The sequence below is a fragment of the Panthera tigris genome, chromosome A3, assembly GCF_018350195.1.
Source record: "Panthera tigris isolate Pti1 chromosome A3, P.tigris_Pti1_mat1.1, whole genome shotgun sequence".
NCBI lineage: Eukaryota > Metazoa > Chordata > Mammalia > Carnivora > Felidae > Panthera > Panthera tigris.
This window is the reverse complement of record NC_056662.1, coordinates 91071043-91143131: the sequence shown is the minus strand read 5'-3', so window position 1 is coordinate 91143131 and position 72089 is coordinate 91071043. Positions and strand designations below refer to the sequence as shown.

At 37.1% G+C, this 72089-nt stretch overlaps 1 protein-coding gene and 1 pseudogene across 7 annotated transcripts; both read left to right on the top strand.

The window, feature by feature from the left end:
- Positions 1 to 11954: 11954 nt before the first annotated feature.
- Positions 11955 to 67792, top strand: GCFC2 (GC-rich sequence DNA-binding factor 2). Of its 7 annotated transcripts, none has more exons than XM_042981817.1 (17): positions 11955 to 12297; positions 15414 to 15539; positions 19794 to 20018; positions 21137 to 21234; positions 24262 to 24377; positions 36686 to 36872; positions 38830 to 38953; positions 39919 to 40000; positions 40487 to 40599; positions 41829 to 42028; positions 44991 to 45141; positions 50336 to 50457; positions 57117 to 57193; positions 58968 to 59034; positions 61745 to 61891; positions 64681 to 64805; positions 66164 to 67792. In XM_042981817.1, the coding sequence occupies exons 1-17, from the start codon at positions 12027 to 12029 to the stop codon at positions 66279 to 66281; spliced, it is 2349 nt and encodes a 782-aa protein (XP_042837751.1). In that variant the 5' UTR covers positions 11955 to 12026; the 3' UTR covers positions 66282 to 67792. The 7 variants fall into 7 exon arrangements, 5 of the variants coding, with proteins under 5 accessions (XP_042837751.1, XP_042837755.1, XP_042837756.1 ...); XM_042981818.1 differs by lacking the exon at positions 11955 to 12297 and adding an exon at positions 12644 to 13867; XM_042981819.1 differs by lacking the exon at positions 11955 to 12297 and having other exon boundaries at positions 15484 to 15543.
- Positions 28291 to 28874, top strand: LOC102971793 (annotated as a pseudogene).
- Positions 67793 to 72089: the final 4297 nt, after the last annotated feature.

Here is a 72089-nt window from a genome sequence, read left to right as displayed (position 1 = left end):
TTTTACTTAGTTCAGAGAGGGTATCAAAAATACAATAATAAATAAGTTTGACAGTACAGTAAAGGAAAAGCAAACGAGTGATAAAAAAATTAGAAAATAAATCTTTTCTTGGGTGGAAGCTACTTTTTCTGGAATTAGCAATGTGTTCTGTCATCTTGGGTAAAAGATTTCTGTAGTCAGAGCCTTCTGGACAATTCCTAAAAATTATAAATTTAAGGTCTCTGAATGGAATGGACATCAAATAGTCAGAGGAAAGTAATATATGTCTTTTAAGTTGAGATCAAAACCTTGGAGTGTTACCAAGATGTCAGTTGTTGGCATCATCAGGTAATGTCTATTCCATTGAGGCTTCAGGAAATTTTTTTCTCTAATGTTTCCTTTACAAGACTAAATATCCAGGTTTCAGATCATGCAGAGTCTACCTAGGTGGGTAGGTTTTAGAAATGCAGCTTGTTGATAATTAAGTTGGAAGCTCCGTATTCGTCTCCAGTAGCATTCAGTCTTAATCGGCTTATAATAGGCTAGAATTTAGGATTGAGAACAATGCCTAAATTCTCGAAGCAACCTCTTTTTAACTCACAAGGAGATAACTTTGGGTTCCGAGAAGGAGAATCATTATCGCTATCTTGGCTAATGGCAAGAATTCAGCCTTGAAAATGTGAAGTTTCTTGAAACTTTAATAGTTATAGTTTTAAAATTTTTTTTTAACGTTTTATTTATTTTTGAGACAGAGGGAGACACAGCATGAACGGGGGAGGGGCAGAGAGAGAGGGAGACACAGAATGGGAAGCAGGCTCCAGGCTCTGAGCCATCAGCCCAGAGCCCGACGCGGGGCTCGAACTCACAGACCGTGAGATCGTGACCTGAGCCGAAGTCGGACGCCCAACCGACTGAGCCACCCAGGCACCCCTTTAATAGTTACAGTTTTAGAGTTCCCTATGTTCTCTTCATTTTTTCCTGAGGCTTCTCAATGATAAGAATAGTGGAGGTTCTGAGTAAAAGATAAAGCTAGAATGGAGTAAAACTCAGAAGGATTTCTACCCACTATGAAAATTAAGAAGTTGAGAGAATGAGTTGATTCATTCCTCATGAGAGAGAAGGAAGCAGACATGCCAACAAAAGATATGGAAAGAGTCCAATTTCTACTTTCCAGGTCTGTACAAGAACTACCTATATTGCCATTCATAAAACACCCTGTATTTTGATAATATTTCCCCTTCCTCCTCCTCCTCCTCCTCTTCCTCTTCCTTCTTCCTCTTTGCCTAAGTAACATTGGTATACGTTATTTGTTTCCCTTGGCTAAAGTGGCGATAATTTGACTATCAATTAGAAGAACAACTGTAGTGCTCTGAAACACATCCTCTGTGTTTAAACTGTGAGCACATATAAAACCTGAAAAATACTAATTGGTCATTATAGGGGGATGTTATGAAGCAACTTTTTTTTGAAAATGTTTAAATAAAGAGAAAGGAATAAGCATTTAGACTCTTTTTCTCCTGCATGAATGATACTATTCAATACCCAATATTAGATGAGAAGTTTCTCCTTTTTATTTTTATTTTTTTATTTTTTAGTGTTTATTTATTTTTGAGACAGAGAGAGACAGAGCATGAGCGGGGAAGGGGCAGAGAGAGAGACACACACACACAGAATCCGAAGCAGGCTCCAGGCTCTGAGCTGTCAGCACAGAGCCCGACGTGGGGCTTAAATTCACAAACCTGTGAGATCAAGACCTGAGCTGAAGTCAGACCCTTAACCGACTAAGCCAACGAGGCACCCTTATTTTTTTAAAAAAATTTTGAAGTGTATTTATTTATTTTTGAGAGAGAGAGAGAGAGCGCGCACACACAAGCAGGGGAGGGACAAAGAGAAGGAAAGAGAGAATCCCAAGCAGACTCCACACTGTCAGTGCAGAACCTGAAGCAGGGCTCAAACTCATGAACCATGAGGTCATGACCTGAGCTGAAATCAAGAGTCAGACATTCAACTGATTGAGCTACCCAGGTGTCCCAAAGTTTCTTTTTTAAAAAACCTTCCAGCTAATAAGTTTTTTTAAATGAATGATAGAATAGCACCATTTTCAAACCCTATTGAATTATCAGATCTAGATATTAAGCTTTGATGGCAGTTGTTACCACAGACACACACATACACACACACACACACACACACACACACAGACAACTAAACACTATATGCCTTTTGATGGCAGAAAATAACCCTATCTATGAGATATCCTTGCTATAAAAGTTGAACCTGAATCTGAGTAAACCTCTACTTATAGGAAATACAACAGACAAAGAAGCATGTTAAACATGACAACATGTACATAGCAATCAGCAAAAAACAACCAGACTCTGGAAAACAAATCTGCAGTGTTTTAAACAGATGAATTATAAGAATGCAAGGGAGGGAAGCAAGACCAAGAGTGAGAGAAAGAGAGATTATCACAGATTAAAATAAACTTAAAAGATATAAACTAATCACTATCTTGACCCTCATTTAGATCCTGATTCAAATTTAAAGTAAATATATACACATATATATGTGCGTATATATGTATATATATTTATAAATATTTGTCATTTGAACAGTAATTGACATTTTATGATTTTAAAAAGTATTAATTGTTTTTAAGTGAGATAATTGTATTATAATTATGGTTTTTAATAGTGTAGTCCTTACATTTTAGAGATACCTGAAATATTATGGATGAAAAATCACGTATGAGGAGAAAAGTGAACTGGAGTAGAGATGAAACCAGTTACCAATAAGTTGAAAATTATCAAAGCTGAGAGATAAGAGTACATTAAATTGTTCTGTGTACTTACTATATATGTTTGGAAGTTTTCCATAATTTTTAATTAATTGGATCAATTGGATATTCATAGAAAACCATTTTTAAAAAATGTTGTACCAATTGGTTGTACCAATTTACATTCCTACCTAAAATTTATATGGAACCATAAAGCAGGCCAAATAGCTAAACAACCTTAAGAAAGAATAACAAAGTTGGATACTTCATATTTCCTGATTTCAAAACATATTACAAAGCCACCATAATTAAAAGCAGTATGGTGCTGCCATAAGGACAGACATATAGAACAACAATACAGAATAGAGGGCCCAGGGGTTGCCTGGGTGGCTCAGTCAGTTGACTGTCTGAGTTGGTTTCTGCTCAGGTCATGATCCTAGGATCATTGGATCAAGCCCTGCATCAAGCTCCATGCTGAGTGTGGAGCCTGCTTGGGATTTTCTCTCTCTCCCTCTGTCCCTCTCCCCCACTCACACTTGCACTGTCTCTCTAAAAAAAAAAAAAAAAAAGATGGAACTTAATTCTACACCACACACACAAACTAATCAATTCAAAATATATTAATGCAATGAGTTCTAACCTTAAACTACAAAGCCTTAAACTATAAAACTCATAAAAGAAAATGTTAGGGATCTTCATGACATTGGTCTTGGCAATGATTTTTTTTTCAATAAAACACCAAAAGCACAGGCAACAAAATAAAAAATAGATAAGTGGAATGATATCAAACTAAAAACTTTCTGTACAGCAAAGGAAATATGCAACATAGAGAAAAGATCACCTATGAAAAGGAAGAAAAATATTTGCAAATTGTACATATGATAAGAGACTAATACCCAAAATATACGAGGTACTCCTATGACTCATTTGCAAACAAATAAACAAATAATCCCATTTTAAAATGGGCAAAGTTTTGAATAGAGTTTCTCCAAAGTAGTCAATAGGTATGTAAAAGATACTCACCATCACTAATCATCAGGGAAATCCAAATCAAAACTACAATGAGATATCACTACTCACCTGTTAGGACAACTAGTACTTAAAAAACAGTAAGTGTTGGCAAAGTTGTGGAGGAATTGGAACTCTTGCACACTATTGGTGGGAATGTAGAATGGCAGAGTCAATGTGGACAACAGTATGGAGGTTCCTCAAAAATTTAAAATAGGGGCACCTGGGTGGCTCAGTCAGTTAAGCATCCGACTCTTGACTTCGACTCAGGTCATGATCTCTTGGTTCATGAGTTTGAGCCCCGCATTGGGTTCTGTCCTGACAGTGAGGAGCCTGCTTGGGATTCTCTCTCCCTCCCTCTCTCTGCCCCTCCCCCCCCTCTCTCTCTCTCTCTCTCTCAAAATAAATCAATAAACATTTTTTTAAATTAAAAATAAAACTACCACGTGATCCAGCAATCCCACTTCTGGGTATTTATCCACAAGAATTGAAATCAAGATCTCAAATAAATATATGCACTCCTATGTTCATTGCAGTACTATTCACAATAGTTAAGATTTGGAAACCACCTAAATGTCCTTCATCCAATAACTGGATAAAAATGTGGTATACATGTATAATGAAATGTTCAGCATTAAAGAAGAAAATCCTGCCATGTGCAACAATATGGATGAGCTTTGAGGATGTTATGCTAAGTCCCAGAAAGACAAATACTATATAATTCCACTTACATAAGGTATCTAAAATAGCCAAACTCTTAGAAGCAGAAAGGAGAAGGGTGGTTGCCAGAATCTTGGAGGAGAAAGAATGGGTAGTTGATGTTCAACAGGTATAAAGTTTCAGTTACACAAAATGAAAAGGTTCTAGAGATCTGCTGTACAATATTGTACAGTACCCTTATAGTCTCGTTAAAAGGTGTGTGCTTGGCTGGCTCAGTTGGTAGAGCATGTGACTCTTGGTCTCAGGGATTATGAGTTCAGGCCCCACGTTGGAATTACTTAAAAATATAAAATCTTTAAAAAAATTTTAGTGAGGCACCTGGCTGGCTCAGTTGGTCAAACATCTGACTTTTGAAAACGGCTCAGGTCATGATCTTACAGTTCAGTTCATGAGATCAAGCCCCACATTGAGCTCTGAGCTAACGGCCACAGAGTCTGCTTGGGATTTTCACTCTCCCTCTCTCTCTTTCCCCACACTCTCTCTCTCAAAATAAATAAATAAACTTTACATAAATAAATTTTTGTTAAAAGGGTAGAACTCATTTTAAGTGTTCTTACCACGTTTTTTTATTATTGAAATATAATTGACATACAGTATTATATTAGTTTCAGGTATATAACATATTGATTCAACAATTCTATACATTACTAATACTCGCCACAATAAGTGTAGTCACCATTTCTCACCATACAATGTTCTTAAAATATTGACTATGTTCTCTATGCTGTAGTTTTCATATCCATGACTTATGTGTTTTATAACTGGAAGTTTATACCCAAAATTGTTTTACATCTATTTTAAATCATCTATTTTATATTAAATATATTATATTTAATATATATATAAATATATATTTATATATATTTAATATAATATATATTTATATTAAATATATATATATTTATATTAAACATTAAATAAAATCATCTATTTTACCCATCCCCTTACCCACCTCCTCTCTGGCAGCCACCAATTTGTCTTCTGTATTTGAGTCTGTTCATTTTTTGTTTGTTCATTTGCTTGTTTTTTAGATTATAAGTATAAGTGAAATCACATGGCATTTGTCTTTCTCTGTCTGACTTATTTCACTTAGCATAAGGCCCTTTAGCTCCAGCCATCTTGTCACAAATGGCAAGATTTCATTCATTTCTATGGTTGTGTAATACTCCATTGTATATATACACCACATCTTCTTTATCCATTTATCTATCTATAGACACTTGGGTTGTTTCCATATCTTGACTATTGTAAATAACACTGCAGTGAATATGGAGGTGCACATATCTTTTCAAATTACTATTTTCATTTGTTTTGAGAGTAAATATCCAACAATGAACTTACTGGATAATATGGCATAGCTATTTTTAATTTTTTGAACAACCTTCATACTATTTTCTAGACTGGTTGTACCAATTTACATTCCTACCAACAGTGCATGAAGATTTCTTTTTCTCCACATCCTTGCCAACACGTGTTATTTCTTATCTTTTGATACTAGTCATTTTTACTGATGTGAGGTAATATCTCACTGTGACTTTGATTTTCATTTCCCTGATGGTTAGTGATATTGAGCACCTTTTCATATGTCTCTTGACCATCTGTATGTCTTCTTTGGAAAAATGTCTATTCAGGTCCTCTGCCCATTTTTTTATTGGATTCTTTAGAGTTTTTTAGTGTTGAGTTGTATAAGTCCTCTACATATTTTGGATATTAACACCTTATCAAACATATCACTGGCAAAAATCTCCCATTCACTAGGTTGCCTTTTTGTTTTGTTGATGGTTTCCTTTACTGCGTAAAAGCTTTTTATTTCAATGTAATCCCAATAGTTTATTTTTGCTTTTGTTTCCCTTGCCTGAGGGGAGACATCCATAAATATGTTGTTAAGGCCAATGTCCAAGAGATTACTGCCTATGTTTTCTTTTAGGAGTTTTGAGTCTCACATTTAGGTCTTTAATCCATTTTGAGTTTATTTTTATGTATGGTATAAGAAAGTGGTCCAGTTTCATTGTTTTGCAAGTAGCTATCCAGTTTTCCCTACATGATTTATTGAAAAGACTGTCTTTTCCCCATTCTTGCTTCCTTTGCCCTTTCAAAAAAAAAAAAAAAAAAAAAAAGCATTTCCAGTAAAGTCAACCTCTAGGGCTAATTTGGCTAATAGCACTTGACCATCAGAAGCAGGATCCCATGTATGTTGTGACTCTCTCGTCCCACCACAAATTTTCTATCATAGTAAGTCCTCAAAAATTAGATACAGAAAAGTGACAGTACAATTAGGTCCATATTTTATGGATGCATTTCCACAATAACTTCTTTTTTTTTCAATTTTCAGGGGAGAGAGTGATACTTATAAACATGACTGTGCAAAATTTTGTCATGTGAGAAATTTTGACATAGTTTGGCTTAAAAAGTGAATATATACCCATTACTTGTAACAAGAGTGAAAAAAATAGCTCTACAATAAGAAGGAAGCAATTTCCAAATGATTATTTGACACAATTCTTCTGTAAGTAGCCTGTGTCTCACTAGAGGGAGCTCGGAACCCACAGATCAAGGGCAAGAGAAGCTAAATAAAATGTCATTTCATTTCAGGGGAAAAAGTATGAGTAAATATGACACTGATTTCCAGAAGCTGATATTTTTCATATGCCAATTACTAACTTGGAGTTTTTAATTATATAACAGGTAAATAATACAAAGCCTCCTAATAATCAGTGGATTAATTTAACAACCTATTATTGTAAATAGGGTGTAGGGCAAAAAAGAGATCGGCATTATCCTTGCCCTCTTTGGAGAAAAACTCCTAGCATTCATGAAAAAGAGCAATTCTTGCTCTCTGGATACTCCTTTCCTATCTCCATGTGTAAACACGTGGGGCATCTTCCCCTTTAAAGTTGCAACTTCTTGGGTACACTTGGGGAAGGGGTCTTTCTCACAGCTGCACCAAAGTTAGTATGCTCAGCAGCCTGTTTCTCCCCTGTCACCCACTACATCTCCTCGGACACTCTCACCTGAGAAACTAAAGAGCCACCAACCTTCCTCATGTCAAACGTGTTGCCACTACCCTGGCCTCATCTGTCAAGTTCTTCATTCCCAGCAGCAGTGTTAACTCAAGACTGTGTGGAGACAATAAATTGTGGTTCATTCTCAAAGCTAATATCCTAGTGAAAGATTCTATTTCATCTGCCATGGTTAGGTATCTATTCTGATCCTGCTAGCCTTCTCCCAGGAGATGGACATAGCTACAGAAATCTGATTTGGGAAAGGGGGTGGATTTCTAGAGGAGAATTGGCTTACTGATAGGATATACCCTTAAAATGCACTGCAATGTCTATTTTAACTATAACTCTACCCTCCAATCAATTTTAAAAATACAATCCTTATTATGACACTTTCCAGGCAAGAAGTGTTCTTTCTATCTTTTGAGCAGCTGGGGTTTCCATGGTCAGTAGAAAGAAGCTAGAGGTGCTATAGTCATCTGTGATGGTGAACTTCACATTTTTTTTCCCCTTTAATACTCATTCAGAAGTTTTAAAATTCCATTATCTCAGGGGCGCCTGGGTGGCTCAGTCAGTTAAGCGTCTGACTCTTGATTTCAGCTCAGACCATGATATCACTATTGTGGGACCAAGCCCTGCATCGGGACTCTGCAATGACAGCACGGAGCCTGCTTGGGATTCAATCTCTCTCTCTCTCTCTCTCTCTCTCCCTTTCTCTCTGTCCCTCCCCACCCTCTGTCAATAAATAAATAATAAATCCATTATCTCATCACATTTTCAGGTATACATTTATAAGTTCTCATCATAAATTTTGACAGTTGCCAAGGATGTAATTTCTGTTGTACATTTTGGCACTTTTATTTTAAATGGATGTGTTCTATCATTCATTTAAATGTACCTAATGTAATCTAGGGGTGCCTGGGTGGCTCAGTCAGTTAAGTGTCTGACTTCGGCCCAGGTCATGATCCCACAGCTAGTGAGTTCGAGCCCCGAGTGGGGCTCTGTGCTGACAGCTCAGAGCCTGAAGCCTGCTTAGGATTCTGTCTCCCTCTCTTTATCCCCCTCCCCAACTGGTGCTCAATCTCTCTCTGTCTCTCAAAAATAAATAAATGTTAAATAAAATAAAATAAAATACAAAATGCAAGCCCTTTACACCATTGTTTTTCTCCTCCAATTCATATTCTTATGCCCTACAAAATTTTATCTAATAAAATATCATTTATGCTTAATTTTTTTAATTTTTAATTTTTTAGTGTTTTTTTTTTAATGTTTATCCATCTTAGAGAGAGAGCCCACGCGTAATAGAGAGCAAGTGGGGCAGGGGCAGAGAGAGAGGGAAACAAAATCTGAAGCAGGGTCCAGGCTCAGAGCTGTAGCACAGAGCCGGATGCAGGGCTCAAACTCACCAACTGCAAGATCATGACCTGAGCCGATGTCAGATGTTTAACCAACTGAGTCACCCCAGGTGCCCCATATTTTTTCAATTTTTTAAATTTTATTTATTTTGTGTATGTATGTGTGTGTGTGAAAGAGAGAGAGAGAGAGAGAGAGAGAGAGAGAGAGAGAAGCAGAGAGAGGAGAGAGGGAGTCCCAACCAGGCTTCGTGCTATCAGTGCAGAGCCCAATGCAGTGCTCAGTCTCAGGAACCGTGAGATCATGACCTGGGCCGAAATCAAGAGTTGGATGTTTAACTGACCGAGCCACCCAGGTGCCCTTTGAAAGTCTCTTATTTATCAATGTTTATTTCCCTATAAAAGTGTGTGTGGTGTGTATGTATATATTTTGTATATGTATCTGTGTGGTGTGTATATTTTACATATATATATAATTTTTTGTGATGCAAAGCTCTAATTTTTTATCCTGGATTGAGTCATCATTCTAATTTTAATAATAAGAAAGTGAAAATCAACTCAACTGGAAGGCAAGACCATACTGTAACTGCAAATTTTCTTCTGAGTGACTGCCACTTTCTTGCCAATGACACTCCAACCCCAGATTCTTGTTCTGTTCCTCCCATTTCTTGAAAAAAGTTACTAAGGTACCCAGGTGCTGAACTCCCCCAGCTTTTTGACATTATGCAATCGAAATCTGACCCTGCTTCCCCGAGCTCTCAAAAATCTAGCAGAAAGTCAGGCTCTGTGCTGACAGCTCAGAGCCTGGAGCCTGCTTCAGAATCTGTGTCTCCCTCTCTCTCTGCTCCTCCCTCACTCACACTGTTTCCCTCCCTCTCTCTCTCTCTCTCTCTCTCTCTCTCTCTCTCTCTCTCTCTCTCAAATAAATAAAACATTAAAAAGAAAAAAAAACTCCCAGCAGAAAGGGAAATAATTCAGACAGAGAAAGACAAATATATAATTTCACTCATAAGTGGAATTTAAGAAACAAAACAAAGGAACATGGGGGCAAAAAGGGAGGAAACCCAGGAAACAGCCTCTTCACTATAGAGAACAAATTGATGGTTGCCAGAAGGGAGAGGGTAGGGGAATGGGTTAAATAGGGTGATGGGGATTAAAGATGGTGCTTTTGATGAGCACTGGGTGTAAGTGATGAATCACTAAATTCTACACCTAAAACAAATATTACATTGTATGTTAAATAATTAGAATTTAAAAACTTGAAAAAAAAAGTTCCCACCACAAACTTAAATCTTTTAATAAGCCACACTCTACTCCCTCTTACAAAGAAATGCATGGTTTCTTTGGTCTGTATGTTCTTTTTCTGAGACAAGGTAAATAAACTTTATTTGACTTAGTGTCCTCCTGGTAGCTTTTGGCCAGTGGACTTCAACACACTTGAAAAACACACTATAAATACACCAAAACACATTACATTTTTTTGACAAAAGAACATTTTTGTTGGGAATGCATCCCATGATGACAAAGATGGTCTGCCCACACACATTAGTTCATGCATCCACAGACAGCTGTAACTTATTGCTACAATGGTATCGTGTTAATTGTTACATTATTATATTTTGATTTTATATTATACAGGCACTGAGAAAACCCTCCACATATGAAAGGGTATGTTTTCTCAATGCCTATCTATTCTTAGAACTCTGTGTGAACTCCATGCAAAAATCAGTGATTCATAATTAAACATTATTTTGAGTAGTTGACAGCTCAAGTTGGCCCTCCACTTTTTAAAAAGTTTTTTGTTTGTTTGTTTTGTTTTTGAGAGCCAGAGCACGTGTGCATGCACTCAAGCAGGGAAGGGGCAGAGAGAGGGAGACTGAATCCCAGACGGGCTCCATGCTATCAGGGCAGAGGCTGACACAGGGATTGATTCCACAAACCGTGAGATCATGACCTGAGCCAAAATCAAGAGTCTGCAGGCTACTTAACCAACTCAGCAATGCTGACACTACTGGTCCTCCATTTTTGTTGCAAGTAAGCCATTGGAAACCTCTGACTTCCAGAATTATTATGATGACTTCAGAGGTATTTTTTTTCTTGTCCTACAATAAAATTTTACATGCTGCAAAGGCTTTTACATGTGGGGGTATGTACTGTAGTACATTTGGAATGGACAAAGAATCGTGTCTCTTCTTCATAAGAAGGGGAGGAAAGCCTACATTGGCAGAAGCTGCATGAATGTAGGGGTTCTCAGGCAGCTACGTAGGGAGGGAGGTGAGCACCTGGAAATTTATCTCTTAAAACAATCTTTTCCACGAGCCTCTTGGAAAGACTTCCTGAACTTTAAAGCATGGACTGAAAAGCCCAGCAAAAGAATTTAATTGAAATGAATGGTTATTTGCTTCAGATGGTATGATCAGAGGCATCCAATAAGAATGGGCTTTAACCAAGGAGACCAACAACGCAGAGTCCCTGGTGAAGGCTTCCTCTCTCTCCGAAGAGCTAATGAATACAGTCCAAGTTTCCCACGGTTTTTGCCATCCTTCTTACAGCTGTGCATCTTTGTCAACACCACTCTCTGTTCTCAGATATTCTTTTTTCTTAAGGACCAAGGCATTTAACCAGGTTCTGTTGAAACCTTGCCACCTGAGAGCAATTGTTTGATATTTGCTCATTCGTGCACCTATCATTTGTGTAGATTTTACTGTTTAGCTTTCAGAAGCAATCTCCCCACCCCCCACCCCCACACACTTCAGGTTTTTTGTCTAATTCTTCGTTGGAGAGAGAAGAGCAGATGCAGTTCCAGTCTAGGATGTGGGTATTGTGCCTGATTCCTAGATAGGGTTTGCACAAGGAGAGCCTGTGAGTGCTGCCCATCGTGGCGCTCACCGCGAGGAGGCTACGGGACTCTTCCAACCACGTAACACTACAGCACAGCCAAGCCTTGCAAAGAGAACGCTTTGCAAGGCCAGCCCAGGGAACCAGGGCGGCCCTGGGAACCGAACTCGATAGAAAGAGCAAAAGAGGCAGAACACGCATGCGCAGGGCGAAGGCGGAGCGGACGGCGCGCGAAAGGAGCGCGCGCACGCGGCGGCCAGGCCTTATAAGCGGGAGCGCGCACCAGCGTGGACGCCAGAGATCCCGCAGGCGGGTACCGGAAGAGACCGCGCGCGTGGCGCCCGGGCCTCAGCCATGGCTCACAGGCCGAAGAGGACTTTCCGGCAGCGCCGAGCCCACTCCAGCGATAGCGATGACGCCGAGGAGCGGTCTGCTGAACCCGAGGCTCCGGGGGAGCAGGCGGCCCCGGGCCCTCCAGAGGAAGGGCCGCCCAGTGGCGTGGGCCGCGCGGAGGTGACGGACTGGCGTGCTCGGGCCCGGGGCCCTCGCGGTCGTGGCCGAGTGTGGGCAAGTTCCCGGCGCGCCGCGGGGGCGGCTCCGCGCGCTGAAGGCTCCGACGTCCCAGGTGAGGCTGGGCTGCTGGGGAGCCGACGTGACGCGGGGCGAGGGGCGGGGCTGCGGGAAGAGGCCCTCGGGCTTCTCCGGTGGTTCCCGTGACCGCTCTAACTTCCAGCAGTGCTGAATTCCGGCCACCTGGAGCCAGACTGCACGCTTCCCAGCACTCGCTCGCCCGTTGCCCGCATCTCCAAGTCGGGCTCCTTGGGGCGACCAGAAAGAATCCTTTGGGGTTTGTGGCTCGTGTGTGTTCGCACCGTCGGGTGAACTCTCCCCAGTTATAGGTTTAGTGCGGTACTTGCTGTTTACGAAGAACCTAAAAGTCATAGAATTAAAAAAAAAAAAAAAAACTTTCTGGTACTGTTAGGGGGAAGTTTCATGTACTTTTGGGAACGTCCCCAGTTAGCTTTCTAGAAAACACTTAAGCAGAATAGTACATCAGAAGAATCTAGGTGACAGACTTCGCACGTTTCCTTTGCTTGTTGTATTTTTCATCAGTTATTTGCAGGAACGCAGATTACAACGACGGTGGATGTCACCAGGTAGCACAATGAATTGAAGACGCCATAGACTGTACCAATAATGGCAGGAACTACAGTGCAGTAGTTTTGAAGTACCTTTGCGTTTTTAAATCTAGAATTTAAGCAGCATTAAGATGTTTACATAAAATGTGTTCCAGTTAGAATTGGAGCTTAATAAGAATGCAGTTTTCAGTTAGTTTTGAGGTTAAAAAAAAATTGTCTCTCCCACGTAACTATTTTACAGAAAACTAGTGAGTGACATTGTTTTCCATTTGCAAATCTTGATACTTCTGCATTCAGCCTTGTGATAGGTTTCATTTGAAATATGAAAAGAAAACCGCAGGTACAGGGTGTAATAGGAATACTTAACAGGCTTTTAGATGATTGAGGGTGTCCTGCTTTGGTGTAACAACAAAGGTCAACAAACAGTACTTTCTTAAAGGTCAGTTTGCAACAAGAAGCTGAAACAGTTATCTGTCAGGTTTTTTTCCCCAGTCTGTTACATTAAAATCCACTGGTCTGTTTTGCACTTGAATGGAACTTTTGCCCATGCATGATTGGTTACATCATGCACGGACTATGAAAAGCATTGGTTCACAGAGTTTGCAAATGTTGGTACATTTTATGATACAGTATCTCCCCCCAGATCTGTTACTGTTAGTGTGTTACTGCTAATCATCAGTCTTTTAAGTATTGCAAAGATGCTCACGGTGCAGGATATGTTTTCCAAAATTCCAGTTTTCACTTGAAATCTCTAATTCTGGAAGTGATAGGCACAGCTTTACTCATTTCTGAGACAGTTTGTCAGGTGTACATGTAGAAATAACTAGAGTTTGTCATTCTTTCAAGTAAAATGGTGTTGCTCCTTGAAGACCGAGGCTAGTTCACCTTGCATCTGCTCACACAAGTGCTTTTCAGTGAGGCAACCATTGTGTTTCAGCGTGACCCGGAAGTGCTTTATACACACTGCCATTTTGTTCCACAGAATATTTAAAAGATGTGGACTCAAAGGTCACGATTTAATAAAGTTAGTGACTTTTAACTGCTGCATTGAGGATGGTAAGTGCAACTGGATTTTTTTTTTTTCCTGGCAATGCATGGTGGTGAAGAATACAATGGCTGCTACTACACATTGCTGTCACTGTCTTGATTTATACTAAGAAGCCAAGAGTTTTACCCGCCTCTGCTATTGCTTCATTATATAAATAGCATCAGATTAAAATGGGCAAATAACATGCTAATATTGTGATGAGAGTAGTTTTGAACTCGCAGATCCTCTGAAAGTGTCCTAGGGACTTCCAGAGGTTGATGGACCATGCTCCGAGAACCACTGCTCTGGTGTTCATCCACTTTGGGAACAGGTAGGGGTTGTCATAAATAGTAGCAAAGAAAGAGGGAATCTGTACTTGTATTCCTTTGTCTTCTAAGTTTTGATCTTACTCCAGATTTTTTTTTTTTAACTCTACATAGGTCTGTTAATTGCAGGACATTTTTAAGATAAAGAGTACTGGGGCGCCTGGGTGGCTCAGTTGGTTGAGCGTCCGACTTGGTCTTGGGTCATGATCTCACAGTTCGTGGGTTCGAGCCCCGCATCCGGCTCTGTACTGACAGCCCAGAGCCTGCTTCCGATTCTGTGTCTCCCTCTCTCTCTGCCCCTCCCCCACTCACATTCTCTCTCTCTCTCTCTCTCTCTCTCTCTCTCTCCCCTTCAAAAATAAACATTAAACATTAAAAAAAATTTAAAAAAAAAGATAGAGTACTATGTATGTAGTCTTTAAGTTTTAAAATTCATAAAAAAATACAAAATAATTGTAAACTGACAAGCCCTTTCTTGTCAATAATACCATGAATTCCTTCACATTTTGTTCATTCAGTTCTCACAACACCCTAATGGGTGTTATCTCTTAATGTTATCTTTGTTTAATAGACTGTGTGGCAGACTGTCCTTCCCAAAATCACAGAGTAGAAGCAAAGAGATTCGTGATTTGAGACCACAGTGCTCATTACAGGACTGCTTGCCACCAGCCGTTGAAGTATGGTATAAAGAGAGTCTAAATTCCGGAGTTGAGTGAAATTAGATTGAAAGCCCTCTTCTCCACTTAGTAACTTTGTGACACTGGACATGTTACTTAGCCTCTCTAGTCCCTAATGTCCTCATCAATAATAGCAGGCATTTACTTTATGGAATTGTGAAATTCTACAATTGTGTGAAATAGACCTTGTAAAGCAGATTTCAGTGCCTACCATATAGTAGGTGTACATTAGGTTTTTTTCAACTTCACCACCATAATTTTTCTTTCTTGTTTTAAATGTGCCTTCACTTTTTGTTGTCTCTTTTTTCTGTATGGTTTCCTCTTCTCATTGCATCTTTTAAGAGAATATTTTATTAGATAAGTGGATTGTATAAATAGGGTAAGTCTGTACATGTATTAGATCATCCATTGGTTTCAGAAACAATGGAAATGGAGAAAGATCTGTACATTGCTTCAAATACATGGAGGAAAATTAAAACACTGTACTGTATATATGCTATGTGTTGTGTAGAATTTAGGTTATTGATTACACTATCTTGACTCTTTGTTATATTCAAAAAATGTCCTGTTAGAATCCAGAATGGTTGATCTTTCAACGGATGAAGAGAGTGAAACACATCATTCCCCAGAAAGTAAAGATGATCACAGTTCATCATCCAACAGCTCTAGCTCTCTGGAAGAAGAATTTTCGTCAGTAGGTTGGTAAATATTGTGATTTTGGTTAACTTTATTTCTAATAGTATTTTCTATACCAGTGGTTCTTATTATTGGTAACACAACTAACTCTAGTGAAGTATGAGGCAAGTACATCATTACTAATGATTGTCTAAGTGCCAGATTTGACTGCTCTTTTCCATTACATGACATGCCCAAGCTCAGACTGCTTGTAAGAGGCAGAGCCAGGATTCAGACCCAGGCAATCTGCCCCAGAACCTGTGTTCTTAACCAGTGTGCTACACTTGGTGGTTAGTGCCAATATCTGAAGGGTGGTAAGAATTTGTTAGGATGTTTGGGGTACAGGACATAGCAAATGTAAAACTAGGGAAGACAACATAGCATATGCAGAGAACTAAAAATAGTTGTTGGAATGAAAATATTTGGTTGGAGCGTAAGATAGAGGAACAACAAAAAATGCAGAGAGACAAATTGGAGTCAGATAATACAGGATTTGGGAGAACTACTGAAAATTTTATGCCAATAAATGGCATGACCATCTTTGTCTTTTAGAAAGATCAGTCCAGTTCAGGGCTTGGTAAATTACCACTTGTGAACCAAATATGATCCATCACCTGCTTTTGCAAATAAGTGTCTGTGGCTGCTTTTGCTCTATAGTGACAGAGTTTAAAAGCTGTACCAGAGACTTGATGGCTCACAGAGCTGAAAATATTTTTCTGGCTTATTACTCAAGCTTAAGGATTTGTAACTTGTTTTGTGCTGTGGACTCTTGTCAGTCTCATAAAGTCTGGGACCCCTTCTGAGAAAAAAGAAATAAATTAACTTAAAATGTAATTGTTTAAATGCATTTTTTTTATTTTACACATTTTTTTTTTTAACATTTATTTATTTTTGAGAGACAGAGACTGAGCATGAGCTGGGGAGGGGCAGAGAGAGAGGGAGACACAGAATGCGAAACAGGCTCCAGGCTCTGAGCCGTCAGATCATGACCGGAGCCAAAGTCAGACGCTCAAACGGACTGAACCACCCAGGTGCCCCTAAATGCGTTTTTAAACACTTGCAACATAGTAATAACTGCTTTATCAACATTAAATAACAAGCAGTAGCTCTTGTAATTTTTTTTTCTTCTACAAGTTCACAAGGTACAAAAGTGCTTAATGATGAAACCAGTATTAAGAATTGAAACCTAGTAGATAGGTGAAGCCTTGTCTAGATTCTAGATAGAGGGCTGTCCAATAAAACTTTCTTTGATGATGAAAACGGTCTGTATCTTCATTGTCCAGTACATTAGCCGCTAGCCACATATAGCTGTGGAGCTCTTGAAATGTGGCTGATGCAGCTAAGGAACTGGATTTTGAAATTGGATAAATTTAAATGGTCACAGTGCTGCTATAGAAGATGGTAGATTAGAGGCCTTTTACACCAGTAGTTATACAGTGTTGGTAGCAGTGTCCACCTAAGGACAGAAGACAGTGTTTGCAAATGTGTGGCATAGTTTTTAATCATCATTGTGACTGAGGTATTGTTGGCCTGTAGTGCCCTAGAGACAAGAAATGATAAGTGTCTCTCAGAGTACAGGACAGCACAGCACAGAGAATTTTCCGTTCTGAAATGTGCATTTCAGAAACACTGAGAGTTGAAAACTTGTTCTGTGAGGGATACATTTTTTTTTCTTCTGGAGAAAATATGAAGGCATGGGAGAAGTTTGGAGATTGGTACGTGGACCAAGGAGTGCATTTATTTTTTTGTTCAGACAGTGGAATTATTAGAATGATCCAGTAGTGAAATATCTGCCTTGATATTGTTGCAGATACAGTGTGTTACTCATGGAGCATGATCTCAATCTCTACTCCTTAGATAAGATGATATATGTGAAAATTATTTAACTTATAAATCTGCATGTTGTTATTATGCAGCAATATGCTAACTTTATTAATTCATTCCATGTCTGGCCAGCATCTGCTCTGTGGGAATCTTTGAGCTAGATGTTGGTGCCTAGACAAGAGAGGATAATACTCTTGAAATTTTACTTCTTTATTGTAGCTTGAGAGAGGATTAGCTTTATGTACAACCAGTATCTCACTGCTGAGTCCATTCTTGTGACTTATTAAACCCCGCCAAGTCATTTGCAAACATCATTTCCACTTCAAGTATTTCTGTTTTTGTATTCATACACTTGAGTATTTTAACCTGAGTGTATCATCTTAACCCTGATTTTACAATGAGTTTCCCAGAGGGCTGTAAAAATACACTGTTGCTCAGCTCCACCTCAGATCAACTGAATCTGAATCTCTGGGATGGGGAGCTTGGGTACCAGTAGATTATCAAGATCCCCAGGTGATACTAATGTGTAACCAGCATCAAGAAATGCTATATAGCCTGTTGTGAAGGTTTTGAGTCTTAATTCTGTTTTAGGTTATATTAGCTGTCCCTCCCAGCTTTAAAGACATGTCTTTTTATCTTCATATCACATTAAGATCATTAAAACAGGGGCAGTGCAGACAAGACAAAATACAGAGGCCCTGTAGCTGATGACTACAGTGCTTCATGATCAACTTTTTTTTTTTTTTTTTTAGTAATTATTCAGCCACTTAAGAATCCCAGTGCAATATGTAATTTTCCCCACGTATTTTAACATTATCCACAAGGAAACTATTAAATGCTTTGGGAGGATGGAGAAACATCTGACCTGCATCATTTCCGTGATCTTAATCTATAAATTAGTACTAGTCTATAAAAAGTAAATCACTTGATTTGATATTCCTTGTTCTTAATGAACATACTGATTTTTAGTGATCACCACTTATCACTTCATAATTCAAGCACTTTTTGTTTTCCTTAGGACCGGTGTCAAGCATTTTGGTCAGTAATTTCTGAATTGTCTCTTTTTTTCTGTTTCAAAAGTTGGAACGTTTTCACGTCTCCAGGCACATGACCTTTTCTATTTCTCAAAGAATTTGGACCATGGGTGCCTCGGTGGCTCAGTCAATTAAACATCTGACTTCAGCTCAGGTCATGAACTTGCAGTTCGTGGGTTCAAGCCCTACATCAGGCTCTGTGCTGACAGCTCAAAGCCTGGAGCCTGCTTTGGACTCAGTGTCTCGCTCGCTCTCTGCCCCTTCCCTGTTCATGCTCTGGGTCTCTTTCCCTTTCTCTCAAAAGTAAACATTAAGAAAAAAAAACTTAAAAAAAAAAAAAAAGAATCTGGATCAGTTTGTGGTAAAGTTTAGAACATTTTACTTGAGCCTTGGTGGCTTGACATACCTAATTAACATTTTAAAGTGCTTCAAATAGTGAAAATTTCTTTTCCCATTTTGTTTACCTTAGTATTTTGCTTAAGAAACTGTTCTTTTTCCAGAAAGTTAAGGTAAATTTCAGCTTAGATCATGCATGAAGAAACTTGTTTTGAGTTGGAAGAGTCCACATTAATGTGGTTTATACTCTATAAAATAACTAAAACTAGGGGCGCCTGGGTGGCTCAGTTGGTTGAGCATCGGACTTCGGCCCAGGTCATGATCTCACAGTTGGTGAGTTTGAGTCCCACATCTGTGCTGTCAACACAGCACTTGCTTTGGATCCTCTGTCTCTCTCTCTCTACTCCACCCATGCTCTCACTCTCTCAAAAGTAAACATGAAAACAAAAAACTAATAAACTAAAGCAAGGCTCTATTAAAAGTTGTCACTTAAATATTCTTCAATGAACCTGATTATTTTCTTTACACTTTTTCACTTATTCATGTGGAAATCACCACAGGACCTTAGAGACTGACTTGGCTGTGTGGTTTTAGTTTCTTTCTCACTCCCTCTATGCTTGGATGTTCTGGGGTAGGGCAGGGCATAATACAGCGTCCATCTTTGTGAGTCTTAACTGGCCTCTCCCCCATCATTCTCACGTCTACAGTTCTCATTGACTCAGCAACTCCATGTTCAGCTCTCCACATCCCTACTCCCCTCACAATCTCAGAGCTTCTGGAAGTGAGAAATACCCCTCAACAAAAAGTCAGCAACAACATCTGATGAATAAGAGAGCTCAAAGATAAAATGAAGTGGTATCAGTATATTTTCTGAAACTTCTAGACTTGGTTAATTTTCTAATTTATATTTAATCTCTATAAAAATAATTTTCTTTCATAATGGATGTAAGTTTTGAGCTGTGTAGTTAGATTCTATCAGAACAGTGAAAAAATTAGAAAAATGTGCCTTTTTTATTTAAATACAGGGAATATGTATTTCTGTTGGTGTTTGGTTTTCAGTGTCTCCTTCTTTGTTTCTTTCAGTAAATATCCCTGATGCAGCTTTTATTCAGGCAGCCCGCAGGAAACGTGAATTGGCCAGGACCCAAGATGACTATATTTCTTTGGATGTAAAACATACCTCTATCATCACTGGGATGAAGAAAAACAGTGATGAAGATCCTGAGAGTGAGCCTGATGACCATGAAAAGAGAATACCGTTTACCCCAAAGCCTCAAACACTTAGACAAAGGATGGCTGATGAAACAAGTACATACTTAATTTATTTACAATATGTGAACATTAAGGGATTTTTCGCTGGAATATACTATCATGATCAAATCTCCATAAAAACTTAATGTAATGTCTCATATTTTAAAAGGTGTTAGAAGTTGGTTTTTATTTAATACCAATTTGGTCAATGACATCATAGTCTGTAAAAGATAAATCTATTAAAATACTATTACCAAACATAATGTGTAATAATATTTAATATTGTCTGACCTCCACTTGATCTTTTTTGACAGATTAAAAAATTGTGCAGTCTTATTTTTGATATTGAAAACTTTCATTATAACCTTTGTAAAGATTTTTTTTTTAACATGGAAGCATATACAGAGATTTTAGGCTTCATTTATTAAAATCTCCCCTGCTCTAATAAAAAATTTCCTCAACCAATAGTCTTTGGATCTCAAAGGACTATTCTCACATTTCTCATTTATAAACAATAATATGTTTTACCAAAATTTTTTCACTTCAAATAATATTTTTTCAGAATGAGACTTTTGGTTCTTTATAACCCAGAAATTATTTTTCAATATTTAGATTCTCAGGTAGAATTTATAATCTCTGGGAGCACCTGGGTGGCTCAGTAGGTTAAGCATCTGATTCTTGATTTCCGCTCAGGTCATGATCTCATGGTTCATGAGATCGAGCGCAGAGCCTGCTTGGGATTCTCTGCTTCTCTGTCTGCCCCTCCCCTGCTCGTGTGTGGGTTCTTGCTGTTTCTCAAGATAAATAAGCATTTAAAAAAAAGAATTTATAATCTCTGTTAAGGAATACCAAATGTTTCATTTTTTTTCAAGTTTTTTTTCTCCATATGTGAAACTATGGAAGTGTTTTTAGTGGGACAGTTTGGTGATGAGTACAGATTCCCAGATTCAGGTCTCCACTTCAGCACATTCCTCAGACAAGTTATTATTAAATTCCTGATAGCAGTGTCCTCATTATAAAATAAGGATGATAATAGTGCTTTCTTCCCTGAATTGTGAAGGATAAGTTAACATATGTAAAGCTGCTAAGCCAGCAGCACATTATAAGCCCCCCAAAAATGTTAGCTGATGCTATTAGAATGCAAAAATACCATTCATGATTTTTTTTCCCCCTAGCACCTAGAAATGAAGAAACAAGTGAAGAAAGTCAGGAAGATGAAACTCAAGATATTTGGGAACGGCAGCAGATGAGGAAAGCAGTTAAAATCACAGAGGTAATAATTTTTTTATACCATGTTAATTTTTTATACCATATTAATTTTCTGTGGCTGCTATAACAAATTATCACAAATTTGATGGCTTAAAATTGACATTGATTTTCTCACAGTTGTGGAGGCTAGAAATCTGAAAGCAAGGTGTTAGCAGGACTGTGCACCCTTTGAAGACCTAGGGGCAAGAATCTTCTCTTGTCTTTCAAATTCTGGTCACTCTAGGTGTTCCTTGCTTTGTGACTGCATAACCCCTTGCTGTCTCCTTCACATGGCCTTCTTCTCTGTGCTTCTATGTGTCTTTTACAAGAACACTTAACATTGGATTTAGGGCCCACTTAGATAATGCAGGATGTTCTCATCTTGAGATACTTCGCTTAATTACAAACAGAGAGACTCTTTTTCCAAATACGTCATATTCACAGGTTCTAGGGGTTAGGACATAGACCTATCTTTCGGTCACTGTTCAACTCACTACACCTTATATACCATGTTCTTTTCCCACTAGATTATAAACACCTTCCACATATTAGGCCATTTAAGGGGACCATTTTTTTTAATCTTTAGTTTTATGGTGACTGCAACGTACGGTAGGTGTGTAAATATAAAGTTTAAACAAATATGTTTAGAGTTAAACTAATAAAAAATAATTGTTCTTGAGCTCAAAAGTCCTGGATTTGGGTTCTGGCTACACCACTGAAATATATGCTCCGTGAGGTCGAGAATTATAAACTATTCAGTGTTTTATCCTTCTGTGCCTAATGTTGTGAGTGGTCAATAAATATTTGTGAAACTTTGAGCAAATTATTTAATTTTCTTTTTTTTTTTTTTTTTTTTTTATAGTGTTTATTTTTGAGAAAGAGACAGAGTGTGAGCGGTGGGGGGGAGCAGAGAGAAGGGGAGACAGAATCTGAAGCAGGCTCCAGGCTCTGAGCTGTCAGCACAGAGCTCGATGCAGGGCTTGAACCCAGGAGCCATGAGATCATGACCTGAGCTGAAGTCAGATGCCTAATGAACTGAGCTACCGAGGCTCCCCAAAGTTTCTAAATCTGTTTTTTCTTCAATAAAATGGGAAGATAATGTTACCTACATGAGTAGGTGGCTATAAGTCTCAAAATCATAATGATTTAAAATAAAGTGCTGATACATTACATAAATATAAAGTTATTATTTTTTAATGTGTTTAACAGTAATGCTTTGAGGGGCACCTGAGTGGCTCAGTTGGTTAAGTGTCCAACTTTTGATTTCAGCCCCAGTCATGGTCTCATAGTCATGAGATCTCATGTTGGGTTTCACACTGGACATGGAGCCTGCTTAAGAATTTCTCCCTCTGCCCCTCCCCTGCTTGCACACACACAAGAAACAAAGCAAAAAACAGTGCTTTGAAAGATTATTTGCTCTTCTAAATAAAGTATTGTTAAGATCTCCGTGTTATTAAAACTAAGAAGCTAAGTAAAGGGAAGTCTTTGGTTGTAACAATATTTAGAAATCTCTGACCAGAGAAATGATTTAGAGGGCTATTTTTATAACTATAATAGGTTTAGGTTCCCCCTCCCCTTTTTAGTAAAATCAGTGTAACAACAGAATGAAAAAAAAATACTTGGAGAAAAAAACATGTCACAGTCCTTACTCTGCTCAGGTTTGCATAATTCCTTTTTAAGTATTTGTTTAATTATAGGCATAGTGTATATCAGAAATTCCCAGACTTCCCATTCATGGAACCCACAGTGTCTTTAACTTTATTCTGATGCCCTTAGGCCAAAAGAAGTACTAAAGCAATTCCATTTATTGAGTACTTAGGGCGATAGAACTTAATACTATTTATGTCCTAATAACTCAGTAGTCTTTGGAAAAAATAACACTGATAGATTGAAGAAAAAAAATCTTTTAATTTCATTTTTAAATAACCACACTTACTAATGAAATGTGTGCACCTCTTGGGCACTGCATGACATCTCAAGATTAGACACTGCCATTCTCCTTTCTAAATTGATTTTCAGTAGGTACTTGCTTTTTATTACATCCACCAAAAACCCACCTTCACTAATAAGACTTCATCAAAGGACTGTAGCACAATCTAATGTTGGAGCTATGAACTAGTTAAAACTAGTAGTTCAATAAATGATGAATATGTATTTCCTGAAAATATTTAAAATATTTATATTTAAAATGTATATTTAAGAGCACCTGGGTGGCTCAGTTGGTTAAGCGTCCAACTTCAGCTCAGGTCATGATCTCGCAGTTCGTGGGTTCAAGCCCTGTGTCAGGCTCTGTGCTGACAGCTCAGAGCCTGGAGCCTGCTTTGGATTCTGTGTCTCTTTCTCTCTCTGTTCCTCCCCTGCTCATGCTCTGTCTCTCTCTCTCTCTTTCTCAAAAATAAAGATTAAAAAAAATTTTTTTTAAATAAATAAAATGTATATTTAAGATATTTCATAGCATCCCTCTGAGTTCACGTGGATGCCTTGGCATGTAGTTTGGGAACCACAATAGCATACAATTTCAAATTCTGGTTTGTTTGCTTGACATGTTATAAATGTTTTCCCCTGTTTCTATTACATAGTTATAACTAATTTTAAAATTGCATAATATGGGGAGCATCCAGGTGGCTTTTTGGTCAAGGGTCTAACTCTTGATTTCGGCTCAGGTCGTGATCCCGGGGTCATGGCATTGAGCCCCACGTCAGGCTCCTCACTGAGCATGGAACCTGCTTAAGATTCCCTCTGTCTCTCCCTCTGCCCCTCTCCCCCTCTCCCCACTTGTGCACTCTCTCTTTCTCTCTCTAAAATAAATAATAACCAAAAAGCAAGCTTTTGTGAAAAGTAAGATTTTGTAATTTGCCTCTTGCATGCATATTTAAAGTTCCATATTTTAAAACTGTGAGAATTATAAAAACATTTTATTGTAACTATGAAAAATGTCAAAGGCATGGAATTTTGAGCTGGTGAGACATTGGATACCCAGTCTTCTCTCATGCTGTTGATATTTGTAACATTAATGAGTTTTTTAAAACAATACAAATTTTCATATTTTCAGGGACGAGACCTAGATCTTTCCTACAACAGTGAATCTCAGACAGTGAAGAAGTTTGATACTTCCACTTCATTTCCACCAGTAAATTTAGAAATTATAAAGAAGCAATTAAATACTAGGTAAGTAGTATTGATTTTAAAATAATTTGTCCCAGACATTTAATAGTGAAAAAAGCACTGTTCTTTTTAATTATTAAGTACAAACACTAATATTAAACATATTTGTAGGAAAAAATAGCATCACCTGTGTTACCCCACTAGTACAACTGATTTCCTTTCTATATAGGTCATTTTAATCTTTATAATAGATACATACCACATGGTTAAAATTCATAAGTATTAAATTCTTGTTTTAATATTTTTGTAAGCTTGTATCTGCATTGTTAAATAACCTTTAATTTTTAAAAATAATAAGTTGGGAGTGATGGCAAGATGCCATAGTAGGAAACTCCATACCTCATTTCCTCCTAGAATACCAACTTAGCAATATACAGTCCAAAAAGCCTTTATGAGAACTCCAGAAACCAGTTAGAAAGTTGCACTACCCCAAACAAGCTCAAAGCCAAGAAGAGCCACATTGTAATGGGTAAGAAAGCCATTTCATTTCAGTGGCATCAGCCACTCTTGCAAGCCCACACTGCTTGTGAGAGAGCAAAAAAGCCCAGCTCACAGCTTCTCCATTGAGAGGAAAAAAGAAGAGTGAAACATACATCTAATGTTTGGGCTTTTGGAGGAACTGCCTGAGGGACTGTTTCCTGCCTTGTCTATGTCAGCATCCTAAATGTCATACCTTGGATATCTGGGGGCCACAGAGAACAAAAGAGAGCTCAGTTGCTGCACACCCAGAAAGCCTAGAGGACTTCAGACAAACACCAAAGGGAGCAAGAGACTACAAACACCTAAAAAACCCACAAATTCATATAGGGAAGTTTCATATAGAAACCCAGAGGAGATGTATTCCTTGTAAAAGATTTGAGAAGACCTCTCCCTGCCCTCCAGATCTCTAGCCAGGCTGATTGGTGATGTTCTTCCACTATATGAAGCTATTTCCCTTAAGTGCATTTTCAAATGTACAAGACAACAAAAAATAACAAGAGACGGAGAAATCGGGAAACCTGGCACAACCAAAGGAGCAAAATAAATCTCTAGAACCAATTCTAAAGAAACAGAGATCTATGAATTACTTGACAAACAATTCAGAATAATCTACTTCTAGAAGCTGAATGTGCTAGAAGAGAACACACACAACAATATCAGCGAAACAATACATGAACAAGGTGAGAATATCAACAAAACAAAACTATTAAAAAAAAAATTCTGTAGCCAAACAATACAGTAAGTGAATTGAAAAATTCACTAGAGGGGGTCAACAACCTACTTGATCCAGCAGAAGAAAGAAGCAGTAACATCAAAGGCCATTGGTTTGAAATTACAAGTCAGAGGAACAGAAAGAAAAAAGAATGAAGAAAAATGAAGAAAACATAAGGTACTTACAGGACACATCAAGCAGAACAATGTACACATTATGGAAGTCCACATAGGAGAAGAGAGTGGAGCAGGAACTTGTCTGAAGATCTAATGGCCAAAAACTTACCAATCTGAGAAAGGAAGTAGACATCCAGGTTCAAGCTCAAAAGATTAGAAGGATAAACCAGAGAAGCTCACACTGAGACAATCAAATTTTCAAAGGCAGAAAAAATTTTGAAAGCAGCGAGACAAAAGCACCTTTTCACATAATAGGGAGCCCCCTAAGATTATCAGTAGATTTCTCAACAGAAGCTTTATAAGCTGGAAGGACTGGGATGATCTGTACAAAGTGCTGAAAGAAACTCCCAGCCAAGATAATTATAACCAGTAAAAATGTCCTTCAACAATGAAGGAAAAATAAAGACCTCAGATAAATAAAAACCAAGGGAGTCCATTACCACTAGAATTGCCTTACAAAAAATTGTTATTACAAGTCCTTCAAGGACCGCCTGGGTGGCTCATTCAGTTAAATGCTGACTTCAGCTCAGGTCATGAACTTGCAGTTCATGGGTTCAAGCCCCACGTCAGACTCTGTGCTGACGACTCAGAGCCTGGACCCTGCTTCGAATTCTGTATCTCCCTCTCTCTCTGCCCCTCCCCTGCTTGCTCGCTCTCTCATTCTCTCTCATTCTCTCTCATTCTCTCTCATTCTCTCTCATTCTCTCTCATTCTCTCTCATTCTCAAAAATAAATAAACATTGGCACAAAAACAGACACTCAGATCAACAGAATAGAGAACCCAGAAACAGACCCACAAGTATATGGCCAACTAATCTTTGACAAAGCAGGAAAGAATATCCAATGGAATAAAGACAGTCTCTTCAGCAAATGGTGCTGGGAAAACTGGACAGCGACATGCAGAAAAAAGAACCTGGGCCACTTTCTTACATCACACACAAAAATAAACTCAAAATGGATGAAAGACCTCAACATAAGACAGCCCAAAATCCTTGAGGAGAAAGCAGGCAAAAACCTCTTTGACCTTGGCCACAGCAACTTCTTACTCAGCATGTCTCCAGAGGTAAGGGAAACAAAAGCAAAAATGAACTGTTGGGACCTCATCAAAATAAAAAGCTTCTGCACTGCGAAGGAAACACTCAGCAGAACTAAAAGGCAACTGATGGAGTGGGAGAAGATATTTGTAAACGACATATCAGATAAAGGGTTAGTATCCAAAATCTATAAAGAACTCAAACTCAACACCAAAAACAAATAATCCGGTGAAGAAGTGGGCAAAAGACATGAATAGACACTTCTCCAAAGAAGACATCCAGGTGGCCAACCAACACATGAAAAAATGCTCAACATCACTCATCATCAGGGAAATACAAATCAAAACCACAATGAGATACCATGTCACACCTGTCAGAATGACTAACATTAACAATTCAGACAACAACAGATGTTGGCGAGGATGCGGAGAGAGGGTCTCTTTTGCGCTGCTGGTGGGAATGCAAACTGGTGCAGCCACTCTGGAAAACAGTATGGAGCATCCTCAAAAAATTAAAATTATAACTACCCTACAACCCAGCAATTGCACTACTAGGTTTTTATCCAAGAGATACAGGTATGCAGTTTTGAAGGGGCACATGCAGACCAGTTTTATAGCAGCAATATCAACAATAACCAAGAATGGAAAGAGCCCTAATGTCCATCGATGGATGAATGGATAAAGAAGATGTGGTGTATGTATATACAATGGAGAATTACTCAGCAATCAAAAAGAATGAAATCTTGCCATTTGCAACTACATGGATGGAACTGGAGGATATTATGCTAAGTGAAATTAGAGAAAGACGAATATCATGACTTCACTCATGTGAGGACTTTAAGAGACAAAACAGATGAACATAAGGGAAGGGAAACAAAAATAATATAAAAACATGGAGGAGGGCAAAACCTAAGAGACTCTTAAATATGGAGAACAAACAGAGGGTTACTGGTAGGGTTGTGGGAGGGGGGATGGGCTAAGTGAGTAAGGGGCACTAAGGAATCTACTCCTGAAATCATTGTTGCACTATATGCTAACTACCTTGGATGTAAATTTAAAAAAAAAAAAAAAAAGTTGAACAAGAATTAAATAACAGAAAGCTTATATTTGAGTTCTATGTCTTTGACTCAATAAGTAACCTTAAACAGATCATTTTTCCTTTTTATGTTTTAGTTTCTGTTAAAAGAAGGATATAATCCGTATATGACTTAGGTCATAGATGGGATCATGATGTGAAATCGTTTATTACAACCATAAGAGACTCTTAAATATAGAGAACAAACTGAGGGTTAATAGGGGGGAGGCAGAAAGGTTGATGGGAGGGGAGAGGGGAAAATGGGTGATGAGCATTGAGGAAGGCACTGGGATGAGCACTGGGTGTTGTATGTAAGCAATGAGTCATGGGCATCTACCCCCGAAACCAAGAGCACACTGTATACAGTGTATATTAGCCAACTTGACAATAAATTACATTAAAAATATAATAAAATAATAATAAAATAAAAAACAGACAAATATTAGAATTTTTTTTAAAAAGAGAGTCCTTCAAGATGTGACTAAAAGGGCTGCCATTGGACATGTTCCTCCTCGGCGCAACTTGAACACCGGGTCCGACCCCAACCATGGGTCACTGCTAGAGCAGTAAGACTAAGGACTGAGATAAAGATCAAGAGGAGCAGTTGCTACTGCTTGACCCTAGAAGCCCCCCTACCAAAGCCTTCAATGGAGCTGAGCCCAACTACCAGCCTGCCTTCCACTCACATAGATGAGCAGGCCCTGCTCTCCCCATGCTTGCTAAGGGAGCCAGCAATATCATTGACACGTCTGCTACAGACTCCCAGGGCATGAAGCAGCACAAGTACACAGGCCAGGCAAGAGAGTACGGCACCCACTTGGCTGTGCTGAGCAGCCTAACCCACTGGGAGAAGCTGCTGCCGCTGCCATGCCTTACCAGCCAGTCCCAAGTGCTGGCCAGCAAGCCCATCTCCTTTTCTGACTTGCAGTGGGTCTCCAGGATAGCTGCTTATGCCTACAGTGCACTTTCTCAAATCCAAGCAGACGCGAAAGAGGAGCTGATTGTATAGTTTGGGATCCCATGAAGAGGGAGATTCTTGGACTGCTCTTTTATCACCTGTCTCTACCCTGCTTCACTGTAGTTCAAGTAGTACCTAACTTCTCTACCCTAGTTTCACTGTAGTTCAAATAGTACCCTAATCTGGTACTAATCACAGAGAAGAGTATGGAGGAGGAGAAGAGTGAGGCTGGAAGTCTGAGCAAGTGAGGATGGGGCAAGAGAGGGTAAAACCATTTGGGACTGGCATTCAAAGCCCTGGCTAGGGATGGGTGGGGGTTAAAAGGTTAGGACTTAGCCTTCACTGTCACTGGGAAGGTAGAGGTACCACTGTGAAGTGATCCCTAGGGGGACTGTGGGAGCCCCTTTCTACCCTTTCTCTTGGCCTCACTCCTGTTCCCCTCTCCATGACTTAGTATTCACATGCACCTCACTAGGGTTTGTGGCCAGGCTCTAGACAAGCTTGAATGTGAATTAATTTTGTATTTCTAGCACCTTGGGTTTTTACATGTTTGGGATTCTGGTTTGGTTTATCACCCTGAATAAAGGAAGTGTACTTTAAAAAAAAAAAAAGTCCTTCGAGTTCAAATGGAAGGAGGCCAGCCAGTAGCATGAAGCATATGAAAATCTAAGGCTGTCTGGGGTGCCTCACTAGCTTAGTCAGTAGGCGAGCATACAACTCTTGATTTCAGGGTTGTGAGTTCAAGTCCCATGTTTGGTGTAGAGTTTACTTAAAGAAAATAATAATTTGACACAGCTTTGGTTTAAAATACATATATATAAAGCTGGTAAAGATTAAGTAGACAAATAGAGAATCGTGTAGTATTCTAAGGGTGATGTAAAAATCAGTTCAGGTATAAAATTTAAAAGATAAACACAAAAAACTATAACATTGTTAATGAATAAAAATTTTTTAAATGTGATTTGGGACATCAGTAACAAGTGGAAGAAATAAGGAATAAGAATTTTTGTATGTGATTGAAGTTGTTATCAGCTTAAAATAGATTATTAGAACTATAAGATGTTTTTTGTAATCCCCATGGTGTGTGCACACACACACACAAATGCATAGAAGCACAAAAGAAAATGAGAAAAGACTGAGGGCATGTCACTACAAATTCAGAACACTAAGGTAGCAAGAGAGGAAAAGGCACAAAATAACTACAAGCTAGAGAACAATTTACAGGGGCACCTGGGTGCCTCATTGAGCATCCGAATCTTGATTTCGGCTCAGGTCATAATCTCACAGGTTCATGAGATTGAGCCTCACATTAGGCTCTGCACCAACAGCAGGGAGCTTGCTTGGGATTCTCGCTCTCCCTCTCTCTGCCCCACCCCCAGTAGTGTGCATGGGTGCTTTCGCTCTCAAAATAAACTTTAAAACAAAAAAGCAGTTTACAAAATGGCAATAGCAGGTCCTTCTGTATTAATATTACTTTACAGTCAAAAAGCAGAATGGCTGAATGGATTAAAAAAATCAAAATCCAATTATATTCTGTCTGTAAGAGACGGACGTAGATTTAAGAATATATAGAGACTGAGATTGAAAGGATTGAGAAATATATCACATGCAAATAGTACACTAAAGAACAGTAGTGGCATAAAAACTATTTGAGAGAGAGACAGGGTGCAGGAGGAGGAGGGGCAGAGAGAGGGAGACACAGAATTTGAAGCAGGCTCCAGGCTCTGAGCTGTCAGCACAGAGCCCAACGTGGGGCTTGAACTCACGAACCGTGAGATCATGACCTGAGCCAAAGTTGGATGCTCAACTGACTGAGCTACCCAGGCTCCCCGTTAAAAACTATTTTAAAAGACAATGACATAGGATATAAAGGGATCAGTTTATCAGGAATTGTAGTAAACAATTATATATGCCTCTAACATTACAGCACCTGTGTAAAGCAAATACTGACAGAGCTGAAGAGAGAAATAGTAACACAGTAATAATATTAGACTTCAGTATCCCACTTTCTATAATGGATAGAAAATCCAGGCAGAAAATCAATGAGGAAACTGTGATCTTGAACAAAATGGACCTAACCAGACATACAGAACATTTCTACCCAACAGCAGCAGAATATACATTCTTTTGAAGCACACATGGAATACTCTTCAAGGTAGATCAAATGTGAGGTAGCAGACAAGTCTTAACAAGTTTAATATTGAAGTCTTTCCAAGTATCTTTTCCAAACACAATGGAATGAAACTGTAAGTCAGGAAGAAAAGCAAAAATTCATAAATATGTAGAAATTAAACCCCATTTGAACAGCTAGTGGATCAAAGAAGAAATCAAATTAGAAATTTTAAAATCTCTTGAGAAAAATGAAAGCAAATGCTCAATATACCAAAACAGGGAACACAGCTAAAGCATTACTGAGAGGGAAATTTATAGCAATAAACACTTATATTAGAAAGGAAGAAAGATCTCAAATCAACAACCTAACTTTACACCTCAGTGAACTAGAAAAAGAACTAAGTGCAAAATTAACAGAAGGAAGGAAATGATAAAGATTAAAGCAGAGGTAACAGAAAATACACAACAAAAAAATCAACAAAGTTGGGTTTGTTTTTTTGTGTGAAAGATTAGTAAAATTGACAAAAATTGACCTTTAGCTCTATACTAAGTAAAAAACGGAGTGGGCTCAAATCAAAAACTTAAAACATGTCACAGAAATTAAAAGGATCATGAGAGAGAGACTAATATGGACAATTATACACCAACAAATTTGATAACCAAGAAGAAATTGTTAAATTTCTAGAGATGTACAACCTACCAAGACTGATTCATGAGGAAATTAAAAATCTAATCAAACCTATTACTGGTAAGGTGATTGAATCAAAACCTTACTAGCTAAAGCCCAGGATAACATGGTCTCACTGGAGAATTCTACCAAGCATTTAAAGATGAATTAACACTATTCCTTCTCAAACCCTTCCAGAAAACTGAAGAAGAGAGAACACTTCCAAACCCATTTTATGAAGTCAGTGTTACCTTAATCCCAAAGCCCAGACAAAAATATTAACAAGAAAATTATAGGCCACTAACCCTGACTAATACTGATACAAAAGTCCTCAACAAAACACTAGCAAACCTAATTCAACAACATATTAAAGGGATTCTGCATCATGACCAAGTGAGATCTACTTAATACAAGGATGATTGGTAGCAAAAATCAGTTCGTGTGATACACTACATTAACAGGATGAAGGACAGAAACCACATGATCATCTCAGTTGATGGCAGAAAAAGCACCTGACAAAATTCAATACCCTTTCATGATAAAAACAACCAACTAGGGATAGAAGGAAATTTATGAACATAATAAAGTCCATATAGGAAGAGCCCACAACTAATATAAGCCATGGTGAAAAACCAAAAGCTTTTCCTGTAAGATTAGGAACAAGGCATGGACCCCTATTCTTGCCACTTCTGTGCAACAAAGAATTAGAAGTCCTATCCAGAGAATTCAGGCAAGTAAAAGAAATAAAGGACAGCCAAATAAGAAAGGAAGAAGTAAAATTAACTCTATATAGATATGATCTTATATGTCATAAACTCTAAATAGACTCCACACACACACAACTCTGTTAGAACTAATTCAGCAAATTTGCAGGATACAAAATCAACACAAAAAGTTATGGTTCTATGGACTAACCATAAAAAATCCAAAGAGTGTGTTTAAAGTAATTTACAATAGCATCAGAAAGAATAAAATTCAGGAATAAACTTAATGAAGGAGTTAAAAGATTTGTACAATGAAAACTATAAAACATTGCTGGAAGAAATTGAAGAAGACATAGACATTTCATGTTCATGGATTAGAAGACTTAATATTGTTAAAATACCCAGTTTTACCCAAAGCAGTCAACAGATACAGTACATTCCCTATCAAATTTTCAGTGGCAATTTTTGCAGAAATAGGAAAAAAATTCTAAAATTCATATGGAATCTGGAAGGACTCAAGACTGTTTTGATTATTCAAACCAATAATCAAAACAGTCTTGAGAAAGAAAAGCATAGGCAATACAAGCAAAAATAAACTAGTGGGACTACATCAAACTAAAACTAAAGAGCCTCTGCTCAGCAGAGGAAATAATGAACGGTGAAAAGGCACACTGTGGAGTAAGAAAAGAGTTGCAAACTATCTGATCCAAAGTATCGGAACTCGTACAACTCAGCAACAACAAAAATCCAACTGAAAAATAGACATTTCTTAAAGTAGACATACTAGTGGCCAAAAAACATATGAAAAAAATGGTCATCACTAAACATCAGGAAATTATAAATCAAAGCCACAATGATTAGGATGGCCACTGTGAAAACAATAAGTGTTCTCATGGATGCAAAGGAAAGGGAACCCTTACACGCTATTGATGAGACCGTAAAATGGTGCCACAGCTGTGAAAAGCAGTATGGAGATTCCTCAAGAGATTAAAAATGTAAATACCATAAGATCCAGCAATTCCACTTTTGTGTTTGTGTGTATGTGCACAAAATAACACAAGACAGAAAACAATTTACAGGGGCGCCTGGGTGCCTCATCAGTTGAGCATCCAACTCTTAGTTTCAGCTCAGGTCATAATCTTACGGGTTCATGGGATTGAGCCCTGCGTAGGGCTGAGCGCTAACAACGTGGAGCCTGCTTGGGATTCTCCCTCTCCTCTCTCTACCCCTCCCCTGTGCACAAGCATGTGCTTATCTCTCTGAGAATAAATAAACCTTTAAAAAAATATATCTTTACATACAGTGGAGTATTATCAATCTTAAAAAAGAAAATCTCTATATGCTACAACAAGAACCTTGAGGACTAAATGAAATAAGACATTCACAAAAGGTAAATACTACATTGACTCTATTTACATGATCTTTCTAAAGTATCAAACTTTTAGAAACTGAAAATAGAATGGTGGTTGCCATGGTTAGGAGGAGGAGAGGAAGGAGGAATTGTTGATCAGTGGGTATAAAGTTTCAGTTTTACAAGATGAAAAGTTCTAGAGTTCTGTTCACAACAGTGTGCATAAAGTTAATACTGTACTGCACACTTAAAAATAAGGTTAAGATTATAAATTTTGTTACATGTTTTTTGACTGCAGTAAAATAAGCATATTTTGTTAATATACTTGATTTATAATAATTTACTTAAATATTTCTCTGTTGGACATTCTGACTTCTAAGTTTTCTCTCATAAATAATGCTAAAGATAATGAATGTTCTTGTAAGTTATTTAATCTGTTACATTATTTCTTAAATGTCTGAGGAAAGGTGACCTGGGTAAAATTATGCATATTTTTATGGCTCTTGAAATAGATTGCCAGTCTGGACACATCTAACTTTTATTCTTCTACTATTAAAACTTATCTTTTAAGTGGAGAGTATTAATATAAATAGTATGTTTTGCTAAAGATAAGGCAAACCCATCATGATAGGTTGTTTTGTCTTAAATATTTTTCTGTTTTACTACTCAGAATCTAGTGTGCTTCTTTAGATATTTGAAAGAATGAGTATGATAGGAAAAGTTTAAATAGTCCTATGTAACGTGATACAGAGAACTTGGTTCTCCTGCCAAAGTTAGTATTCATAAAGAACGTTTTCTTTGCCTTTTTTTTTTTTTTTTTTAATACTTAGGAACTTTTTTTCTAATACTTGGTAATAGGTTCAAAATTTTCTTACCCTGTGTCTTTTATATAAATCAGCTTTAAAGTAGCTTCACTTCTTAATTATATTGCAGCTAAAATATATTGGTCATAGTTGTTCATTTATATGGTTTGACAAAGAAAAGGACATTCAATAGCATTGTATAGTGAAATAAACATAAAAGTCTTTAGATGATACCAGTTTTTAGATATTAGGCTACCTCTGTATTATAGTGAGTTGGCAAACTCCCCACCCACTCCCTGTTTTGTAAGTAAAGTTTTATTGGGACACAGCCATACTTGTGCATTTACATATTGTCTGTGGCTGCTTTAGCTACATCACAGAATTGAGTAGTTGCAACAGCAACCATATTTCCTATCTGGACCTTTACAGAAAATGTTTGCCAACCTCTATTCTAGATGATTAGTTTTCAGTAGTGATGTTAAATGATGAAAATTGCCTTGATTCAGTATTATTTTTGTAATAACTTCCCTATTTACTGTCCTTCTGATAGTCCTTCGTTAACTGAAAGAAAAGAGCTAGAATTACAGCTGTTGCATGTAGAATTGCATATAATTCAGGACTTAGCGGTTCTTGTTTTTTTGCCTTTTTTGGAATTGTGTTTGAGAGAGTTGTCTTGCATGCATTATAGGGAAAAAAGGTAGCAGATCACTAATAGAGAGTAGCATTTCATTTTATCTGGATAGGTTTTATTTTTAAATTTAGTGTATTTTATTTTTTCATTAACTGAGTTTATTTTAAAAAGAAAATACGTTTTTATTGTCTAGACAAAATCAAATGGTACAAAAGGATATACAGAGAAAAGGAAGTCACCTTCCCCAAAGAACCACTCCTCCCGGTTTCCTATGTTCCATTCCAGAAGTAGTCTGTATGTATGTCTATACAAGTACATATATACTTCTATATTGCCCCATTTTTTATACACAACTAAAGCACATTATATCCCCTGTTCTCTACCTTGCTTTTTTCATTTAATATGTATTTATGATCTTACTGCTATAACCAATAATATTCCACTTAATTAAAGCAGTTTTTTAATGCTTTCTGTACATCATTGTCTTATTTCTTAACTGTCTCTATTCTTTACATAATGCAAGGAAAAACTTGGAAAGACGAACGCATTAGTCATTGTTCCAGGGAAACTTAGAAGACATTTTTGGTCTTTAAGAAAAAAAAAGATGACATTTGGTCTAAGCAAGTGTTTACTAATGATTTTTCATTATACACAGCAAGTTAGCTGAAGGAGTTGAATTTTTTTTAAAAAGTTCAAGTCTACATACTATGAATTTGTTACTTCATTTGTAGTTAATTCTCAAATTGTAATGTACTCACAGTGTCGAATATTAGTGGAAAACACATTCCAGATATTTTTAAAGAAATAGTGTTTCTTATTCCTCTACTGGCAAATATACAGAGAGATAACTGACTTCTAAAAAATAAGCAGACATTGAATTATATTTGACATTTGTTTCTTGCTACGTTAGTTGATACATGTGATACTAATAAGAGTTAAAAAAAAAAAAAAAAAAAAAGTAGGCTGTTGGGTAACGGGCACTAAGGAATCTACTCCTGAAATCATTGTTGCACTATGTGCTAATTTGGATGTAAATTTTAAAAAATAAAATAAAATAAAAGTAGGCTGTGTTATCAATAAAGCAGTGTATGGGGGACTACAGCAAAAACAGGAAATATGCCTGAAAGAACATCAAATTCTAATGACAGATAAAACCATCGAGTCATAAAACATTAAATTGTACCAAATCATAACATGTTCAAATGGTTTTAATACCAGCTTATTCAGTAATACCCACTGATTTAACAGTAACTCCACATGGATTCCCGTATTTCAAATATAAGACCTTGGATTGTCTCGCAACTCACCTAGTTTACAAATTCTGATCAATCCACACTTACTAACTTTCACTGTAAAATTATCCTCTGATTAGCTCAAGCACCTGAAACCTGTAAGTGTCCTTTCCTCCCTTTTCCTTTGAGACCTTTTTCATTGTGGTGTCCTTTGCTCAGCACGTCTCATAAACACAGGTTTATAGGCTTGTCCGTTTCCTTGGTGGGCTCTGTAAGATAGCTTTAAAAAAAATTTCATTAGATTGATAGTTATCGTGGTAGAAATCAAAGTTGGAGAAACAAGGCAGTTTTCATTTATTTTTATTTTGTTTATTTAGATTAACACTGCTACAGGATACTCACCGCTCACACCTGAGGGAATATGAAAAATACATACAAGATGTCAAGAGTTCGAAGAATACCATCCAGAAACTAGAGAATTCATCAAATCAAGCTCTAAATTTTAAATTCTATAAAAGCATGAAAATTTATGTGGAAAATTTAATTGACTGTCTTAATGAAAAGGTACATGGTCATAAATACAATATTTCCTTTTTATAAAGAAATCCCCTTACCATGAGATTTTTTTTTGAAAGTCTAAAATCCCACAACTAATTTCCTTCAGGGTTTTCCTACACATTTTTGACATGCTGTGATATTAAGTATCCCCTTAATATTGGACAGTTGGGGTTTTTTTGCAATTATTTTGGTATTATAAATAACAAAGTTTTGTATATAAATTTTTGTGTTAAAATTCCATTTGTTTAAAAAAATTCCTAGAAAGTGAATTATTAAGTCAAAATTTCTAAATATCTTTTAAGGCTTATGAAACATTGCTAAATTATTTGAATACCAGAAAGATTGCATCAGTTTTACTTTTAGCTTACTTCATTCAAAAAATGATTTTTGCAGGGGTACCTGGGTGGCTCAGTCAGTTAAGTATCCAACTTTGGCTCAGGTAATGGTTTCATGGTTCATGAGTTTGAACCCCACATTGGGCTCTCTGCTGTCAGCACAGAGCCTGCTTAGGATCTTCTGTCTCTCTCTCTCTCTCTCTCTCTCTCTCTCTCTCTCTCTCTCTCTGCCCTCCCCCCCTCCACTTACACTCTCTCTCAAAAATAACATTAAAAATTTTTTTTAATAAATAATGTTTTTTGCTTGTACATACTTATTTTGATCTCAAACAAAACCTTTGTTTTATTAACACATGCAGTCTCTTTTTGTGAGTTGTCTTTGCCTTGTTATCTTTTTTCATATTGGCAATTTTTCTTTTTTTTTCCTTTTTTTCCTTATATGGTGAAAATTCTTTACTGCTTAAAATTTTTAATGCCACTTGATATAGGTAAACTGTCCAGTTTGTCTTTTGATTTCGTTTGCAGTGTTTTTTTTGACATCCTGATCATTTGACATTTTTGTGTTAATCAGATTTATGAATCATTCTTTCCCTTTATAAGTCTGCTTTTGTTTTATACATACTAAGTCCTTACATTTGGGTCTTGAGTTGACTTTTTTTTTTTTAAGTAGACAAACCGTTTAAAAAATACACTCTACTTTCTTCATTGCTTTTTATTTACATTTAAAATATTACCAAATAATTGGATATTTTTCTCTCCAGTTGTTTCAAGTTGACTGCCTTTTACTGTCACTTGGTAGTTACTTTCTGAAGTATTTATTGCAATACAACTTAATTCATCGATCCTTGAAGAATTAAAGTTTCATTGGCCTACACATTGATGTACCCAGGGCAGCTGCTATGGGAACATCATTGGAGTGGGGAGAATTGTTGCTCAAGAAATGTAAGAAACTAATCATTCATTTTTGCTTCATAGCTTTCTTACCTGTCTGGTTAGGTCTCTTCCATTCTCCCCTTTTTTCAGATTTAACAGTTTCCTCAAGTGCTCTCCTACAGTCTGCCCCCTTGGCTTATGAAAAATATCTGTACCCTTTATTTTCTCCTCCTAATATCTCAAATAAAAAAGAATCCTATTTAGGGGTGCCTGGGTGGCTCAGTTGAGCGTGCGACTCTTGATTTCAGCTCAGTCATGATCTCACAGTTCGTGAGTTAAGGCCCCACATCAGGCTCCACACTGACAGTGCAGAGCCTGCTTTGGATTCTCTCCCCACCCCACCCCCCACCCGCCCCTCTCTCACTCACGCACGTGTGCTTTCTCTCTCAAAATTAAAAAAAAAAAAAAAAATCCTATTTCTTATCTATTCACTCCTATCCATGTTCCAGACTTGAACCCATTTGCTTTCATTTTTTATGATATTTATAGCTGTTACAGTGCAGTAAGTTGATTATCAATATTAAAGTATTGGCAGCCAGGTCTGTATCTCACAATCTTTTTTTAATTAAAATGTGGTAGTATTGGAAATGTTTCTTTTATATGAGTATTGAGCACATACATATGCTTATCTGAGTATTACTTTTTATAATTGATTATTGATGACCTACAAAATGTTACTTATATGTGTATTTCAGATTATCAGAATCCAAGAAATAGAGTCATCCATGCATGCACTCCTTTTAAAACAAGCCATGACCTTTATGAAACGCAGGCAAGATGAATTAAAACATGAATCAACGTATTTACAACAATTATCACGTTAGTGTTTTTAATATTCAATATCATTTATGATTTATCAGCTAGAGAATAAAAATATTTTTATTTCTGTATAAAAAAATGCCTTTTTGTGTATTTTCCCACTAACCTTTCACCTATTTCTTTGCAAAAACCCCAAAATATTTAGAACTAAGGCTTCAAAATATCTTGAATTAAGCCTAAGACAAAAAAAAATAAAAATTACAACTTCTAATCATTTGGTATTTGAGACAGTATATAGCTATATAATGACTTTGTTGAGATGAGTTGACCTAAGTCTGTAGGCTGTGTCAGAAATCTAACTTAAAGATTTCATGGCTGATCCACGGATTAGGTGTGGAGGTTAAAGACATTTTGGTGGGTTTTAGTAGAGAATCATCTGTAAGATCTCAAATAAGATTTGGATGCTGCCTTTTAGTTCTCACACTGGTTTTGTATTTTCAGAGATGCCTTCCTTTGATTAGGTTCTGTTGGGGAATAGTGAAGGAGATGAGATCGTAACCAAGTAGCTGATTAAAGCAAAGTGACTTTCAAACACATGACTTGTAGTTAGTTATAAATTATGGTACATACCAAAGTAACAAATAATATGAATAACTTACTGGTAATGCAAATATTTCTAGTAATTCAGGGATGAGAAAAAAAAAAAAAAAAAAACTGGTGAAAACACCTGAAAAAGAATACAAGAAAAAGAAACACGGTAGAATTTTATTACTGTTCTCAAGTGCTGAACTATATTCACCAGCCAGGGTATCTTAGGCTAGCAGACTCAATGCCTATCAATATTGTGATAGGGAGTTAACATTATAATTTCGTTATATGATGAAGTATGCGATTTAAGCAAAGTAAGTGTGTTTATATATATACCTACATGTATATACACCCAAAATACAACTTTTGTTTTCAGAATGTTTCATTTTATTTCTTTTAAGAATTTGCAGCATGAAATTAATTTTCTTTGTTAACAGGCAAAGCTGAGACATCAACAAATGGAAGTTTGGCTGTAGGTGAAAAAACTCCATGGATTTTGGAAGAGATTGAATCTCGAAGGTAGCTATATATAAAGTGAAGACTTGAGCAAGTATTTTTCACTACTTAACCATAGTTAGCCCATATGGTATAATAACCATAACTGAACATTAATTTGTGAGAATGACATAAAACCAAAATTTAGTTAAACAGTCCTTACCCCCAGGGTTCAAAAGGAATGGGTAAGATGGCATTTATTGGTCTGGGACTTGCTTATAACTAGAAGTTATTATATTGTTACCCCCTCTTTAAAATCTGGGTAGCCCATGGGAATGTACTTTAAGAAAAAGAGGGAGAACCACCAATTCAGATTAACGAAGCTAAAATGCCAAAAATAATAACAAAATTGTGTGCTAATAATAATATGGTATATATTCTAGACATTGTAAATAAATGATGACTCCTAGTTTTTGTTTTAAAGTATTTCTTTTCAGCAGGAACTGGTTTTTTTTTTGTTTGTTTTTAGGAACTGTTTTAAATTTGCTTTTGGTTTATTGCAAAACATAGGTCACAAAGAAGACAAGCAAGGGCACTTTCTGGGAATTGTGATCATCAGGAAGGGACATCTAGTGATGATGAACTGTCTTTAGCAGACATGATTGACTTCCAAAAAACCCAAGGTCAGTTACCAGGTTTCTAATATGTCTTAATTTGAAGTATCGAAATGGTAGGAAATGCTTTGCTGTGATTGCTCTTAAATATCGTTGGGGAAATTCAAGGAAAAAGGAACACATTTTTTTCCCCTTTAAGACTTCCTGGGGTGCCTGGCTGGCTCAGTCCATAGAGCATATGACTTGTGATCTTGGGGTCATGAGTTCGAGTTGCACACTGGGGGTAGAGTTTACTTAAAAAAAAAAAAAAAAAAAAAAAAAAAAAAAGATTTTTCCTACCTTTGAAAAAATGGGATAAAATGGAGGAACATTGTGAGTTTTCTGCATCCTTATAGTTTTTTCCCTCAGCTTTTCTTATTTTTTATAAAGGAGCCATGAACAATTTGGTTTCATTTCTCTATTGTATACCTTCTATATTATCATTTTTAATTGAAAACAATTAAATTTAGGGGTGTCTGGTTGGCTCAGTTGGTAGAGCATGCGACTCTTGATCTCAGGGTTAGGAGTTAGAGCCCATGTTTAGGGTAAAGATTACTTAAAATCTTTTGAAAATAAATAAAACATTTAAATTTAATAACATTATTTTAGTGATTCATAGGTAAAATGTCACATATTTGAAAGAACGTGGGCTTTACAGGGCCGCCTGGGTGGTGTAGTCTGTTAAGTGTCCAACTTTGGCTCAGGTTGGTCATGATCTCACAGCTCATGGTCTCGAGCCCTGCGTCAGGCTCTGTGCTGACAGCTCAGAGCCTGGAGCCTGCTTCAGATTCTCTCTCTCTCTCTCTCTCTCTCTCTCTCTCTCTCTGCCCCTTCCAATCCCCCACTTTGTCTCTCAAATAACAAATAAAAGTTAAAAAAAAAATTTTTAATGTGGGTTTTACAGTCAAACAGATGGGTTTGAAGACTGTCTCTATTTTGTGTGATCTTAGATCCATAGACCTCCCTGAGTCTCATGTTGTTTGCTCGTTTTTTTTGTCTTATAAATAGTCACACCTGCCTTGTAGAGAAGATAGTTATGATGCTGAAATAGCAGGGAATCGATAAGTGGTCGATTTTGTTAGTGTCAGTATTGCTATTAAAGTGATTTTTTTAAAAATAACAGGTAATTTATCTGTTAATATCAAAGGAAAGTTTTCAGCTCTGTTGAGTACATACGTCGTTACACGTGATGATGTTTACAGGAAGCAAAGCTCACAAACTTAAAATGCAAAATATACAGAGACTCCTTTTGTTTACAGGTGAAATTTTACGGGATCACAAGCAGATTTTTGAAGATGTACATGATGATTTTTGTAATATCCAAAATATTTTGTTGAAATTTCAACAATGGCGAGAAAAGTTTCCTGATTCTTATTATGAAGCTTTCATTAGTTTATGCATACCGAAGCTTTTAAATCCCCTAATCCGACTTCAGTTGATTGATTGGAATCCTCTTAAGGTATTTAAGCTTAACATGTGAAAGAAATAATTCTGTCCTGTTCATTACTGAAGTGCCCTTGTTATTAGGTTAGCTTTAAAATACACAGAGTTGGAATTGATAATTAGTGCTTTGGGGTAGTAGTCTGCATTCATGTTTTCTTGGTTCTTCCCTTATATTTAAGGCTGAATAGCACTAAACGTGTGTCAAGGAAACACTTTTTTGTTGTCTTTCAGCTTCTTCTATGGTAAGTTAAGGTCATTTTTAAATCATTGAAAAATGTGAAGGTAGTATTAGCTTTTAAGAATTTTAGTCTGTGTGATATAGGTACCAAGAGTTTTGAAGTTGGAGATGCTATATTGGGACTATTTGGTTTGGAAAGCTACACTGAGGAGGGATTTAAATGAGGATTTGAAGGTTATATAAGATTTAAAACAGGAGAAAAAAAGGAAAACTTTTTTTGTAAAGGTACGTAAGGAGAAATCCTAGTTCAGGAGCTAGAGGCTTCATAGAGGTTCAGATCCTAAATTAAGAGATAGGAACTTATTTTGATAAATAATGGGAAGAGTAGAATTATGAAAGTAGTGTTTTAGGAAGTCCTAGCAGCTGGCTAACTTGGAGGGAAGAAACAGGTGAGATAATACTGGAAGGCTATTGCTGTAGCCCAAGTCCAAGGTAGTGAATCCCTTACATACAGTGATAGTGATAAAGGGAAGAGAAATAAAGGGTTGATTATAGGAGGTTTTGTGAATTAAGAATCAGTAAAAAGCTTCTGCACAGTGAAGGAAACAACAAAACTAAAAGGCAGCCTACTGAACAGGAGAAGATATTTGCAAATGACATATCTAATAAATTAGGGTTAGCATCTAAAATGTATGAAGAACTGGGGCGCCTGGGTGGCTCAGTCGGTTAAACGTCCAACTTCGGCTCAGGTCACGATCTCGCGGACCGTGAGTTCGAGCCCCGCGTCGGGCTCTGGGCTGATGGCTCAGAGCCTGGAGCCTGCTTCCGATTCTGTGTCTCCCTCTCTCTCTGCCCCTCCCCCGTTCATGCTCTGTCTCTCTCTGTCTCAAAAATAAAACGTTAAAAAAAAAATTTTTTTTTTAAATAAAATGTATGAAGAACTTACACAGTTCAACACCCTCAAAAAACCAAACAATGCAATTAACAATTGGGCAGAAGACACGAATAGACATTTCTCCAAAGAAGACATCCACACAACCAACAGACACATGAAAAGATGCTCAACATAATTGATCATTAGGGAAATACAAATCAAAACCACAGTGAGACATCACTTTAAACCTGTCAGAATGGCTAAAATAAAAAACACAAGAAACAAGTGATGGCGAGGATGTGCAGAAAAAAGGAATCTTCATGCACTGTTGATGGGAATGCAAACTGGTGCAGCCACCATGGAAAATGGTATGGAAGTTCCTCAAAAAGTTAAAAAATAGAACTACCCTCTGATCCAGTAATCACACTACTGGGTATTTACCCCCAAAATACAAAAACGTTAATTCATACACGCACCCCGACGTTTGTAGTAGCGTTATTTACAGTAGCCACGGTATGGAAGCAGCCTAAGTGTCCTTCGACTGATGAAAGGATAAAGAAGATGTGGGGTATGTGTGTGTGTCTCTATATACACAATGGAATATTACTCAGCCATAAAAAAGAACGAAACCTTGCCATATGCAACAACATGGATGGAGCTAGAGAGTATAATGCCAAGTGAAATAAGTCAGAGGAAGACAAATACTATACGACTTCACTCAAATGTGGAATTTAAGAAACAAATGAGCAAAGGAAAAAGAGACAAATCAAGAAATATACTTGTAACTGTGGAGAACAAACTGATGGTTACCAGAAGGGAGAGGGTTAGGGGAATGGGTGAAGTAGGCAATGAGGATTAAGGAGTGCACTTGTGATGAGCACTGAGTGATGTATGGAATTGTGGAATCACTATATTGTATACCTGAAACTAATACAACTATTTTAACTATATTGGAATTAAAATTAAAGAATTAGTAAAATACCAAGAATAACCTTAACACACCACATTGAAAGGTGACCCCAGTGTTTTGATTCTGGGTTATTAGAACAGCGGTAGTTCCATTAATAGAAACGGGAACTTTCCAGAGGGAAAAAGATTTTGAAGGAAGTTTTACTTTGTACATGGATGCTGAAATGATAGTGGAACATCCATGTGGATGTGCCTAGTAAGAAAATGGAAATGAGAAAACAAAGTTGTAAGAATAGAGGAAAACTGAAGATAAAAATTTAACGAAGTGAAGGCGACAGAACCATGTCCTTTTATCTTTCTCTGCCCCAGTCATGCATGTCTGTTGTTCACTGTGTTGGGTTCAGGGCCAGGCAGTCTTCATAATATAGAAACTAAGCTTATCCCTAAGAAAATGGTAAGCAGTTTGTTGCACAGGAGCCTCGTTGTTAAGCACTCAGGCCAAATTGAATACTCTGTTACACCTAGTGGAGGTCTGTTCATTCATTCATTCATTCAACAGATCATAATTGGCCATCTGCTACTTGCCTCATAAGCTAAACCACCTATAAAATACACATTTGTGCCTATGAGAATTGAGGGAACCAAAAGTGAATTTTGTATGATGTAAATTGAATTTTTGTAAACAAAATCTGTATTTATTTTAAGTGATATTCTTACAAATGTGTATTTTTTTTTCAGTAGTAAAGTGTGGTAGGTTCTGAATATGGCATTTTTGGCATGTTTGTCATATGAATGATGCATGGAATGTAGTTTTCTGTCATATTTTTGAGACATCTTGTCCTAGTCATGCCATCCTGCCTACCCTTGGTCTAGTGCTTTATACAGGGGGTTAAAATATGGAATTACTCTTTTTTTTTTTTTTCCTCAGAAAAGCTCTAGTGATTACTGAAAAAATTAACTTTTTAAAAATAAACTGTGTAAGAATTTATTGATAACTTTAATAATTTTATTTATAAGTTTGATGCTGTAGGCTTAAAACAGATGCCATGGTTCACATCTATAGAAGAATATATGGCTAGCAGTATGGAAGATTCAAAGAAGGAAGATGGTTCTGATAAGAAAATCATGTCTGCTATCATCAATAAAACAGTTATTCCTCGACTTACAGGTACTGCTTTGTAAACTTGATAAAATTGTTCTCTGGCAGAGGCAGATCGAAGATCATTAATTTCTGTTACAGTCACAGATTCTTTTATCAGAAGTTTTCAAATACAGGGAAAGTAATATGCATTAAAAATCAAGAGATGTCATAATTGAAGGTGGTTAAAAGAGCTTGTTTGCACAAGTGATTGGCTACCAGACTAGCTAGTATTCTTCAGCCTTTAGCATTTGTGACATTAGTGTTGCTTTTATAACCCCTAAGTCATTTATTTGATTCCTACTGCATGTATTTCTTCCTTTCCCTTGACTTCTTCCCCTTTCTTGTTATTTTTTTTTTTAACGTTTGTTTATTTTTGAGAGAGCAAGACAGAGCATGAGCAGGGGAGGGGCAGAGAGAGAGGGAGACACAGAATCCAAAGCAGGCTCCAGACTCTGAGCTGTCAGCACAGAGCATGACGAGGGGCTTGAACTCAACCAACTGCAAGATTGTGACCCCAGCCAAAGCCAGACACTTAACTGACTGAGCCGCCCAGGCGCCCCTTGTTATTTTTTCTTTAAAAAACATTACTACATCTTCATATCTGCATTTAGCATTGATGCTTGTGCTTCAGTCTGAAGGCTTATTTAAACTGAAATTGTACTTGATAAAGATCTGTTTCACCATGGCCCTGAGAATGGATTTTGATAGCAAAGTCTATAGAACTGTCTTAAATGATGAAGCAACTACTTTCTATTGCTTCTTAGCCAATTTGGCTAAAACTTTAAGATTTTTCTCAGCATATCTTGCAGTGCAGTCATGGTTGTATTAAGTTACTACTTTTACCTAGTTGTCTTAATGATAGCACAGAATATATATGACTGATTTAAATACTCTTCTGAAAACTCCAAATACTTCACTTAAAATTAAACCTCAAGTAAGTAGAATTATGAGAAATTAATACTGTGTATTTATTCTTAAGTTCTGTCCTGGATGCCCTTGTACTCTTCATGAACCCCTAGGCTATTTCATACTCTGTTTTAGTGTTATCTATATTTGTGTTCATTGTGGTAACCAGTAACTAAATGTGGTTATTAAAGTACACATTTCAACGAAATAAAAATTAAAATTCAGTCCCTCAGTCACACTAATGACACTAAATTCTTAGTAGTCATATGTAGGTTGTGTCCATCAAATAGTGCAGATATAATGTGTTTTTTCCATCATTTAGAAAGTTACTTTGGATGGTACTCCTCTACACAATTTTAAGTCCAAAGGAACCGGAGAAAATCCGGATCTTTCTTATCAAAGTACCTTCCGAATACATCCACTTGGATGTTCAACAGACACCTCACAGTCCACATGTCAGATCATACTTAAATCCTTTGCTGTAGATCTGTTCTTCTTATATTCCTTGTCTAGAAAGTGACATCTCCATCTATCTACCCGTGTATTCAAACCAGGACTTTCAAGTCATTCGTTCCTCCATCTTCCTTCCTTCCTTCCTTCCTTCCTTCCTTCCTTCCATAAGCAATTGCCACATCTGGTTTTTTTCCATTTTCTAACCTATTTTCTATACAACAACCAAAGTAATCTGTCTAAAATGTGAATCTGCTTCTGTCATACCTCACTTAAAACACTTTATTATTCTTAACTGCCCTTGGGATGAAGTCTAAACTCTTTAACATGACTTTCTTAGTCTTTCAGAATCACCTCTCTGCTTAGTAATTCTCCAACCCCATCTCTTGCTAAGCTCCACTCCTCTTTTCCCTCATCCCCACTTGTGTATTTCAGCTGTATTCTTGTATCTTCTGTGTTTCATCCTTTTGACAAACCTCCCAGCCCACTTCTTCTATCTTGCTAACTCCTCTTTATCTGTTAGGACTCAGTATGAACATCACTTCTAGGAACTGGTTTAGGCACACCTTTCTGGGTTCCTGTAGCACTCTGAACTTGTAGTGATACTTACACATTGAATTGTAATTGCTGATATAAATGTATTTGCCATTAGAGTTCTTCAAAGGCAGCTACCTACCTAATAATCTTGTTTATGCTGTCTCTTGTACTGAACATTAGGTACATAGTAGGCTCTCAGTATTAGTTGACCAGTTATCTCTAAAGTTGTTAGAAGCCTAACTTACCAGATGCTTGAGAAATCACTGTTTTGTTTTTTGCTTTTTTTTTTTAACCTATTTCATTTTTTCTGTTATTTAACTTGTGTTTTACAAGGGTCTGTCCTATGTCAGACCCTGTTGTTGCTTCAGCATATATAGTGAATAATAATCCCTTCCCTCCAGGAGCTTATATTCTGTAAAAAAAAAAAAAAAAAAAATAAGATAAATAAAATCTAGAACATATTAGTTATGAGGGCTAAGATGAAAAGGTAAGGGAAAGGGATACGAATTATTGAAGAGGAGTGCAATGTAAAATAGATTGGCTAGGGGTGCCTCGGTGGCTTAGTCAGTTGAGCGTCCAACTCTTGATTTCAGCTCAGGTCATGATCCCAGGGACATGGCATAGAGTACCACGCTGGGCTCTTCCCTAGACTAGAGCCAGCTTAAGATTTTCCTTAAGATTCTCTCTCCCTCTCCCTCTCTTCCCCACTCATGTACGCTTTCCCTCTAAAATAAAAAATAAATAAATAAAATAGATTGGCCAATTCCGAAAGGAAGAAGTGGGCCATATGAATATCTGAGGAAACAGAATCCAAGGCAGTGGAAACAGCAAATACAAAGGCCCTGAGGCAGGAGCTGGCCTAATTTGATTGAAAAACAGCACATAGGCCAGTGTAGCTATACTAGAGTGAGGAAAGGTGGAAAGCAGGTAGAAGTTAACAAAATGGCATGAGCTACATTATGTGAGTCCTTATAATCATTTGTAAGGACTTCATTTTTTTTATTGTAAGTGAAAAAGTGAGAAGTAATTGAAGAGTTATTTTTTTTAAGTATACTTACTTTGAGAGAGAGAGAGAACAAGTAGGAGAGGGGCAGAGAGAGAGGTGGACAAAGAATCCTAAGTGGGCTCTGTGCTGACAGCAGAGAGCTTGATGCAGGGCTTGAACTCATAAACCACGAGATCATGACTTGAGCTGAAGTTGGGTGCTTAACTGACTGAGCCACCCAGGTGCCCAGAGAGTTTTGAACAGAGGAATGATACTATCTGCCTAACATTTTAACAGAATCGCTGTAGTTACCGTGTTGAGAATGAACAGTGGGCAGACTAAGCTTTTGCAGTAATTAAGCAACAGGTGATACTGGCTTCGACTAGAGTGTTAAAAGTGGAGATGCTGAAAAGTGGTCGAATTAAGCATACATTTCAAAGACAGCACTAACAGTTTGAGAATGGATTGGTTGTGTGAGCAAGAGAGGAATTAAGAGTGCCCGCATGGGATTGGGCCTGAGCATTTGGAAGGACAGATTCGCCATTTCCTGAAATGGAAAAGACTGAGAGGAGCTTTAGGGTAAGGAGGTGTTATCAGGAGCTCAGTTTGACAAATGTTGAGTTTCTGATGCCTACCATCCAGGTAGAGATATCAGCTAGGTTGTTGAATATATCAGCATAAAGGAGAGGTCCAAGTAGCAGACATAAATTTGGAATTTATCAGCACGTGGATGACATTTAAAGCTGCAAAATTGACCTTAAATACTAAGGGATAAACATGAATAGGAAAGAGAAGGTAAGTGAGCTGAGTCCTGAGGTACTCCAGCGATTTTAAAGTCAAAAGAGATGAAAGGCAGCCAGCAAAGGAGACCAGAGAGGTAGGTGCGAAACTTGGAGTGGTATCCCGGACGCCAAGAAAAAAAATGTTTGGTGTTGCCTGGGTGGCTCAGGTCATGATCTTGTGGCTCGTGGATTTGAGCCCAATATGGGGCTCTGCACTGATAGGGCAGAGCCTTTTGGGGATTCTCTCTCTCTACCCCTCCTGCATTTGTTCTCTCTCTTCCTCTCTCTTTCTCTCTCAAAAATAAATAAAAATTTTTAAAAATGTTTGTGAGGGAAATGATCAACTGTTGCAGATAAATCAGATGGGGACTAGAATCAACCATTAGGTTTTGCGATGGTAAAAGTAGTTGTTTAGGTAGAATGGTTGGAGATGAGGCCTAATTGAAGTGTATTCGAGAGTTAATAGGAGGAGATAAATTGGAAATAGTTCAGAGAGTTTTTTGAAGAATTATTATAAAATGAAGGAAAGAAATAAGGCCGTAGTAGAGGGGAAAGAAGGGTCAAGGGAGGCATTATTTTTAATATAAGAGAATAATTGGAGACTGATGGGGAAGATCCAGTAGAAGCAATGGCAATACCGGAGTTAAGAGGGCAGAATTCTGGGGGTGCCTGAGTGGCTCAGTCAGTTAAACACCTGACTTCAGCTCAGGTTGTGATCTCACAGTTTGTGAATTCAAGCCCCATATTGAGCTCTATGCTGGCAGCACAGAGCCTGCAGCCTGCTTCGAGTTCTGTGTCTCCCTCTCTGTCTGCTCCCCCCCCCCCCCCACCGTCTCTCAAAAATAAATATTTTAAAAATATTTAAATAAAGAGGGTAGAATTCTGGGAACAGAATCTTCCAGTAAGCCAAAGGGGTTGATACCTTTTGCACAAATAAAAGATTGGCCTTAGCGAGGAGTGTGGTGCTTTATCCATGAGAATGGAAGACAAGAATATGTGGGTATAGATGCAGGTAGGTGTGTAGATTCTGTGGTAGTCCTTTGTAGAACATCTCTTCTGATCTATTTTCTCATCGTTGAGGAAGTAATCAGCTGAAGATGAGAGCAAGGGAAGAGAAGAAAAAAAGTAAATAGTCATCTAGAAGAGTCAAGTCCATTAACAGAGTGAAGAGGAAGGAAAGCACAGGAAATAATCATCTGCATGGGAGGGAGGGGGAATGGGCCAGGGAAACAATGATTACTAGACAGCTTGAAGAGTTCACTGGGGTTTCACAGTGATAAATTTAAAGTGTATTTTTTTCTAGCCATGTTTTAGCCACATAGTTGGAGCCACAGACTCAATAACCAGTGGATTTAACTAGGGCTGTGATTGAGTGAGCCAAGTTCAGCAGAGCCCAAAAAGGACAAGGAAATTGAAGATGTATGCAAATACATAATGGTAATGAATGGCATGGATTTTAATACAAAGGAGGGAAGTCTTTTCTGAAGACCTGAGTTATTTACACGTGACAGGCAAAGCAATCTAGGAAATAAATTGTACACTACTGAAACTTTTGTTTCAGACTTTGTAGAATTCATTTGGGATCCCTTGTCGACCTCACAGACAACAAGTTTAATAACACACTGCACAGTGATTCTTGAAGAACTTTCCACTTGTGGAAATGAAGTTAGTAAAGGCAAACAGGTAATAATTTCTAAAGTTACAAACTTCTTGATTTATTTATAACTTAATGTAATTTTGTTATAAATGTTTGTTTACAGAAGATGCAGAAGAAATAATTACCAGAACGCAATTTGGTGAAAGATAGATTTACTTTTGATTTATAAAAACTAGGATTGACCATTTCTTGCTCTTTGTAATAATTAGATGAAAGACTATACCTTGATATTTATGAACACTTTAACAGGGATGGCAATCGTTATTAATTATAAAATACACATACATGTAATAAGACCCATATTATCGCTTTTATTCTAATTAGTTTATTCCTCTCTGTTCAGTGGTCTGGTTTTTGTTCTCATGGTCCAGCCAGCCATCTTTTAGGTTTGTGAATATACATTGGCACTGCAGAGATGAGCAGGCATAAATGAATTAGTGCAAATTTGTTCCTTCTAAAAGAAAAGAATTATTTACCTTTGTTCTTTTGGCAAAAATCTAGTAGTATTTTGGCTTTGCTTTAATGGTTATTTTAAAATTGGGTTAACATTCATGATATTAACTGTATATTTGTAGTCTGCCAAAGTTAAGAACAGTAATCCCTTTAAGATTCAAAGTTCAATACGATATGGGGCACCTGGTAGGCTCCAGTTGGTAGAGCATGTGAGTCTTGTTGATCTTAGGATTGTGAATTCGAGCCCCACATTGGGGTGTAGTTGTACTTAAAATTAAAAAAAAAAAAAATCCTTAAAAAAAGTCCAGAGTATAGGTTTTCATCTTACCATGATTTAGAATTGAGTTTTACTTAACATATAAGGAGGGACTTTATAGAGGCTTTGATGAGAGTCCAGTAAATCTTATACTTTTATTGTGGTACTCTGTTTTTTAATCATCCTGTTGATGAGAATGTCATATATTCATGTAGTTAATTCAGTAAACCAATTATATGTTGAACTGTAAAGAAATTGAGAGAGATTGACTATCTAGAGAGTATCTGGAGTAGAATAACCAAGGTGGTTGAGAAGCAAGGAGACATATCACATTCATATTCTGAACACCATTAAATTTTAGCACTTGGAATTATGAAGGAGGGAAGCTGTAAGAAGTAGGAGGGAGAAGAGGGAAATTGGCATGATTCTGCCTTCAAGAAGCATGTAATCTTAAAGGAAATAAGATTTACATAAATTGTTACTTAAAATAGGAAGTGAGGAGCATCCGGATGGCTCCTGGTTAAGCAACCAACTCTTGATTTTAGCTCAGGTCATGATCTCATGGTTTGTGAGTTCAAGTCCCACATTGGGCTCTACTCTGACAGTGTGGAGCCTGCTTGGGATTCTCTCTCTCCCTCCCTCTCTCTCTCCCCTTCCCATCTGCTTTCTCTCTCTCTCTCTCTCTCTCCCTCAAAATGAACTTTAAAAATAAATTAAATAGGAAGTGAGAGGTGGAGGAGAACAAGGAACACTTATTTAATTCCCACTGTGTACTTGGCACTCTGTTAGGTCTTATACCTGTGACATCTCACTTGGTTCTAGCAGCTCTATTAAAAATTGGATGATAGCTTCATATTACAGATGAAGAAACTGAATGTCAGAAATTTGTTCATAGTAATATCTTGAGTCAGGAGCCAGGATTTGAACCTTAATTAATCTTATTTTAAAGCCTAAGCCCATGTCACTGACCACATGGCCTTCCCTGAGCACCCCAGATAAAATGCTATGAAACTTCAAAAGAGAAACAGGAGAAAGAAGTTATGTTTCACAGTGGAAGACTTTATGTTCAAGGTGCATTTGAACTGGGACCTAATGGAAAGTAAAGGATTTAAACATAGCAACTGATGGGAAAGAGGGCATTTTTCACCTTTCTCCAAAAGGATAAAGACAGATAACATATGAAAATCATTGTAGAAATTAGAGATATTTAACTTAGAAGAAGATATGCGTGAAGATTGTGTATTTGAAGAAGGAATAGATTTATTCTGTGTTGTTACAGAGCATGGAACCAGGATTAGTAGAGAAGATCTATAAGGAAGTAGATATGGAATCCTATGTTTGCTCCTTATATGAGACTATGTAATTATAACCTAAATATAAATAGTGCTTTACCATTTTTTTTTTTTAACGTTTATTTATTTTTGAGTGAGAGAGCACAAGCAGGGCAGGGACAGAGAGCAGGGGCGAACAGAGGATCCAAAGCGAGCTCTGTGCTGACACCAGGGAGCCCTATGTGGGGCTTGAACTGACAAACTGTGAGATCACAACCTGAGCTAAAGTCAGACACTAACCGACTGAGCCACCAGGTAACCCCAGTGCTTTACCATTTATTAAACACTTTCACATTATCTCACTTGATGTTCACAACCTTGTAAAATGTGTTGACTTTAACTGCATTTTACAGATGGAAGAAGGTGGGGCCCAGAGGGCCATGTCACTTGTAAAAGGTTACTTGGGTATTAAGCAATAGGCCTGACACTTTGCAACTTATAATAACTAAAATCTTTCAAAAGTGTTACAGATAGACTCATGAAGTTTTTAGACCAGTAATTTTTTATTCTGGAAGCCCTCCTACTATGAATATTGAAAATGGGTTCTTTGTGTGATTAGTAAGACACTTGACTATATCAGGATTTTTCAGTTTCAGCAGCCTTGGCACTTGGAGCAGATAATTATTTGTTGTGGGAAGTTGTCCTGTGCATTGTAGCATGCTAGCAGCTTTCCTGGCCTCTACCCACTAGATGACAGTAGTGCTCCCCAGTCTTGACAACCAAAAATATCTCCAGACATCGTAAGATATTCCCTGGGCATGGCACAATCACTCCTAGTTAAGAATCACTGAACTACATAATGTTTCTGGCTACTAAGACGGTTGGCCTTGCCAGTGAGATCACTGTATTTTTTTCAGTGATGTGTAAGAAATTGAAGAGATGAAAAAGGTTCCAGAAGAGTGGAATCATACAGCATAGTTCCTGTTTTCGAAGTAAGAACCAGATGATTCTGTAAGCTAATCCCTGGTGAGAATAGTTTTGATTCTTGTTAAGTTCTAAAATAGATTACAGAGGTGGATTATGAAGACTTTTTAAAAAAAAAAGTAGTGATTACTGTAATGTGTCATTGATAGAGTGCCTAAATACAGGTGATTGCTTATAAACTCAAATTCTCTCATACTGTCTCGGTTACTTTCATGATAAATAAGGTACTGTGCAGTTAGAGCAGGTGATATATTTAAGTATGCTATGATCGTTCTTATGGATCAAATGGAGAATGATAAGCTTAACAGTGGTATGGTGAGATACAAGAAACTGGTAGCATATACCTAAAGAATACTGACCAAGAGGGATGTGGCTACCTATGAAGGTAGTCTTTTAGTATGAGATATCTTCTCTGTATTTGCCCTGTTCAATATTTTTTTTTTTGAACCAGATGAAGATGTAAAATGCATGGTAATAAAGTTTGTCAATGGCACAAAGCTAGGAATTCTATCACAGACTTCTGGATAGTAGAATAGTATCCAAAAAGATTTCAAATACTGAGAAAATGGACTCTCAAAATATGCGATGTGAAAGGAATATACATTATGTACTACCCTTGCATTCAAAAATTCAGCTGCATAAATAAAAGGAAAGAAATAGCTTTGAAACAATATAGGTAAACCAGAGATCTATAATCAACAGTAAACCCAATATGAGTCAGCAGTGTCACTTGAGTAACAGAAAGACTAAGGGGAATTCTTTTTCCTGGCTGTGTGCTGTTTTGAGTAAAAATGTTATATGTGCTATACTCATGGATAAGATTTTCCTGGGTGTGTTGCATTTAATTCTGGGTATAAGTGTATTAAATGGAGAGTATCTAAGATGGTATGGGAAAGAGAAAATGTAGAAAAGTGAGGTATTAGTCTTAGAATCGAAAGAATTGTCATGTGGAAGGGAAATTGGATTTGTTTGTTCTGTATAATCCTAAGAAGTAAATTAGGACCAGCGAGTGGAAGAACAGGAGAGAAGTTTGTTTCTCATTGTTAACTGAAATCTAATAGTTAATAGCTGCCCAAAGATATGGGTGGCCTCACGAGATAGTGATTACCTATCATTAAATGTTAGGCATAGGTTAGTTGACTAGTTAGCGCAAATGTGAAAATAATATCAGTTATGTATTTAGATTGCTAATTTTCAAAATTTTTTTTTCATCAACAGACCTTTTATCAAATTAGTTCTTACATACCCCTATACACAAACACACAAAAGCACAGCTGCTCGTGCTGTAGTGAATGCCTGCCCACACTCTCCCTTGAGGACCTCAACATCTGCCCAAGCCACCCAGGATTATCTGTGAATATAAAGAGCAGTGTAAAAACCAGCTAGCTAAAGCTTATGAGTCTTTTCAAAGCTAGTTTAAAGCATATATAGAGGTGTGTGTGTGTGGTTGTGTGGTTACTGTTTGGAGAACTTTTTTTTCCCCACAAAATAGTGTATTTTGAATACTCAAAGTTAATAAGCTCAGAATTTTAAAATATACTAATTTGTTTTAAACAGTCTTTTTAGAAAAAATGTCAAACTTAGAGAAAATTTTCATGAGTAAAAATAGCATGCTCATGGGCCCTTTACCCAGATTCACTTATTATTAATATTTTGCCCCATTTGCTTTACTATTTGCTGTCCCATTGCATATATACACATGATGATTTGTTTCTCCTGAACAAATTTGAGAGTAAATTGCCTAATTGCTAAGAATGAAGATAGTCTGTTACATAACCATGGGACACTTAATCATTTTCAGTAAACTTGACTATATTTAATCTACCATCCATGTTCCACTTCCATTGTTTGACTCAATAATGTCCTTTATAGCATTGTTTGAGAGAACTATTTTTAAGAAACAAAAATTCAAACAATACGGAGGGGTGCATGGGTGGCTCAGTCGGTTAAGCATCCAGCTCTCGATCTCAGCTCAAGTCTTGATCTCAGAGTTGTGAGTTTCAAGCCCAGATAGAGCCTGCTTAAAAAAGAAAAAAACTGTCTGGGCCAGCACTCAAAAACATTTAAATTAAATGGAAAAAAAAAAAAAGCATAACTTTTCTAGTACAAACACTAACTCAGTAATTTATATATATATAAGTTCAAATACTACTCCATGGAGACAATGCCTAGAAAAATGATCTTTATTTCTTTTAAAATATCAGAATGTTTAAGAACTGGAGTATAAAAAAATTGAATTTTTGTTTTTAATATTAATTAAACATTGATATGTGGCCATGGAGGAATATGTCATAGATATCTGGAAAAAGAAACAGGACTTCAGTTAGAAATACTTTTTATGAAAAAAAATATATTTGGTTGAATTCTACATTTATGAGTAATTTGGTCAGTATAGAGTTTTTTGACAGCTTAATTTGTACTAACACACATTGTCACTGACTTGAAAAATAGCCTGTTGTGTGGAATTTTTATTTTTCAAATATAGATTTCTTTTTAAGAAGGAGGGTAATATAGAAATTTTGGTAATACATGAAGAAAAATTCAAACTCCCTTTATATTTTCATCCTAGTACAAGGACTAGACACCATTGTAGGATGTTCTCATCCAGCCTTTTACTTCAAAGTTATAATCTTAGTGACTGTGTACATTTGTATCCTACTTCTTTCCCTTATCTCATTAAATATTTAATTTTGTATGTTACTACAGTAGTCTTTATAAACTTTAATATTTTCTTGCAATGGATGGATATATCATGATGACTAAAAAGTCTCTATGATTGAATATTTTGGTTGTTCCCAATTTTTGATACACAAACAATAAAATGCATGTGCCAAAGTGAATTTACTACATCAAAGTGCATTGATAAACAGAGGACCCATAGCTAGAATATATAAAAGGCTTCTACAAATCAGTAAGAAAGAATCTAATTTTAAAAAAAGAATAGACAAGCAGCTTTTAATCAGGTACTTAGCAAAATGGCATGTCCAAATGCCAAATAAGAATGAGTGGACGCTCATCATGACATTACTCAAAAGGAAAATAAAAATTAAACCATAACAGGGGCACCTGAGTGGCTCAGTCAGTTGAGGGACTGACTCTTGATTTCAATTCACGTTGTGATCCCCAGGTTGTGGAATCGAGCCCCATACTGGGTCCAGGCTGAGTATGGACCCTGCTTGGGATTCTCTCTCCCCCCTCTTGACCCTTTCCCCCCAACCTCTCTCTTTCTCTCTCAAAGTAAAAAAAATATTTAAAAAACATAATAAAGTATGACTGCATATCCCAGGAATTGCAAACATTAAAAAACAAAAGGATACCACCTATTAGTAAAGATGTAGGGAGGCAGGATTTCTTGTACGTAGCTGGTGGAAATGTAAATGGAATATCACTGCTTCAGAAAACATTTTGGCATTGTGTACAAAGTTGAATGTAGAGACATAAACTAAATTCCATTAGAAATTTATACCTATGTATGTTAAAAGACAGGTACGAGAACTTTTATGCAGTATTGTGTATAATAGCCCCCAAACTCACAACCACCTAAATGTTCCATTATTAGTATTCATGCAACAGAATATACTATACAGCAATGAAAATGCACCAACATGGTGAATAAAGTTCTCTTGTACCTAATTGATATTTGTACTGTACTGTTAAACTTACTTCTTTTGGTAAATAGACCTGTGACTATCACTGATGCTTTTAAATTTTTATATAATAGGACTTACTTAAATCCATTGTTTTGAGAGTGAAGAAAGCAATAGAAGATGATGTTTTTATTCCTCTATATCCAAAGAGGTAAGAGCTGTTAATATCTAGATTATATGAAATAGCTAATCATGTAATACAGATTTAAGAAAGTAATGCAAAAGGAACTATATTAAGTGTTCTCAAATATAAATACACCTATTAAGATGCAAGTTAAGATTTCAAAAAAATATTAGTCACATTTTGTATGCCATGTATGATGCCTGACACCTGGACAGAGGTTTTTTTATGTTAAGAACATGACAGGTGGCATCACAGAGTAGTTAAGTCCACAGATTCTGGGAGCCGAGAGTTAGCATTACTAGATATTTGACTTTGGGCCTTTGTGTGCATCAGTATCTTTGTATGTAAATTCATGCCTACTTTACAGGACCTTTTGAAGATAAAGAGAGCGCTCAGAACAGTGCCTGGCACAGAAAGCCAGAAAGTATCTGTGAATTGTGGATTTACTTTATGAAACAAGTAGGGTATTTTTGGTTTTTAGTTTTCCTTGCCTGAGAAGACAGATCTAGAAGAATGTTGCTAAGGTCGATGTCAAAAAATTATTGCCTATGCTCTCTTCTAGGATTGTTGTGGTTTTAGGTCTCACATTTAGGTCTTTTAATCCATTTTTGTGTATGTGTGGTGTAAGTTTATTTTTGTGTGTGTTGTTAGAAAGTGGTCCAGTTTCATTGTTTTGCATGTTGCTGTCCAGTTTCCCAGCAGCATTTGTTGAAGAAACTGTCTTTTTCACTTTGTATATCTTGCCCTTTTGATTGTACATCAGTTGACCATATGAGCTTGGGTTTAATTCTGGCTCTGTATTCTGTTCCATTGATCTATGTATCTGTTTTTGTGCCAGTACCATACTGTTGACTACTACAGCTTTGTAATATATCTTGAAATCTGGAATTGTGATACCTCCAGCTTTGTTCTTCTTCCTCACAGTTGCTTTGACTTTTTGTGGAGTTTCTGTGGTTCCATACAAATTTTAGTATTATTTGTTCTAGTTCTGTGAAAAATGCCATTGGTATTTTGATGGAGATTGTATTAAATCTATATAGATTGTTTTGGGTAATACAGACATTTTAACAGTATTGGATCTTCCAGTCCCTGAGCATGGAATTAACTTTCTGTGTGTTCTTGTCGTCTTCAGTTTCTTTCTTTAATCCATAGTTTATAATTTGCAGAGTATAGGTCTTTTACCTCCTCGGTTAAGTTTATTCCTAGATATTTTATTCTTTTTGGTACAGTTATAAATGGGACTGTTTTCTTAATTTCTCTTTGTGCTACTTCATTATTAGTGTAGAGAAATGCAACAAACTTCTCTATATTAATTTTGTATCTTGTGACTACAGAATGCATTTATCAGTTCTAGTAGTTTTGGTGGAGTCTTTATTTCCCCCCCTTTTCTATAGGAAAGGAGTACAATTGTAACCATTGTCTTGTACCTTACTTTTTTTTGACTTAGTACATCTTTGAGGTCATTTCACGTCATCACAACAGTAGTTTCTTCATTCTTTAAGCTGCATAATATACCTTCATATAATGTACTGTAACTGGTGGGCATGTGAGTGATAAACCATCAGCAACAATGCTAGGAATAATTTTATAGACCTACCATTCTGTATACGTATAGAAGGCATTCTCAGAAATAGGGTTGTTGGATCAAAGTGCACTTGTAATTTCGATGTCATCAGAGCATTCCATGTACATTCTGTTAATGTGTTAAGGCTTAGTTTGGTTAAAAAAAACTGAGTTTTTTTAAACTCTGGTTCTGGAAGATTAACAGTTTGCATTTTGTTCTTTCTCTGTTTCAAATTAGCACTATAGAAAACAAAACATCACCACATTCAAAGTTCCAAGAAAGACAGTTCTGGTCGAGTGTAAAGGTAAGCAAAAACTACAAAAATAAATTTTTTTAATTTTATTTATTTTTTTTTTTTTAATTTTTTTTTTTCAACGTTTATTTTATTTTTGGGACAGAGAGAGACAGAGCATGAACGGGGGAGGGACAGAGAGAGAGGGAGACACAGAATCGGAAACAGGCTCCAGGCTCCGAGCCATCAGCCCAGAGCCCGACGCGGGGCTCGAACTCACGGACCGCGAGATCGTGACCTGGCTGAAGTCGGACGCTTAACCGACTGCGCCACCCAGGTGCCCCAAATTTTTTTAATTTTAAATCCAGAGTACTATAGAGTAGAGATCATCAAACTTCTGTAAAGGACCAGATAGTAAATATTTTAGGCTTTGAATGCTATACATTCTCTGTTGAACCATTTAGCTCTGCCTTTGTAGTGCAAAAACAGTTATAAACAATTTGTAAACAAATGAGCATGGCTGTATTTCAGTAAAACTTCACTTCTGGACACTGAAATCTCAACATCATAATCTTCACGTTACCCTTTTACTTTTTTTTTTAATCATTTCGAAATATAAAAACCATTTTTAGTTTATCAGCTCTACAAAACCAGGCAGTCAGCTAGATTTAACCCATAATCCCTCATTGTCCTATCCTGGTCTAAAAGATAAAGGAAGGCGAGCACCTGGTTGGCTCAGTCAGTTAAGCATCGGACTCTTGATTTCAGCTCACATCATGATCTCACAGTTTGTGAGTTCGAGCCCCACGTCAGGCTCTGCAATGACAGCACAGAGCCTGCTTGGGATTCTCTCTCTCTCTGCTCCGCCCCTGCTCAGGCGCATGCTTGCTTTCTCTCTCTCAAAATAAATAAATAAACATTTAGAAAAATAAGATAAAGGATGAAGTCATGGCTAAATTAGTGGTAATAGGGAGGGATGGTAAGAAGTTGGGTTCAGAAGATACTTAGGATAAAGCACTGAAAGTACTTAATGACTAATTAATTACATATGAAGACTATGTAGGGTGCCAGCCAAGTTTCTGACTTTGGCAACTTGGTAACTTATAATGACATTCTTTGAGGGCATTGGAGGGGATACAGTAGGAATAGGTTTGGAGAAAGATAAAGGTCTGTTTCAGATATAGTGAATTGAAGATACCCGTGAGACAAATACAGGAATAGATATAGGTGTCTGAATTGCAGGGGACAGATCTGAGCTGGAAATTTGGGAGTCAGCCACATCTAGGCAGTGTTTGGAGCATGGTCAGAAATGACAGCCTCTAAGGAGAGGTTCATGAGGTGAAGTACGAGAAGGCGGCTCAGAACATTGGGAAACACTGACGTAAGAGGCAGGCAGAGAAATGAAGTCTTAAAAGAAACCTTAGAATTTATTGTGAAGCTTAGAGTGGTCACAAGAGGGTGGCATCATGAGAACTAATCAAAGGGTTTTTAAGAATGAAGGCAGGGTATTAAATGCCACCGAAGAGAATTGGGAGAAAAACTGAAAATGTTTACTGGATTTAACAATTGGAAGGTTGTAAGTGACCTCAGCAAGTCTAGATTTTAATAGGGTGAATCCATTATTTATCACATGGTTGAGTCAGGGAAAAGACTTCCCAGGAAGAGGGAGCAGCATCAACAATGACACGAAGTGTGGAAAGACACTGCAGTAAATATAGCACAAAGTGTGGAAAGAAAATGGAAAACACCATAAAATGCACTGAAAGAGATGGATTTGGAGGAAAAAAGGCAACCAGTGTTAATTTTGTTAGAATTTCTTATGAGTGTTTTACCCAATTTATCTCCAGACTCACAGATTATCAATCTTATATATCAGAGCAATAAGATTGTCCGCTTTGATGGTATATCAGGATCATCCATTGGTAACAGTAGCACTGGCTGTGTTTTTTTGAGTTGTCTTTTTCATTCTTTTTCTTTTTTTAAGTGTTTATGTTTGAGTGAGTGGAGGAGGGGTAAGACAGAGGGAGACAGAGGATCCAAAGCGGGCTGTGTGCTGACAGCAGAGAGCCCAGTGCCAAAGAACCTGATGCAAGGCTTGAACTCACCAAGTGTGAGATCATGACCTGAGCCAAAACCAAGAGTTCCACGCTTAGCTGACTGAACCACTCAAGTGCCCCAGTACCACTGGCTTAACAGTAGTCCTTTATGAATCCTTCCTTGAGTCCTGTGGTCTTCCCCATGGCCCCAGGCTCTGGGCATGTAAATTGAGGAGGAAAATTTTTGATCTGGAAAGGAAGGCTCCAGTTAACTTATTTGAGATGGATTTGGGGTGATAGTCCTAAAAATTGAGATAGGATGAGCAAATATATAGAGTTTGGAAAGAATTAGGTAATTGATAAAAAATCTTTTCTGCTGTTTCTAAAATTGACACGTCTGGGGTGCCTGGGTGGCTCAGTCAGTTAGGCATCCGACTCTTGATTTTGGCTTAGGTCACCATCGCACAGTTCCTGAGATCGAGCCCCATGTTGGGCTCTGCACTGACAACATGGGAGTCTGCTTGGGATTCTCTCTCTGCCTCTCCCCTGCTTGCTTGTTCATGATCACTCACTCTCACTCTCTCTCAAAATAAATAAACTTTAAAAAATAAATAAAACTGACACTTCTACCAGTATTAATAAGGAGAGTTTAAAAGAATTTGACCAGTGTTTTATGTTTGCTGGAAACTATTACAGTTTTTCTTTAGAGAAACAGCTACACATACTCACTTGATACTGTACTTTAGCTTTTCCGCAATATTCTTCTTTGGAATGGACTCCTCCCAGATGACACATTACAAGAACTAGGACTCGGGAAGCTGCTGAATCGCTACCTTATGACAGCTCTTCTTACTGCCAGTCCTGGGCCAGATGTTGTTAAAAAGTGCAGCCAGGTAAGTATGTAGGAATGGATTCTTAAAATCTGTTTTGTGAGGTACAGCTCAGTCAGTAGAACACGTGACTCTCGATCTCAGGGTCATGAGGTCAAGTCCCATTTTAGGTGTAGAGATTACTTTTTTCCTTTAAAGTTTAAAATCTATTTTGTAACAGAATAATTAAAATTGTGGTACTCACATAATAACAAATCAATTTAATAGACTAGAAACCCAAAAGCAACCAACACCTCAGTAAGAATTAGTATACTGGTTTGAATTATCACCAGCAGGGAGAAGAAAAAGTAGTAAATAGTGGTAAACCAACTAAAATAGTATTAAATCCTCACTTCTCAGTAAATACCAATATAAATTTCAGATGAAATAAAGTATAAAAATGAAACTATAAAATATTGTACCAAGAAGATAAATATAGCTGATGGTAAGGGAATCCTTTTGAACTTAAAAAAAGAAATGAGCAAAAAAAGGTAAGTGATTTGATGATGAATGTGTAAAACTTCAGTGAATCAAAAAGCATTAAATATCAGGATTATTAATTTGATTATTGTTAAAACTGAGGATAGGTTCATTGGGGTTACCATACTTATTCCTTCTCCTGTTTGAAATTTTCTACAATGAAAAGTTTAAAAGAAAGGGAGCTGAAAAACTGATAAAAGTTGTAAACCATAACAAGGATTAATATCTACATTTTTAAAAAGCTCTTTAAAATTAGTAAACAATTCAGGTATTCCAATTAAAAATGGCCAAAAGACATGTAACAGGAAATTCACCAAAAAAAGAATATATAAAAATAATTTCTAATAATTCCTAAACACATAGAAAAGATTAAGAATACTAATAATCAGAGAAATGCAAAATAATACAGTAAGGATATTATTTTACCTGTTATGCTGGCTGGGTTTTGTTTTGCTTTGGTTTTTTTGTTGTTATTTCCTAATTGCTTGTATTGTCAAAAGCATGAGGAAACCACAGTCACATCATGTCAGGGGCAGCTCCAACGTGTGGTGCAGAGGTTCTGAGAAACAGTCCGCTGCTGCAACAGGGGATAGAACTCTGGAGACTTCTGGCATGATGGCTACAAAACCTTTAAAGTTCTTACCTTTGACTTAGTAATTTTACCTCAAGGAATTTATCCTAAGTGAAAAATCCGAGATGCACATAAAAATTTGTTAAAACAGAAAATTCAGCGGAGTAAATTTGAGATCTAATGAATTGGGCAGCATTCCACATAGCAAGCAGAGACATCTCTCAGGAGTTGTACAAAATGGAAGATTTTCATAAGAAAGAGGGTGGAACAAAAAAGCTATTAGCAAAAGAAAAGGATTGTTTCAGGCCAGGAGTTTGTCTTATACTGGGGAGGAGAAGGCCACCTTTTTAATCATGATGACAACCTCACTAGTGCCTCTCCAGAAATTTCAGGATTGAAGGTTAAGAAGTGGCATTCCTGGGCTGACTTGAAACTACAGTTAAGTCTTGGGTTTGCTGTTGTAAAGAGCTGTTTCTACTGGAATTTAAGTACAAAGAATATTATTGTAGCATTACTTACAATAGTCAGAAACAACTTAGATATCCAAAAACATTGTTCATCAGATAAGTCATTTTTAAGAATTTCAGAATATGGAAAAATGTTTGTAATATAAACTTTAAAACAACATAAAACATTGGATAGCAATTCCTACCCCACTCTGATTTCTTGGGCTATGGTTTTTATATCACATAGTTTTAAACTACATTATCTCCCCAAAATTGAATTCAATGCCCATGCTCTGTACTTCACGTTCAGTTTAGTCCTCTTTGACCAGAAGAGTCTATTATCAGAAGTAGAGAAGACGACACAGGACATTCTCTCCACAGCTTGTGGCTAGATAACCATGCTAAGACAGTGAGGCTTTAAGTCCTGGGATCATTTATGGAAAAGTGAAGGAGTTTTGTGGAAATCTTATTGAAATTGGTGATACAAACAAGTGAAAAGCGTGTGCAAATAACTTTAAATTTCAGTCCAGTAAGGGCTAGTATTTAAACCTTGGAAAAGAGCTAAATATTTCTACCCCTCGGCAGTCCATGTTTCCCCATTTTTTCTGGATAATTGAAAAAGGTGATTAAAGAATAGGCTAAATCTTTGCCTCAACTGTGTTTTGAAAAGCATACATTCCAGAACTTCCACTTAACATTTTGTAATGTGTATAGGGTATATATTCCCCCCCAACTTTACATTTGTAAGTACTGATCTTGATATTACCAACTATAGCATAACCTGTTTGTCAAAGAGTTTCTTTGTATATGATCTCAGGTTTTTCCTTTCTCTCATTCTCTCTTTCCTTCTAGTCTTCTTCTGCTCTGAGGAAATTTTCTTTTTTTACTTAAACATTTTTCTGTTTTTACCAAACTTTCCCCCAATCATGCATTACCTATAGCATAATGGTAAAGTGGTATTTTCCCCAAAAAAGAAAAATTGAATGTAACTGACTCTTTATGCTGCCATGAACTTTTAAAGCAGTGTATTAAATTAGAAGATCAGAGCCATAATTCTTTTATTCTGTACCACAAATACCACTAATGATTAGTCATAAAGAATAGCCTATTTTAAGCTCTTAGCATTAAAATATAGGATTTTTTTGAAAGTATAACCCTTGACCGAGAAAACTTCTCAAAATAGAATCAACCATAAGCCATAAAATGGGAAAATATACAACCTGCATGATCACTATAAGGATTAAATGAGATGATTGATGTTAGCAAAAGGCCTTAGATAACTGTTGTTACTAAAAAATGTGTATTTTGATTAACAGATAACAGCATATTTACCAGCAAAATGGTTCCAAAGCTCTGCCATGAGAACGTCTATTCCCCAGCTAGAAAACTTCATTCAGTTCTTGTTGCAGTCTGCACAGAAATTATCCAGAAGTGAATTCAGGTAATTGTGCACATTTGTATCTCCATAAGCATAGTTCAAGGTTTCTTTTTTACACTCAGCAATTTTTAGGAAAATTTGTACTTTCACTCTACTTCTGGAAAAACTCTGTGGAGGGGCCCCTGACTGGCTCGGCTGGAGCATGCAACTCTTGATCTCAGGGTTGCAAGTTCAAACCCCACATAGAAATAACTTAAAAACAAAATCTTTAAATCAATAAATAATAAGTCCTTAGAGACTACCACTATAGAATTAATAGTGATTCCTAAGATTGCACATGAAAATACCTATTTTATACTCACACCTCACGCATAATAGCTCATGTCTTTTTTAACATTTATGTATTTACTTTGAGCAGAGAAGGGCAGAGAAAGAGGAAGAGGAGAGAATCCCAAGCAGGCTCTGTGCTGTCAGTGCAACACAGAGCCTGACACGGGGCTCGATCTCACAGTTCCTGGGATCATGACCTGAGCCAAAATCAAGAGTCAGACGCCTAACCGACTGAGCCACCCAGGCGCCCCAGTAGTTCGTATTTTTAAATGTAAATCTCTTCCAAAGTAAGCATTTCCAGAAAACTATTGCACAGGGGATTTGGGAAACTATAAATCAAAAACCTCTTATAGCATGTTTTCAAAGTGTTTTTCATTTTCCTAGCCATTTTAAAACCTCAGTAATTGTTAAGTGCAGGTCTGCAGCCTGATGTTTACCCAGGAGTAGCTAGATCTGTTTTGGGTGTCTCATTCACCTCACTAGATGTTTAGGAGTTTAAGTACAGTTGCGTTCTAATTAAGCACTTCTCCAAAATAAAACTAAAGCATTTTTAAAAATAAAAAACCAAGGGGCGTCTGGGCAGCTCAGTCGGTTAAGCAACTGACTTCGGTTCGGGTCATGATCTCACGGTTCGTGGGTTCGAGCCCCATGTCGAGCTCTGTGCTGACAGCTCAGAGCCTGGAGCCTGCTTTGGATTCTGTGTCTCCTTCACTCTCTGTTCCTCCCCTGCTCATTCTAGGTCTCTGTCTCTCAAAAATAAATAAATGTTTAAAAAAAATTTTTTTTAATAAAAAAACCTAGATTTGTAGCATTTCTGTGGGTAAATATTCCCACTGAGACTCCCACCATAATAGCCCATACAAGCTGATAGCCCCCATGCCGCAACTCAGCTTTCTGATGATAGCTTTAACTTTTTACAGTCATTCACATTAAAATTTGCCAGCGTACACATCTAATAAGAGTCTATATTGGAATGCTTATTTGGAAAAGGTAAAGTCTGGAATATGAGATATTGGCTTAAACTTTTTTTCAGGTTAACAATTAATGATTCCCTGTCTCATGCACTTCGTTTTCCTTTTTTTGTTTCCCAGGGATGAAGTCAAAGAAATAATTCTTATTCTGGTGAAAATAAAAGCTTTGAATCAAGCAGAATCCTTCATAGAAGAATGTCACCTAGACCATCTTAAATCAGTAATTAAAGAAGTTTGAGCAAACTATGGGAAGTACTAACGTGAGATTTTAATATAATCACTCATGGCTCATTTGCTCGGGGCGGCGGTGCCCGCAGGACTCCATTCCTTCGCCTTATTTTACCTTCTGGTATCACGAAAGGCTGCCCCTCTGTGGTGTTTGCAGGAAGTAAGCCCACAGGAGCAGGATCCTTTGGATCCAAAGCAGGATTCTTTGGACTTCTTTTCCACTGTAAGAGAGGAGTTGGGGAAGCCTTGCTGCTTTGGCTTTGGTGAGTCTTCTGAACTGACCGTAGCAACATCTGTTAGTTCTCTTCATCCCGTCTCTATTCACAAAAAATTAAAATGGAAATCTTAATTGGAATGAATCATTTGCTAAGTGTTAACTGATTAAGGTATTTTAAGGCTTTTGATAACTATTGTCAAATTGTCCTTCAGAAATCTGTACCAATGTATTGTGCCAAAACAAGTGTAATAAGCCAGCAAACCACCCCCCCCCGCCATAGGTTTGTTTTGTTTTTTTTTTTTTAACTCAGTACAAATTCAGTAAATGTATAAAATTTTAATTATTCTTTTGGCTGTTAGTACTTTTTTGGCCCTTTGTAATTCTTTTTGAAATCCACTCATGTTAATGGCTTTGTAAGAACTTTGTTTTAAAGATACCAATGTTTTGTCTATCCTATGTTACTGTTTTCCGTATTGTCATTTTTTCTCTTAATGTATGATGTCTTGTTAGGTACTTAGATTTCTCTTCTGTTAGGGTTTTTGTCATTGGTGATAGGCTTAGACAGGATACATGTATTTTAAATATTCAGAACATGTAATAAACTTTCCGATAAGATATTTGTATAATTGAAAAGAGACTGAAAATTTCTCAAAATGAGCTTACTAATAATTTTTTCTTAAGTCTATTCATTAAATAACTCCAGGGCGACCCTGAATATATATTTTGTAAATTATTGCCCCAAAGAATATCAGGAAAATACCATATTGTAGGACTTCAGCATGTGGCTTCTGACATTTTCACCTCTAGTTTTGAAGCTGTGTATTTTTTTTTTTTTAACATTTATTTATCTTGAGAGAGACAGCATGAGCAGGAGAGGGGCAGAGAAGAGAGGGAGATAGAATGCTAGCAGGCTTTGCATGGTCAGCATACACAGCCCGACGTGGGGCTCGAACTCACGAAACCGAGATCATGACCTGAGCCAAAATCAAGTGTCAGATGCTTAACCGACTGAGCCACCCAGGTGTCCCTGAAGCTGTGTATATTTTAACAGATTGATGTGTTATTTCTATTTGTGATTCACTAGTATGAACAGTTTGAATGCTCTTTTAGTTATGCAAATTATATAAGAATAGGATCTCTTCTAGAAAGCATTTAGCATTCCTGCACCAATTACTGTCCCAGAGGTAACTGCTGTTTTCATTTTAATGTTACCATTTCAGACTTTTTCTCTACTTACACAAACGTACGTGTGTGTGTTAACACAAAAGGCAGATCTTTATTGCATATGAAATTTTAGTTTTAATAAAGTGTACATTTGGAAATTTCCCTGACTTTTGTATTTTTTTTAATTTTTTAAGTTTATTTGAGAAAGAGAGCACAAGCAGGGGAGGGGCAGAGAAGAGAGACAATCCACCATCAGCACAGAACCCAACGTGGGGCTCGAATTCATGAGCTGAGATCATGACTTGAGCTGAGATCAAGAATCAGACACTTAACCAACTGTGCCACCCAGGTGCCCCTGCATTTTTAATTAAAGCTGTGTTGGACGTGTTCCTTTACATTTTTAACTTGGTTAGAGAGATTTTTCTTTTTGTAGAATGGGAAATATTAGAACTGCTTTCAAAACTACAAATTGCTTTAAACTCCCAATAATTTAAATTTCATTATAGTAGGCTTCATTATACTTGGAGTTTGAACCTCAAGATTTTTATCCGTCGTATACTATAATGGAGGATAATCAAAAACATTTGTGAAACTTCCTTAATCCCCAGTGCAGATTTTTTTCTCTTCTTCCTGTTAACAATTCATCTCACATCTCAATTCTCTCCCTGGATTTTTTTCAGCTTTTCGTTCACATAAAGAATATGAAATTTTAAAAAGTCATCTTTCTTCTGTAAAAAAAAAACTTATATTGGCTCTTAGGAACCCAAAAATGGACACTAAAAACACCTCAAAACAATTGATTTTTGCATTTCTTAGGCCTGTGACAAAATATGTAGAGGACTCCCAAGAAATACCATATCTGATTCAAAACCTGAAAAAGCTGTAACAATAACAGACCAATATCCCTTATGAACACAAGAATAAAAGTCCTTCAAACATTAGCAGATTGAACCTAGCAATGTATTAAAAGGATAATACATCTTGACCAAATAGGTTTTATTCCAGGAGAGCAAGGTCTATTTAACATTAGAAAGTCAATCAATATGATTTACCTGTGAACAGAGGAAAATATCCTATCAATGATTATAGAAAATGCACTGGACAAAATTCAACATCCTCTCACAATACAAACCCTAGGAGTTAAATTCCTCAGTCTTACAAAGAGCATCTGCAAAAGAACATCTACACTTAACATCATACTTCATGGTGAAATACTAAGCAAACCAAGGATGTCTGCTCTCACCATTTCTGTTCAACACTGTTCTGTAAGTCAGAGCCATACAATCAGTCAAGAAAAAGTCATAAAGATTGGAACACAAGAGCTTAGAATAGTCATTCACAAATGATATGGCTGTTTACACAGAAAATCTTACTCCGCAAGGAAAAGAGAACCAGCCAGAACTAGTAAGTGAATTTAGCAAGATCTTAGAAAAATCAAAGCCTGGGGCATGCTGGTGATCTGATTAGAAACTTAAAGTTTAAAAACAGTAACATTCTAGTAGCAAAAAAAACATCAAATACCTAGGAACAAATTTATAGATCTATGAGACCTCTGCACTAAAGAGCAAAACTTTGCTGAGAAGATGAAAACTTGGACTTGAGAAACATCACGTTCGTGAATTGGAAAACAGTTTTCGGTTAAGGGGTCTATTCTCCATAAATTGATTTATACTTCGCAATCCCTATCAAAATTCCATTAGACTTAAAAAAAAAAAAAAGACTGGTTTTTTAATATATTAAAAATTATGTAGAAGTGCAAAGACCTTACAAGAGTCAAACAACCTTAAGTTGGAAGACATGCTTATCTGCTGTCAAAATTTAAAGGAGGCATCTGGCTGGCTCAGTGGAAAGAGCTATGACTCCTGAACTCGCGGGTGTGAGTTTGAGCCCCACACTGGGTGTAGAGATTACTAAAATAAACTAACAAAAAACTTACATGAAGTTTAAGTAATCAAGACTGTGGTATTAGACTCAGCCAAGAGTCCAGAAACAGATGTACACAAATTTTGACCAAGATGGCAAGTTAATTCAGTGGGAAAAGGAAAGTATAACAATATTGGTGAATGTATGAAATAAAAAGCCTTGACTCTTATTCTGTACTCGGACACACACACACATACACAAACACACAAAATCATAGATTTAAATGTAGAACCCAAAAAGTGTGTAGGAAAAAAAAATATCTTTGAGATTTCTTGGACACAAAGTACTAAACGAAGAAAAAAAAAAAGGACAAGTTGGACTTAATCAAAATTCAAAATTTACGCATCTTAGGTCCTCTGGGAAGTACAAATTAAAACCACCATGATACACCATTTCACATGCACTAGAATGACTGGGAAAAAAAAAAGAAAACTAACATCCACAAATGCCAAGAATGTGAAGCCACTGGAACACTCCTATGTTGCTGCTGGAAGTTTAAAATGAACAACCTCTTTGGAGAACTATTCATCAGTTTCTTAGTAAAGTTAAACATTCATTTGCCATACGATTCAGCAAAACCATTCCTGAGCATTTATGCAAGAAAAAATATGTCGGGGTGCCCAGGTAGCTCAGTCAGTTGAGCATCGGACTTTGGCTCAGGTCATGATCACACAGTTTGTGGGTTTGAGCCCTGCGTCAGGCACTGTGCTGACCTCTCAGCCTGGAGCCTACTTTGGATTCTGTGTCTCCCTCCCTCTCTGCCTTTACCCTGCTCCCCCTCTGTCTCTCCCTCTCTCTCAAAAATAAACATTAAAAAAATATATATGTTCACAAAAACATGAGTATACATAACTGTTGATAAGAGCCTTATTAATAGCCCAAAACAGAAGGTATAACTGGTGTATTCATAAAATGGAAAACTCAGCATCAGAAATGGACTAATGCATATAACTTAATCTCAAAAACATCATTAAATGAAAGAAGTTAGAAAAGAATACATTATGATTCAATGTAAGAACAGACCTAAAATGATGGAGGAATGAAAATAGACGAGGAATCTGGTAGTGATGGAAATGCTCTATAACATGATTTGCATGATGGGTACAGGAGTGTATTCAAAGTTAATTCATTGAATGGAAAACCTAAGATCTGTGTGTTTTATTGAATGTTACAGTGGTGCATCAATTTTTTAAAATACTTTATAGATCAGACAAGTGTCTGGAATAGTGAACTATCTCACACACTGTTACCCATGGGCCGAGTACCGTTGAATACCATACTAATTGTTCTTCATGATACTTTCTGAAGTCATTAGTAGATGTTAACCGAGGAAAACTGGTAGGGATATCCAGAGATACTTTTGTTTTTAACATACCTAGTCCATTAGACCAGTGTTGGATTTGTTTATTATTATAATTGAGAGAGACAGACGGAGTTTGAGTGGGGGAGGGGCAGAGAGAGGGGAGAGAGAGAATCCCCATCTGCACTGTCAGCGCAAAGCCCAAACTCACAAACCAGGAGATTATGACCTGAGTCAAAATCGAGAGTCAGACATTTAACCGACTGAGCCACCCAGGCGCCACTAGACCAGTGGTTTTCAACCCCTTTTCCACCCAAATGAACCTAAACTTAACACATTTCCATCAAGAATACTACCTTAGAATCACTGCCCTGAAGGATTTCACATAAGGGATTCAGTGTGATCTGCTAACCAGAAATGCCCCCAGGAAAATTCTGTAAGAGAATCAAGGACTAATTTATGTTGACAATATTCTCTTAGTCAAGTCGCATGGAGTTAGTCCAGAGAAATGTGGATTAATGTCAATAAAGATTTGACATTTAATAAAAAGCCTGTAAAAAGAGGATTAAGGTTGACGATTCAATTGAGTATTTTCATGTAGATGGTTTCAAGACAGAATTAAGTATCTATAGACCCAACAGTTCCCAAACTGAGCTGAGATGCCCTGGGCACTGTTGTAACCCGCAGGATACTGTGGGACATTTTAAATTCTCAAGGGAGACAGCAGTACTCAACACCACTCACAAACCACTGGAGCTTCTAGCTCAAGGCTGTTCAGTGTCAACGTTAGATCATGTTACAGTACTTTAGAAGACAACACGTATTTGTGAAGCTGGGTTTCCAGAGGCCGCTGTTAAAAGCAAATGGAGGGGTGCCTGGGTGGCTCAGTCGGTTGGGCGGCCGACTTCAGCTCAGGTCATGATCTCGCGGTCCGTGAGTTCGAGCCCCGCGTTGGGCTCTGTGCTGACCACGCAGAGCCCGGAGCCCGTTTCGGATTCTGTGTCTCCCTCTCTCTCTGACCCTCCCCCATTCATGCTCAAAAATAAATAAACGTTAAAAAAAATTTTTTTTAAATTAAAAAATGAAATAAAAAAAAAAGCAAATGGAGACCAGCCTTGAAAATTCCCTAAGCAGGCAAAACCAGTTTAGTCCTACAAGCAAAGCTTAATTTAGCTTATTTTGCCAGACTGACTTGACCTGGGTCATTTCTTATT

Coding starts and splice junctions, on each gene's coding strand:
- GCFC2 (XM_042981817.1), top strand. CDS start 12,027: ATGGCTCACAGGCCGAAGAGGACTTTCCGGCAGCGCCGAGCCCACTCC. Junction 12,298..15,413: donor TGAAGGCTCCGACGTCCCAG/GTGAGGCTGGGC, acceptor ATGTCCTGTTAG/AATCCAGAATGGTTGATCTT. Junction 38,954..39,918: donor GTATTTACAACAATTATCAC/GTTAGTGTTTTT, acceptor CTTTGTTAACAG/GCAAAGCTGAGACATCAACA.